The sequence below is a fragment of the Cupressus sempervirens genome, chromosome 7, assembly GCF_028749045.1.
Source record: "Cupressus sempervirens isolate cs-2001-9-10 chromosome 7, ASM2874904v1, whole genome shotgun sequence".
Taxonomy (NCBI): domain Eukaryota; kingdom Viridiplantae; phylum Streptophyta; class Pinopsida; order Cupressales; family Cupressaceae; genus Cupressus; species Cupressus sempervirens.
The window spans coordinates 648,071,360-648,143,448 of NC_143124.1; the positions used below are offsets into that span (position 1 = coordinate 648,071,360).

The following is a 72,089-nucleotide window of genomic DNA, read 5'->3' on the forward strand; positions in this document are numbered from 1 at the left end:
CTAAGGGAGTATAGAATGGAACACTATTTAGGTTGGATGCATCAAGTCCATGCAATTCAGTCTAATTCAAATTTGTGGTGGCACCACAAATTTGTTACATGGGAGAAGCCTGAAAAACATTGGTAGGTGAAAATATGGTGGGGGGTCTTTTGTTCTCTTGCATTTGAATTTTCTCAACATTATGTAATGGAAAGAAATATAGGGTGCAATTTGCTTCAAGAATTGCTCGAAGAAAGGAGATATTTAAAGTGTTCACAATGGTGTCTTTGGTCGTATAGATATGAACTTAATTGGTAAGCCCTAGTATAGTCTATTTCACTGATGATTATCTAGACATGCTTGGGTGGATTTTCATTAATAAAAAATTCTCAAGTGTCGCAAATTTGAGTAGTTCAAAGCATTTATTAAAAATCTGATTGATGAGAAGTTCAAAGGGAAAATTCTGAAGTGCATCAGAAGAATTCAAAGCATTTATAGAAAAATAGATTGTTGGACTAATAAGAAGTTCAAATTGTTAATATCAAATAATGGTGGGGAGTTTTACATAGAACATAATCTAGATACTGCAATACAATAGAATGGATGAAGGGTTAAATGGAACCTTGTTGGATCAGTTAGAAGCCTATTAAGCCATGTCAATTTAGACAAGAATATTGGGCTGAGTTGTTTAACATTCTTTGTTACTCAAAAAAACTAAACTTCTTGTCATGCTCCCACATAGGGAGAAGGCTCTTATCAGTGAGAGAGGAGGGAGAAAATAATAACATCACATGAGGAAGGTTTTAATCAACTAATCAAGCAAAAAGGATGATCAAAATCCAATAATAATTATCAAGCCACAACAAACATCGATTAAAGATTACTAGCCATCGTGGCAATAACAAATAATAATTAGGTTGATTAGAAGATCCGAAGGGATGCAATCAAGAAGGGAGAAATAAAGAATTAGTTTGCATTTAATGAAGAGGCATGTCACCTCTCAATGATCACCACTAACCAATAAATAAATGAGATATAAAAGGGATGAGGATAGTAGGAGACATTAGTAGAGAAATAAATACATTCAACAGGTTATATCATCAGTGATCAAACAAATATACCAAACCTTTACATCTACAACCAATTACCAAGAAGTATAAGGATGAGTCACCGTCACCACCCAAAAGGACACAATTATAAGATTGATCAACACTCAAATCCATGAATTTATCTACAGATTAGCTAATCGATATTCTATTAGATCTATGATTTTCAGCATCCATCCTATTTACAAGTGATTGTGAGATATCTATATAGATGCATTTGTGAATAATAGGTAATGCTGAGACAAATATTCATAGTACAATATAGGATGTTCTCAACTGTTTGCAACCCACTTGTGGGAAGGGTTTAAGGTGTAAAAGGAGGGTAGAGAGGGTCATGTAAGGAGGCCAAGAGAGCACTTACATCTTGTAAGAAGGCCAAAAGAGAACTTGCATCATGCAAGGAGGCTAAACAGGCATTCCTAGAGGAACTATGATGTTCAGTAACTATGATGACATCTAAAAGATAATGGAAATCACCCTTAATGTATAGTTTACCAAATTTACAATGTGCTGTTGTTCTAATTTGTACCAATGACAAATCAAAGTCTATAATAGAAGCTCTCTCTTCAAAGTGTTTAATCCTCTCAATGAGGGAGTGGAGAGAAATACAAAAAACCTCAAAAATGGCTCAAGAAATACAACAAGCACTTTGAAGCTGGCTTTGATTTTCCATTTTCTAGCACAGTTACAGAGTGTTTATAGGGAACAAACTCACAAAATAGAACAAACCCTAGAAACAACTCAAAAAAGGCCTTCAACAAGAAACAACTCAAAAGCAAAAAAGCCCCAAAAAACACATCGCCACTTACAAGAAGATGTTACCCAATGAAGAATGAAGAATGCAACCTCCGCAACCTCTCGATAATCAAATGTGCTCACCTATGCAACAAGGAGAAACTGAACGATAAGGAAGAATAAAAGATATATAAACCCTAGCAAACCCAAAATGATAACAAATAAATCCATACTTGTTTGCAGACAAACAATGTTGAGTAGTCAGAGTAGATAAAATGGTGAACAAAAGTGACAACGACAATATATTTTAGTAGACCAAAAGTGAGCGCCAAAAAAAATAGGTCTATAGTAGACATGAAATAAAAGTTTCTTTTATTAATTTGGAATGCTTGTTTTTTCAAAATTGAAATTAAAATAGATATTTGAGTATTACCAACTATTTGGAAGGAAGACCAAATCCTCGAATTGGAAGATAAATGAGGATACAAAATTCTAATTTTCTTGTAGTCCAATTTTCGTTTCATCAACCCATATAGTGGATTACCTTTGTTTTCTTTTTTAATTGCGAATTCTAATTAATATCCACGATCCAAACGGGCCCTATGGGTGATAGCCACCGAAGGCTCTAAATAGGGTGTGGCAGCTGCTTACAACGTTTGCCGACAGAAGCAAACCCTAGCATAGCCCCTTTCCAAACTTTCTAGTTCGGTTTTGTTGAAATCATAATCTCTTTAAGGATTTTTATTATATTTACAACAACAAAATCATGGAATCAAGGTGGTAGATGAAACCGTTATGCAATTTCAAATAACCAGAGGAGGAGGAGATAATTTTTATTTATTTTTGGTAGAAACAGTTCCGAAGTAAGCTTTAGCACTTGCAAATTATGGCCACATCCAAAGACTTGATTATTCGGAATCCGTCCAGGTAACTTCTACCTTCCTCAAAACACTTACTGAAACCTACCAGATTCACATATTTCACGGCCATTCCAAATATATTACTATAATTAACTTTAGTTTGAGGGTACTTGTTTTATTATTCTGTGTTAAATTCATGGCATTGGTCCCGGCAAATCAGTAAAGTTGTCATTCGTTCGTCTTTCAAGAGGTTAGGAATGAACCAATCAGAATATGATCGGTAACGGCCCCTTGAAATGGTTAATAATTTTAAGAAGGGTTACCGAAGGGATTTGAACTGGGACCTTACTGTTGTACTGGCTTTGTTTTACTGTTGCAACCTTAGTTGTGATGAATCTTATCTCTCTCAAACTATGCCATTTTATTTGGGGATGAAAGTTATTCAATTTTGAAATTAAGCTATCTGAGCGACGAGCTAAATAACTAATTCGCATGATGCCGTGAAGCTCAATTTAGCACATATTACATAATTGTTACCCTGATATCGGTTATTTTATATGGCTTTACATGAAATACAAATTTCATAAAGTAGTACATTAAAGTATTTAAACACCCTAGAATAATTTTAATTATACACTTGATCGTCATCAACATTTTTGAATCTATTATTGAATGGCTATTTTGCATTCTGTTACCTGTCTAGTTTGCTCTGTTGACTTTGCACTCATGTTTTCCAGGGACACATCTCTGGGATTATTTAGAGGTCCCCCAGTTTGGTGATGTCTTTGGCATGGTTCAAAAACTCAGACCTTGTTAAAACTAGGTAGTAGCCTAAAACTTGGAATGGACTCCAACAAAATTTTGATTGGATTCCAATTCGGAAAATTAAGAGAGCTATATAAATATGCAAAATAAACTAAAATAATGGGCATGGGACGTCAGTAATGAATTTAGAGAATACATAATTTAATTTTGATTATCAATTTGTAGCCAATGATTACAGGTCACGGGACCGCCAAAAACTCAAATTTGGAATTGCAAATGTTGCTTAATTTGTAAACAAATGATTAGATGGCTATGATCCTCAAAGGTTGTTAATGTTTGGTAGCTTTTGTTAGATAACTCTATGGTTATTCATATAATTATATATCAGATATATTATTATTTGAGATATACACACACATACACACACACACACATATATAACATAATTAAGTTTGTATTATTAATTATCTGTTTATTGAATAGACATGTCTATTCATTCACCCATGCTCACTATAAATGAGAGGATGTTGCATATGGAAAATATATACCTGATTACAAGGCAAAGCCATTACATTTGCAGCAGATCATGGAAACTTAACATGGTATCAGAGCCTACTGTAGATGTATGGAAGAACAAAAATTTGATGTCACTTTAGCTGTGAAAACCCCTGAGAAATTGCTAAGACCAAGGATTGCTCAGACTTGTTTGTGGAAGAATTGATGTTGAGAAGTTCAATTGTACTAGAGTCAGAAACGCAAGGTTACATTTAGGATTCCAGTAACATATTATTGCAAGTAATGTCCTAACAGATCATAAGCGTGATGAAGATACACCAAGGCATGCAAAATTCCTTGCTCGAGCTTGTAGTGTATTGTCCATTGTAAATTTCTTGCCTTTTTCACTACACAAAATATGTCGTAAGCTTTCGTCTTCCACATAAACATTAGAAAATATCTAAGAGCGCATTAAGATACCCCAACAAGAAAAGGTTTAGAATGAATTCAATAAAAGGTAAGCGACCTTTCATTGGCTCGATTGGTTCTCGCAAGTGAGAAACATGCTTAAAGACTACCCTCATTAGTGGAAATAAATTAATGCTTGGTATTGGAGGCTCATGCTATGGACGGGGAACTCAGAGGCAATGTTCTGCAATGAATTGAGCCTCTGCGATAAAAATGACGCTCATGATTCAATTTGACCAGCCGATGATATTGTTCCTAACAATGCATTCAATTTGGCGGGGAACCTATTTCAGCTTTTAATAAATTTTGGAGTATTGTGCTATCTCCTGGGAGGAATTTTCTCCATTTGTGACTAGCAACTATGATTTTCGTGTGTGGGCCCTACTTGCGGTAGAACCAAATTACCAGCACAAACGTGTCAATTCTAGAGAAAGTCATTCATTTGAATCAGCGATGAATGTAGAATTTAGTAAAATCGATTACGATTAAGGGGGCTTGAATCGACAACGATTTACAAGCAAAGTAGAGGAAGATATTAAAAGTTGAAACATCAACACTCTATTGGTGCATCCCGCAAACACATGGAAAAGACTTTGTTTGATGTGGAGTATGATGGGACATAGTAGAACTTTCGACCAAGCTTGCCAATATATGGAGTGACTATAGCCACAACCGTGGAAAGGTATGGTAGTTTGAAGATAGTATAATATTAAATGTTGAATTTTAAATTCTAATGTTATTATGAGATATAAATAATATTAGAAATAAGAATATATATATAGGAGTAGAATTACTTTATGAATATGTATAGAACATTGTGAATTTCTAAATATATTAATGAGATATATTGTTGTTAGTATCAAGAATAAGATAAAACTATTAATATTATTATTTGATTTTCTCTATGAGTTATTTGCCTTGATCTTTTCCTCCGAGAATGTTCTTGCAGGAAAAAGAGGGAGATTAAGATTCAGAGGGAGAAGACTGAGGATGCGATTTGGTTAACCTTCAGTGAACCCGACCTTATTGATTAAGAGGGAGTAGACCATGCTGAGATGGTTTCTCTAATGATTAATAAGTTGTCACAGTCAAGAGGACTGTGACCATGTGACATTTATATGGGCCTATCCCTTGTGTATATCATGAGGAAGTGACGACTTCCAAATGATCATCACTTGTATTTGGGAGAAGTTGTTGTAAGGTGACGATCTTACAATCAACTTGTATAATGGGACGAAATAAATTGAGTAAATGGTGAATGTCTTGCATCTCAACATTCTGGGAGGCCATTACTCTTAGAGTACTTGGTGAATATCATTGATATTCTGGGATGCCAATACTCTTGATATCATATGTTATATCTAAACGTTTTGAGTAAGTGGTGAATATCTTTGATATTTTGGGAGGCCAATACTCTTGATATCAAATGTGATATCTAAACGTTTTGAGTAAGTGGTGAATATCATTAATATTCTGGGAGGCCAATACTCTTGATATCAAATGTGATATCTAAACTTTTTTTTTTTTTTTGAGTACTTGATGAATCAGAATTACCTTCTAGTTCAAGGCTGGATACTAGATGTATTAGAAGTGGAAGAATAACTTTTTGGCTGTCATTAATTGTTTTACAATTATACAATATTTGCAATTTCAAATTGTAGACCTTTGTTAAGCTTCTAGGATCTGCTGCAAATGAAATGGCATTGCCTTGTAATCAGGTATATGTTTTCCATATGCAACATCCTCTCATTTATATTGAGCATGGGTGAATGAATAGACATGTCTATTCAATAAACAGATAATTAATAATACAAACTTAATTATGTTATATATATATATCAAATAATAAGCTTATATCTCACATAATAATATATCTCATATATAATTATATGAATAACCATAGAGTTATCTGACAGAAGCTACCAAACATTAACACTTCCTCTTAGCAAGGGAGGATAAACACAAAACACATATTACACCATTGGTAATATAAGAATATCTTAGAAGTTTTCCACAATTTAATATCGCATACGATATCAAGAGTATTGATCTCCAGAATATCAACATATGATATTCATCAATTACTCAAACAAAGGGTAAGATATCACATTTGATATCAAGAGTCTTGATCTCGCAGAATATTGACATCCAATATTCATCAAGTACTTTAAAAAAAAGAAAAAAGTTTAGATATCACATTTAATATCATCGCATTAAATGAATTAAATCAAATTACCTCCAAAACGGGAACATTACAGTCCGCCCCTTTTGAAATTGCTTGTCCCCAAGCAATCTCAGCAACAATTACCATTCTCCTCCACCTGGATCCCAAGTGAAGACCTGTGTAATGTCCCAATCATCACCAAACAACTCTTGTAGCACAAGCACAACCTGTTGAATCAACTCAACCCCAAAACTGCAATGATAAATCTGATGCGCCCATACTGTCGGAAAGCCACCTCCCATTGCTTCCCGTTGTGCCACTTTGATACCTCCCATCTCTAACATGTAGCAAGTTCCCAAGTCCTGAATCAAATGGTAATCATCATGAGAGAACAAAGTAGAAGACCTGCAAAACTTGGAATCACCATTTGAGATCGGAAGCAAGTCACCAACCAACAAGTAGATAGCTGCCCTATCGTATGAAATAGGTAACCAATCCAAAGATGAGTTGTAGATGCCTTCATTACCCTCCAAGGACAACTCTTGCATGGCTGGTCCACTAAGAGTGCAATCACTAATATCAACGTCCTCCTCAAAAGAATGATCAGCCTCATCACAAAATGCATCCTTCCCTTGAGCAAGGAGTCTTCTAATGTTATCTACTTCTTTTTGTCTTGCCAAGTTGGAGAGATTGACTTTTTCTTTCATATCTTGAAGGCGTTGTATTGCCTTGGCAGCCACTAACCTAGCCTCCTTGGCCTTCCTCATCCACTCATCATTCATCATTTCGGACCTTCTATTCTCTTCATGCCAAAGTACACAAAATCAGTCCTCTCGATATCTTCATGTCCACTAATGAGTGTGGGGCTGCTATCAAAAGTTGATATCATATCACTTGCTTGTTCATGATCACAAGCTTCTTCTTCATAAGAATGATGATGTACCATGTTGCTGTCCTCAAACAAATCCATGATGACATCATGCCATTGTAGAATGCCTTCTTCATCATGTGAAGAAAAAATACTAGTGGCTGCTCCATTGTGTAGAGGATCAAATTCCACATCCTCCTTAACATCTTGTGTCTCCAATAGACTTCCATATGAATGAACATTCATTGAACTACTATCATGAGAAGAAGAAGCAATGCTAAACTCACCTATTGAAGCATCACAAGAAACAACTGATTTGTCTTCAAACACCATTTGTTCTTCTTCAACCTTGCAATCCTCGTGAAGTGTCTTGTGCCCAACATCTTCCTCCAAGCTGGTCTGATTTTTGTCCTCCCTAGATTCGGCTGTATGCTGGTCACCCACTGCTGCAAACTCCTTGTAGAGGTTTCTAGATACCTCACTTGTAGAGACCTCTTGTTCTTCCACCTTAGACTTAGTAGAAATGGAAGTCATATGCCTTGCAATTTTGTCTATGGTTGCTGGTGAGAGCAATTCGGTCATCTTTCTTTGACTTTGTATAAGCTTCTCCAATTCTCCCATCATGGCATTTAACTGCATCCTAGGAATAGCCATAATGTCTTCGCTCTTCACCCAACAGGATGGCAGGAGACCGCTCTAATATCACTGTAATGACCCTGCTCAAATCTGTTTGAAAACTTTTGATTTTTGGCCTTGGAAATTTTGTCAAACACTTCACATACAAGGTCATATAACTGATATAACATTTCAGTTTTTTTTAATGACTCTTTTTTTCAATTAACATGAATGAGAATGCTCGCAAGAAGACTCAAAATTGATTAAACAATGATCTAACATGAATATGCAACTTATTTTGACAATATTCAATGCATATATGTGAGTGAAACTACTTGCAATATGCAGCTACAGCAACTAGTAATTATGACAAACACTTTGGATGCAACCTAAGATGGCATTAATGCACTTACAGCCAAGTGGCATTAATACAAACACTTGGTATGCAAAATTATAACATTATTTTTGCCAAAAAGAGAACCTACAGCCAATTGACATTTTGTCAAACAATTGGCATGCAAACTAATAAGCTGATCATGAATGATAAAAACATATTCAATTACAGTTATATTAGACCAGCAACTTATGTCTCCTTTATTGCACATATAATGTCAACTACAATGTTAGTATGAAATGGCCAAGACTATTGTCATTACAACATATGCAAACTATGTAATTTTCTGAGTACAAATGTAGCCTTAGTATGGAATCTAAAATGCAAAATATATATGCAACAATTGACTTGAGAAACCTAGTACACAAATTGTAGAAGAGCTGGAGACTTGATTGTAACACTTGTTGATGATGAAGACCCCTCCAAATGAAGAAATCGACTCCCTTGAAGTGTCGCCCCTATTCTTGCCTGGCAATACTTTAGATAAATAAATGCAGACTCTAGGCTCTTCGAATTTGTCCTTGAAATGATTGTCTTAGCGATAGCAATTGAATGCAACAATACCCAGAACCATAGGATGCTTCAATGATGAGCTATGAACCAAAATGTCTTGCCAATGGTGCCCTTTTTGTAGTATATCAGACCACTGAAATTATTTACCAGCAACCTGATAGCTACTCCAAAATACGCCAAAACAATTGCCAAACTCTCCCAAGATGAATGCTCAAATACCCACAAAGAAACAATACCGGAATGAGGCCATACAAGCAAAAATCTGAATATGTTATGCAAAATTGTCCTCCATTAAAATCTGAAAAAGACTGGTAACTATAACAGCAATTTGCAATAAATGAAATTGACCCAATGATGAAATTCCAAAGCTCCAAAATGCCTACAAAATCTGCAATAGATTTCGTCAAATCGATCCCACCAAAATTTGGCCAAGGGCCATAAAATTTTGCTTTGAAGTACAAGTAGAAAGTCTGAAGCAACTTCCTCAACTTTGCAATAATTCAAGTGATATTTCACACCCTCAAAATTGCTCACCAATTGAAAGTTTTCGTTCTTAATGGCCAATTGTGACTACTGCAAAAACCCCAGGCTCCACAATGCACATCAACAACAAATCTGGATGGTGAGAGTGAAGCCTAGGATACCTATTGATTCTTTTTCTCCACTTTCTCCAGAAACTTCTAGAACATTATTTAATTTAATTTATTAAGTGACTTTATAAGATATTTTATAATTCAAGTCACTTTATTAAATTAATTAAATATAAAGTTACTTTTTTATATTTATTTATTTGATAACTTTATAAATAATTAACTTAATACCACTTATTTAGTTAATTAAAATAATTAATTAGTCATCCTCATAAAATATTCATTATTTTGGACAACATAATTAATTAAATTAATTAAATCAAATTACCTCCAAAACGGGGACATTACATCTTCTAATGCTTGTGCTGCTCTTTCTTGTCTATTCAATTCAACAAGATATTCATTATTGAAAATTTCGTCTACATCTTTGGCAGTCCAATCTAAATATCCTCAAGTATGTTATCTTCTAATGCTTGTGCTGCTCCTGCTTGTCTATTCAATTCAACAAGATATTCATTACTGAAAATTTCATCTACATCTTTGGCAGTCCAATCTAAATATGAATCAATGTTGTCCAAGTTGCATTGTGAGATTTTGGTTTGAAGTTGAAGGTTTTAATTGATGGGAAAAAGGCTAAGTACTGGTTTGCGTACGATTCCAAGTTCAAGTATGAAGGACCGATTAGCCGACATTTGAAAATGGGTTTGGGTTCGTTTGGGTTTGTTAGTACAAAAACATGTAATATATATATATATGAAGCCTAGAAGCATGAGATAAGATTAGAATGTCACATAGTATCATATAAACATTTAAACAACAAAAACACCATAAATTTGTAATCATAGCATCACGAATCATGATCATACCATCATATCATCATATTGTACACTAAGAAAGTGCACTCCTCTAAACCCTTCTATCCAAGGTATCCCAGGAGTTGGAATGTTTGAATGGGGGCTTAGAGCTCCCTATTCATGGATTGCAAAGATATGTGCATAAGCATGAAAATAGCTCTTAGCTGAGCCTTAGAGATGCAACCTTTGCTAGTAAACCATGCAATTGGAGATTCTCTAGACAAGACCAAGACTGCTAATGTCAAGGAGCTCTCAAAAATGCAATGCAAGAAGTGATCTATGTTAGGATGAGATGCACAATGCAATTAGAGTCTTAGACTAAGCAAATGAGAGTGTTACAAAGCCATTCTAGTTAAACTAGGTGCACTATGCTATAACAAAGGAAACTATGCTATTGCAAATGAATCTAAGTTAGAATGAGGATGATAATGCAAGAATGAGACAAGAAGCAAGAAGTTCTCCACAAAGCTCCAAGAAAACTTATCAAGGAACTTGCAACATAACAATAGCACAAAATGGGGATCCTTAGAGAGGGAGAGAGCTCTCCCTTTAAAAGGTGTACGGACGGTTGAGATCAAGATCAAGAAATGGATGATCAAGGGTGGGGGTTGACTTTTGGCATGATCCATGTGCAAGATCAAGTCAACCAATGAGAGAGTTGACTTTTCATGTGAGACAAATTCTTTTCCTTTAATTTGTAAATAGGAAAAAGACTTTATGTGTGCACATTGAGTGGGTTAGAAGAATGGGGTCTTTTATTTAATTAAAAGGGGGACATGTTCTTTTAATAAAAAATGGACTTAGGATATTATAGTCAAACTATAGGTTAAAATCAAATAAATTGATTTTTAGCAATTTGGCGTAGACAAATGATTAAATAAGTTATCCAAAATGCTGAGGAGAGGGCTAATAGTCTAGATGACCATTTTAGGTGATTACACATACAATTCACATTCAACCTCAAAGATTCAAAACATCAAAATTAAATCATAACACTAAGTTCAAGTATCATTGTTTGAAGTTCAACTGATGGATTAAAAGTTTATTGATTTTCTTTTTGTTCATCATCTTCTTCATCTTCTTCATCTTCACTTCCCCTTAAAATATTTTTCTCTTGGCTACATGTTTGAGGTAGTCTTAGGTGGTAGCAATTTTCAAGTCTCTGAGTGCGAGAGTGAGTTTGAGCAATTTTGGCTTATTGGAAAGTAGTGTCTATCTTGGGTGTGAACAAATGGTCAAGCTAAGTTTGTAAGGAGTATACAATTGAAACCAAGCGATTTGTGAGAAAATGAGTTAGAATCATCAGAAAATCCTTGTTCCAACTTCAATTTGACCTAAAAAAGTTAGGATAGGTTGCGGGAGGTAACATTGCTGAAGGCATGTTGATTCCTGAAGTTTGGCCAAGTCTAGATTTTTTTGAAAACCCCCAAAATCTAGAATTTGCATTTTAAGTCCTATGAAGCTGAAACCTATCTCAAACATCATGACAATATTTATACAAATATAACTCAAAATATAAGTAACTTAAATTTTATTTTTGTATAAATCCTCCTACCCTCGAGCTGAAAAAATGACCAAGTTCGACATTAGTTCGATTGGTTAGTGACTTCTCTGCCCGGGTATGAATGGCAAATGGGTTGTTCGAACTAGGTGGCTGAAAATTGAACCCTGCCCGCACCAGAAGTAAAAGTGTATCGGGACCAAGTGTCAATTGGAACTTCTACTGGTCTGGGAGGCATTTCTAGTGACTTGAGTAACATAGGCATTGAAGTGTTGTTGGGTAAACTTGGTATCTCTTCTTGTTGTGGATGTTCCTTGACAAGCTCCAATTATGCTTGCACCTATGAGTGGTAAAGGTTTGACAAAAAATGGGTGGCTAGTCTTTGAAAATTTGGTGTTTGGACACCATAAATTTTAACTACAAAGCTACAAAATAAATTAAAAAAACTACAAGTATTAAGTAAAATTCTGTAGTATTAGGCTAAAATTGTATTTATCGAAGAATTGTGCAGTTGATGGGTTTTTCCTATGTTCCCCGGGGACGCGTACTCGGCCTAAAACTCGGCGTTTCGACGGGGGACGTCCCGAGGACGGGGGGGCGGGTATGGGACATCCCCCAGCCGCCCCCAAAAAGTGAAAAAACGCAGGGGACGTCTCGGAAACTTGGGGACGGCTGAGGGGAAAAAGGGGGACGGTGAGAAGTACCCGGTACAGAAAGGGGACGTCTGAGAAGTACCCGGTACGGAAAGGGGATGTCTGAGAAGTACCCGGTACGGAAAGGGTACGTCCAAATGTCCCCTTTCCGTACTGGGTACTTCTGGCCGTCCCCCTTTTTTGTTTGCATAAAATTAAAAAAGTTTAACATAATTTTTTTTTTTAAAGCCTCCAACTTGGTTGGCCAAGTTGTCCCCACCCCTCCAAATGCCCTAAAAGGCAGTAGAGGCAGAATAGGAGCAGCAGGCTACTTCATTTTTCTATGTTTTTTTTTTAATGTTGAACACCTTTCCGTACCGAGTACTTCTGGCCGTCCCCCTTTTTTGTTTGCATAAAATTTAAAAAGTTTAACATAATTTTTTTTTTAAAGCCTCCAACTTGGTTGGCCAAGTTGTCCCCACCCCTCCAAATGCCCTAAAAGGCAGTAGAGGCAGAGTAGGAGCAGCAGGATACTTATGACTTTATGACAGCCCTCTACCCTTTGGGCCTATAGCTTTGGGCATATTTTGATTTTGATTTTCAGATTTATCATATTTATCATTATGACATTATGATATTGACAATTGTTAATGTTCATTGTTCAGTGTTCACTGATATTGATATGCATTTTGACAATTGGGTACTAAAATCGGATATTATTTCCTAGATGGCATTCAAATGTTGTGTTTTATGGTTCTATAATGTTTAAATGACATGCTCATATGAATGACATGTATATTTGCAAATTTCAGTATATATTTTAAAATTTTCCTATATATATATAGCCATCCCCGTTTGCCGTCCCCCCCCCCTGTCCCCAAAATTGCCAAAAAAATTTGCCGTTCCGGAAACCCGTCCCGCCGTCCCCTGCCGTCCCCGTACTGGAAACTTGGGGGAACATAGGGTTTTTCTAACTTGGTTGCTGTTTTTCCCTCCTTACATTGCAAACCTCTAATTGATTCATAAACTAGTGAAAGCTATGACATATTCTAAGAAAAACAATAAACAAAGAACTTAAGGAAATTGAGAGCAAATAATTGCAACAAAATGAAGATGTAAGAAACTACCATGGTGGACTTGATTTTTCAGGATAAAATGGCTAGCAATAAGCAAGATAAAACACTTTCTTTATATTAGCTCTAATGGGAATTACAATCATAGTCCTCTTAGGTACAAATCCAGCCTGAACTTTCAGTCCTTAAGATTCCTAAAATAGCTCTTCCATCCTCCTAGCTCCATCTTTTGGCTACAATAGTTTTTGAAACTATGAACTCTAACTAGAGTTCAAACAAATTCAATTGCAACCCCTCTCTATCCCCTCTATGGGTATTTCATCAGGCAATATATGTTGGAATAGCCATATCAGAATCCCAGCAGGGCGTTTTTGGTGTTTTTATTTTTGTGTAATGAAACCAGTGGTTTTTGACAAAACTCATGAAACTACCATTTTTTGAAATTGGCAATTTTGTATCGAAGCTCAAAACATTTCTTTTCATCTAATGCTTGAGCCTTACTTCATGTGTCTTTTGAGTTGTGTTCTATGCTCCTAACGAAGTCATTTACATCATAGACCTCTAATTGATTCATAAACTAGTGAAAGCTATGACATATTCTAAGAAAAATAATAAACAAAGAACTCAAGGAAATTGAGAGCAAATAATTGCAACAAAATGAAGATACAAGAAACTACGATGGTGCACTTGAATTTTCAGGATAAAATGCGAGCAATAAGCAAGAGAAAACACTTGCTTTATCTTAAGCTCTAATGGGAATTATAATCATAGTCCTCTTAGGTACAAATCCAGCCTGAAGTCGACTTCTTTTAGTCCTTAAAATTTTTAAAACAACTCTTCCATCCTCCTAGCTCCATTTTTTGGCTATGTTAAAACTTGAACCAGAAAACAAATAGGAAACTTTACACTACTAGTTATCTTGAGAAAAACCCTCTTCACAGAGGGAAAATGTTTACCCAGCCCCAACAAATTCAAATTTATATTGAAGGAATAAAAAATGTTTACAAAATCAGTCCCCACGTGATATGAAAATCACTTCATCAAGAAAGAAGACTTAAAGAAAATTGATTGAGAGCAACAATCAATTCTGTTACATGAAAGAAACAGAAGAACACTGCACAGGATTCAAAGTCCTTTGAGTACCAGAATAATCGAATTCAGGGAAAGTAATCGCATATCACAGAAAAATGATATTCAGACACTATCGAACTACAATCTGGAACACCAATCTGTATCAAAGCAATACCATCGAACTTCAATCTGGAACAACAAGTAAAACACCACACATGCTGCATCTGGAACAATGATACATAATAATATGAAGATGTCCTTTCTCGTCAGGGGAATAATAGAAACAGCATATGTTTCGTCTTCCACAGTTGATGACGGTGATTCTCCAGATGTAACTGCAATAGGATGATCTTTTGTAACTCATACGGAGGTGAAAGACAATGTTAAAACATTAAACTTCATTTCACGCATAAGACCATTCGTGGGAATAGTTTTGGCTTCTTGGTTGCATTAGAGAGGCTGCAGGTAACAGACGCCAGCAAGCATATGTAACCAAGGATAAATAATGAGACTTATATCAGCGGAGAGGCAACATCGTTGACTATGTAGACTTCTCCAAGTCATGGCTGAAGTCAGACTAACATGATGACACCTGTAGGAAGTTCATTTCAAACAAAGCCAAATGCAAGGTGCTTTGAGACATGTTAGTGCATATATATACAACTTAGAAATCACAGTATACAGAATTTCATATGAAGCTAATAAATTTAACACCTCTTAGGTACAAATCCGGCCTGAAGTTGACTTCTTTTAGTCCTTAAAATTTCTAAAACAGCTCTTCCATCCTCCGAGCTCCATTTTTTGGCTATGATAGTTTTTGAAGTTTTGAACTTATGAACTCTGACTAGAATTCAAACAATTCAGCTGCAACCCCTCTCTATTCCCTCTCTATTCCCTCTATGGGTATTTCTTCAGGCAATGTACGTAGGAATATCCATATCAGAATCCCAGCAGGGTGATTTTGTTGTTTTTATTTTTATGTAATGAAACCAGTGCTTTTTGACAAAACTCATGAAACTCCACTTTTTGAAATTGGCAATTTTGTATTGAAGCTCAAAACATTTCTTTTCAGATTTCGAACTTCTAATGCTTGAGCCTCACTTCATGTGTCTTTTGAGTTGTGTTCCATGATCTTTTTTCTCACCACACTCCCTGATATGGATGAATTTTGGCCCCTCAATACTTTGAAGACTTAAAACAAGAGGGATGCTCCTCTCAATGGACCACATACCTCAATTTGCACTATATTGACCAAGATCTAGGAATATGTGTCCAATTTCCCAAATGGATTGAAGATGGAAAGCACTTAAACTTGTTGAAAGAACTATATTTACATTATTTATTTTCTACTGAAAGGATTGATTCAAGTGCTTCTGCTTAATATTCTTCTCGATTGAGGATTTAGGATCTTAGGTTCTCCTTTTTACCTTTGCAAACATGCAATGCAAAGTAATGCCAGCCTTTTTATAAACAATACTTGTTGGCCCTGCAGTACCACACTACTTTCTTGTCACACATGTATGGGCTGCCAGGATTGACTCCATATATCCATAGACACAACACCTAAACCCATCTCATCATCAAATTTATGGTTAACAACAAACCTTAATGTACACTGCTTAGTGGTGGGCAAATTATCACCTTCTTTGACCCGACTTAAAGCATAAGGCTTGGGGTGTTAATAAGTTTCAAGTTCAATATCACGTTTTCCAACTAAATCTTGAGAGAAGTGAGGTTAGTTCACGAACAAGAAATTCATCAACTTTTACACTCTTGGTCAGAATTTTAATACATTTCAACTTGAGATGCTCTTTTTCTTCTTGTGTCAAAATGTTAAAACTGATCTATTTGGTAGTGCATGACAAATTTTTATTAACCTCGTAACTAGAATCCCTTTTCTTCGTTTGTGTTAACAATAGTAGGCATGGTTGCCTTCTAAGTTCTAACCCATTTCACCTTTTTGCAATGGCACTTTTCTGGATGTAGCTTCGAGAAGGTTGCTTTCATATGGTCATTCAGAACTCAGCAATTACTATACTTTGCATGCTTTGCTCTGGTGGTTTTGGCATTCACCTTCTTTGTCCTTGCTTTAGCTTCTTGTGCCTCTGGGGTGTGGTAGGCATATCTATTGACTTTGGAGAGGATGGTGGACTATCTACTTAAAGGTGGTAAGCGTGTGAACACACTTTATTAATCTCCATATTTTTTTGTATTCTATGATAGGTTGGGTAAAATTGTATTCCGAAAAAATTCTTAAAGTGGTTGTGAGATTATGTAGTAGCTCGCTTCACTAAAGCCATAGAATTCAAAAGACTTTTGAACCAACTTAAAGCATGCTTTGCTAATCTCAATCGAGAAAACAAATCTTTTGCTCTATACCAAGAGAATTGATTAAAATATACATCCAATTGAGCTTACATTCTTCAATCTTTTCTAGATCTCCTTCAAATGGTTGAATCTCAATTCTTGCTTTGGCCTAATACTCCAGCAATCTTGCTAGATTAACTTTCCTATGATGTGGGCTTTTTTTCTTGCTTTGGTGTCTCCTAGGGAACAAAAATTCTCCACGAGAGTCTCTATTAGGCCCTTCATTGTCTTCATTGACACGCGTATACTTGTCAATTGGCTTCTAACTTGAGGATCCTTGTTTCTTCATCAAGGGTTTTTTGAACCAGTTAGCATTCTTCATATTTCTCTTCCCTACGCTTGTTCTTGTTGTGGGCATAAACCTACTAAATTATTCCTAAGAATCTTTAGCTAAGCTACCGATGCTGGTTCTGATGCTGATGCGGGTGAGGGGTGTTGATGCGCGGATTTTTTTTTGTGGGATTTTGGATGCATTTGGGTGCGTCCATATATATATATATACACACTATAATTGATATGCAAACAAAATGAGAAGAGAGCCCAGCTGCAAACAAAATGAGAAGAATGAGCAATGAATAGCCTCTTTTAGGGTTTTGAGGCGAATAGGTATAATAAAATAAACAATTTAACACATGTTTTAGTAAGTCACTTAGGTGACTGGGCGCTCAAAAAATGCGGATGCTTTTTGGAAAAGCCGGATGCTCTACCAATTCTCTTTGATCCTCAGGAAATAATTGTGCTTTCTGACGGCACCCATGCAGCATCCTAATGCATCCACTCATCACCGTCCATCAGCACCCACATCCGGCTTGAAACCGGACACATCGGTATCTTAGATTTTTTTAGTAGGAAAGAACTTGCTTTGATACCAATTTCTTTGGTAATTGAGTGAAACAATTAATTATTAATTTATCATGTACAAATTGTTAGCAAAGGGTCAGCTGCACATTCTAAGGAAAACATTGAATAAAGAACTCAAGGACATTGAGAGCAAGTAAGCATCACAGAATGAAGACACAAGGATTTACCTTGTAGAGCCTAAATTTAAGAGAAAATCCTAGAAAATAGTGAGGGAAAACAATCACTTTTTACCATCTTTGATGAAAATTACAATCTTTGGTTGCTTGGGCAGACAGCCAGCCTGAAATCAACATATTTCAATCCTTTAGATCTCTAAATAAATTTCCTATGCACCAAGCTCTGTTTATTTTTCTATAAAAATGTTGTTTTTGTCTTTTAAACCCATGGAATCTAACTGGAATTTGAATCTCTATCAGTTTTTGCACATGTTAGAATTCCATATTTTTATAGAAACTGGCTCTGAGTTTCAGTCACCTCAGAATCCTAGAAGTCTTTAGAAATTGCTAGAAGAGGAATGTTAAAGTCCTCTTGGTCATTTAACCTCCTTGTAAATCTTTAAGTAATCGAAGAAGAAAAAAATGATATTTAAGTAGCACATTGTGCCATGTATTGGTTGGTGGAGTTGGTTCATCCATCTGTGATCGATAATGTGCCAGATGATTTCATATTTTGTCTTGTTCCCACCCTATGGCATCCTTGGCCTTATCCATGGCCTCATAGAGAGAACTCAGTAGCAATTAATCCCTTTCAATCAAACAAATCTTTAACCTTAACTAGTTTTTTCACTTGGAAATTTGAAAACAATTTTTTTTAATCTAATAGAATACAAAAAACTAAATATCCCAAACTAGGATTTTGTTTCAAATCTGATTTGGGTTTTCAATTTTTGCGATGTTTTTTTTTTCATTTCATTTCAAAACAACATGCAAATATGCAAGAAAACGATATACATTTCCAAGGAAATAATCGATTTCAAAGAAATCTATTGATAATGATTCTGATATAAAACATGCATGGCTGTTACATCAAATATATTGCTGTTACAATGCCAAAAGATGCACAAAATTTACGTGCAAGATACCCACAGTGTTGGAATATTGTGCAAATATGTGCTTTAAAGATTGCCATCACATATTTCAGAGATGTGTTGTCATTTATGTCAACATATTTCTTCATTTCTGCTAGTTTTCTTGATGAGTTTAGTGAGAAGAAAGGATTGGTATGATTACTGTATTGAAAACTGATGGTGTGAAGTTACATGATGTTTCAGGGATGTTTGTAGTTGACTCATGTCAATTTATAGAGGTTAGCATGATGATTTGAGTTGGTTATGGTTGATAGATCAGAGAATGGTATTTTGAGTGTTCAAGAAAATACAACATTTCAGTTTTTTGATTGGTATGGATCCGGTATGCAGCATTTCTGGTGGTTAACCTGGTGGTGTGTTTGGGACATACATTTGTGTCCTCAGCTTGAGTGGATCATGATTTGGTTGCTAGAAAGCTATTTTTCTTTAATGACAAAGATGACTGTTTGGTTCTTCTGATGAACAGTATAGAGATATTGATGAATTCGATGAGATTTAATTTCGCTATTGCTGTGGTATTTCATGGTGGTTGTTGATCTTCCTAGATTATGTTCTATTCAACTTGCTGGTTTGCATTCATTGGTGTGATCGGGTTGGACGATTTTCTTGTGGCCTGTTGGTTTTTCTTATTGTTCTTGGCCGAGTTGCTGGTGTAACATGTTTCAAGCTTAACGGAGAGATTTATGGAGCTGGAGTGTGCTCCAGGATGTTCATTTGGATCCTTACTATATCCTAGCTGACATGCTATGGATCAGTTGGTTTGTGCTGTTATATTTGATTAAATATTTGTAATTGAGGTGTCTGGCCCAACTTGTAGAATAAGTTTGATGAATTATATAATGGAATGATGTAACATCTGTTTGTTATGGATGGATGTGTGTGTATGTTAGTGTGGAAATGGTATGAGTGGAATATGCAAATAAGGCAAAGACTTGATATGTACTTCATTGGAGCTATATTGGCATAAGGAAGATGCTATTAGTCAGTTCATGATTAGTGGATTGTTGTCCATTCAACCTTGTAGCCCTTGTTGTGAATCTTTGAGTTGGAGCCCTCATTATAATTCTTGGGGTTGTTGCCCTTATTTGCATTTGAGCAGTGAGCTCTAGCCATCATGCCTGAATACATGTGCATTCTCCTTGTGATACTCCTAACAGGGTATAGGGTTTTAATAGAGCACATCATCTTGTGGGTTTGATCCCTACCATGGTTTTTCTCCTAACAGTGTTTCCACGTCAAAAATATTGGAGTTATGTTCATGTGTTTTGTGGATTAGTGTTCTCATGCGTTAGATCTGAAGTTTAAAGGTCTAAGTTTATTAAAGGTGCTGCCTTGCTTGTAAAACACACGATTCCACTCCAATATCATCAAAGCCCCTATGAGATATGATCATTTGGAGTGGGATAGCCATCCACACAATTGAACAATGCAATGCACTTATGAATCCTGAAGTGAATCTGCCAATGGGGCTTGTTTGGGTTCTTGTCCAAATCACCAAACCATCTAGGGTTTTCATCATAGGGTTTTACTGAACTTTCAAGCTCATAGAGAAAATACACAAAATAAAAATAACAATTTTCAGAATGCCTTGACAATTCCCTTTTTCCTCCTTTAATAATAGCCTTTTCTCTATTTTGACATAAATACTTTATTTCATTTCCTTCCAAAATGCAACTTTATGTTATAATTTTACAGTTGACATTATAATAAAGTCACTTCAGTAAGTGATCTTTAATAATACGCATGTCAATCAGATTTCCACAATACATATTGATTTCATTTGATACTTTTGGAATCAATTGTGTAACAGTTTTTAATCATCAACGTGTTGGATCATTCTACATAATCCATCATCAGGATGCAGGAGAGCAAAGGAATTGAAAAATACAGATTGCGGACAATAAGATGAATAAATGAGGAGGGAGAGAGAGAAGGTGGACACGTGATCAAGGGAGACAAGAGATCAGAAACTTATAACGTAAAAATAAAAATAAAAGACGCAAACAAGCCCAAAAAAACTAATTAAAAACCACCTAAAAATATAAGGAACTTAACTAGAAAAAGAATATATATATATATATATATATATATATATATATATATATATATATATATATATATATATGGAAAACCAAAATAAAATAATATGAACATCCTATATAGGAAAACCAAAATAAAATAATATGAACATCCTATATAACTAACACACAAAAAAATAAAAGATAATATGAATTGAATTAAGAGAAGAGGATTTAATTTGAAAAATCAATAATAATTCATATATTAAGTCTTGCGTTATCTCATATTTTTTTATACCGAAGAACGAAGCAAAGGCGCAAACATCCAAAATAAAGTAAAGCAAAATCTACAAACGCAAAAAAAATGAGAACAAAAAAGAAGGAATTAATGCTTAAATAAATAATAATTCATTAAATAATGCAATTAAAGCAAACCATGACAGAGACTAATGAATGCCAAATCAAACAAATAAAACCTAAATCAATGCAAATGAACGTGAACATGTGAGAAAGAAAAGAGGCGAGAAAAAGCATGAATGCATGCAACAAAATGACAACCAAAATTAAAGAGAAAAGAGTCAAGAACAAATTAAAAATATAATTGTGCCAACTAAGACTGAAGAAAAAGTCAAGGAGAAGGTATATGAATTTGAAAAGAAGAATTAATATATTAATTAATAATGCTTTATATATTAGTTCTTCCTTTATTAAATTCCTATTGAATTAAACCAAAGAAAAATAACAATTTAAATTAACACCTAAAACTAGAGCTATATAAAAGAAAAAATAATGTGAAGAATTAATAAAAATAATCCCTATGTAAATTCATTAAGTTCACATAATATTTATTTTTATAATTTTATGCAATGTGATGCAACAACATCCTAGGGAAGTCAGCAATCCTGTATGCAGGGGCTTTGAGCTCATATTTGTGGAGTTATGATTTGCACAGTTGTGGATCTGTTCGAGGCATATTGGGGAACCTTTCCTTAAGTGCGCGTGATGTTTAGAGTCATTGTCTTGGAGTTTTAGCCATTTTTAGTAGTTGCTGGTAATGTGTTTCTATTTACTAGTAGAGCTTTAGAGATTGTATTTGTGAGCTTCAATACAAGGGAGTTGGCGTGTGCACTCTTGGATTTGGATAGTTGGTTGGCATGTGGACCTATGTCTAAGTGCGCGTATACTTATGTGGTCTTATGAGTTAGTTATGCACTGTAGACTTTGGGGCCTGTTCTAAGTATTTAATTTATGTTTTGTATTTAATATTTGTAGCCAAGCCGTCTTGTGGCTTGAGGGTGTATTTAATGTGAGTGTTATTAATGTCTATTATGCTAGGCCGACTTGTGGCTTGGTTTATTATAAGTAGGGGGTCTTGTGGAGTCTAGAGTCATAATTGTCATTCAGCATGGAAAAGAGGAGTAGCTGAAGAGCGAAGTTTGAGTAGAGCTAGTAGCTAAGTGTTGGCTTGGGAATAAGAAGGTAACTTGGTAGTTTACGAGCATGAGTTGAGATTCTTCTTGGAGTTCTCTACTAGGTTGCGGATTTGGGCTAGGTAGTGGTTTGGATCTTGCGAGATCTTGCAGAGCTTGTTGTTGTATTTGCTTATGTTTTTGGCTGTAACGCGGAAGGCCTTACAATCGGGCATGTTGGATGAAAATCTTATTATGAGAATTAACATTGTGTGGAGTTAAATTTTAGTGTTATCGTCTATATTTTGTTGTGTGGTTATTTGTTGGGGGTTAGGACGTCTCCTTTGGGGATTCTTTTGCTTTGCATTGCATCAAGTGGTATTAGAGTGAAGGTTGGATATGGTTGATTTGTTGCAGAGGGTTTGCAAAAATCTTGGAAGATGCCTCCAAGACAATTGGACCCTAGGGCGATTGAAGATCTTTGTGATGCTGTGGAAGCAAGGATCTCAACGAAGATTAAAGCAAAATTCAGATTTGAGATGGCGCTAATGAAGAGTGATATGATCGTTGAGATCATAAGTGCTATAGGTGGTGTACCTCGGCATATGGGCACCAAAGATGGTAATGAGGAAGCTGTTGAAGACTTTGAGGTTGTTGGATTGAGTGGCAAAGGTAGAATTGATTGAGCTGAGAGACCTATGGGAAATAGGGCTAGTCACTTTGATAGATTTAGATCCCAGTTTAAGCTGAAGCATAAGATGGACGTTTCTAACTTTTCAAGTACTTTGAATCCTAAAGACCTGATTGATTGGATTGGTGAATTGGAAGAATACTTTGAGTTAGAGGATATTGAAGATTCGCTCAGAGTGAGGTTGGCACAAACTAAGTTGAAAGGACATGCTGCTTTATGGTGGAAGGAATTGCAGTGAGATAGAGAAGAGGAAGGTGAAATGAAAATCACTAGGTGGAAATTGATGGTGACTAAACTGAAGGCTAAGTTCATTCCTACTGATTATGAACTTGAGTTGTTTAAGAAGTTGTAGAATCTGAATTAGAAAGATATGACTGTGAAAGATTACATAGAGAGGTTTTACAAGTTGACTATTCGGTTTGGACATAGAGAATTGTCTAAAGAAAAGGTGGCTAGATATATTAATGGCTTGAGATTTAATATTCAAGATGAGATTGGTATGCTGGATATTGCTTCGGTTGAGGATGCTTATCAGTATGCTTTGAGAGCAGAAGAGAAGCTAAAGAGGAGCCATCAAGGTAATCCTCGAGGGAAGAAGAAGCATGATCACATGGTGAAGAATAAAAAAATTGTTGAAGATGAATTGAAACTTGTTGAATAGAGGAAGAGGACAAACAAAGGTGCATTTAAGAGTACTTGCTATAGATGTGGTGAAGGACATAGAGTTTATGGATGTCCTGAAGTTGGTGACAAAAGCACTGTTGTGGTGCAAGAGGTTGAAGACTTGGTGAATGAACTTGAGCAGGATGGGGACAACTCGCTGCTTCAAAGAGTGTTGCTTGGAAAGAGGACACTGGAACCTTGTCAGAGAAGGAATTTGTTCAAGGCTTGTTTCAGATTTGAAGGTAAAATCTGTAATGTGACTGTGGATGGTGGTGGTACTGATAACCTAGTTGCTAAAGAGATGGTTCTTAAACTTGGTTTGAAGAGGGTAAGACATCCTTGTCCTTATAGGATTGGTTGGTTACAAGATGAACATGCTTTGGAGGTGAGGGAGCAATGTCTTGTTGATTTCCAGATTTAGCAGTAGAAGGATCAAGAGTTGTGTGATATTGTGGACATGACTAGTTGTCACATATTACTTGGTAGACCTTGGCAGTATGATTGTAGACCTATGCATGATTTTGTCAAGAATATGTTTACTATTGAGAAGGGTGGCATTAAGCATTCCCTGATTCCTTTGTAGAATGAAGAATTGGTAGGGGGAACTTGAGTTTTGGTAGCCGAGTTGAATTGAGGGATTCTGAAAGGGTTGGAGATCAGTGTGGAAAGCAGATTTGCTACACACCGAAGATATGTGCAGAAACAAAGTTGCAAAAGTGGAACAAAGGCAAGATTGTGCAAGTTGAAGACTTGGCAGACATGTAGGTAAAGAACCAATTTGGGTTTATGTGCTGAACCTTGAAAGATGTTCTTCCAGCTGTTAAAAACATCTTTTCTTCTCACTCGGGGTGTTTGATGTAGGAGCATCCTAGGGAAGTCAGCAACCCTGTATGCAGGGGCTTTGAGCTCATATTTGTAGAGTTATCATTTGTGTGGTTGGGGATTTGTTTGAGGCATATTGGGAAACCTTTCATTAAGTGTGCGTGATGTTTGGAGTCATCATCTTGGAGTTTGAGCCATTTTAGTGGTTACTAGTAATGTGTTCCTATTTATTGGTAGAGCTTTGGAGATTGTATTTGTGAGCTTCAATCCAAGGGAGTTGGTGTGTGGGCTCTTGGATTTGGATAGTTGGTTGGCACATGGACCTATGTCTAAGTGCACGTATTCTTATGTGGTCTTATGAGTTAGTTATGCATTGTAAGCTCTGGGGCTTGTCCTAAGTATTTAATTTATGTTATGTATTTAATGTTTGTAGCCAAGCCGACCTGTGGCTTGAGGGTATATTTAATGTCAATTATGCTAGGCTGACTTGTGGCTTGGTTTAGTATAAGTAGAAGGTCTTGTGGAGTCTAGAGTCATAATTGTCATTCAACATGGAAAAGAGGAGTAGCCGAGGAGCGAAGCTTGAGCACAGCTAGTAGCTAAGTGTTGGCTTGGGAACAAGAAGGTTGCTTGGTGGCCTGTGAGCACGAGTTGAGATTCTTCTTGGAGTTCTCTACCAGGTTGCAGATCTGGGCTAGCTAGTGGTTTGGATCTTGCGAGATCTTGCAGAGTTTGTTGCTGTATTTGCTTATGTATTTGGCTGTAACGCAGAAGGCCTTACAGTCGGGCATGTTGGATGAAAATCTTATTGTGAGAATTGGCATTGTGTGGAGTTAAATGTCTGTGTTATCATGTATATTTTGTTGTGTGGTTATTTGCTAGGGGTTAGGATGTCTCCTTTGGGGATTCTCTTGCCTTGCATTGCGTCACAATGCTACACTAAAGAAAAGACCTAAAGTCAAAAGAATAACAAAACAATACATACATAGGATGTTATTATTTTATTTTGGTTATATATATATATAATCATCTCCTTTTGCTAATTCTTTTTCTAGTTAGGTTCCTTATATTTTTAGGTGGTTTTTAGTTAGTTTTCTGGGCTTTTTTGTGTCTCATATTGTTAATCTTATATTTTAAATTTTTAAGTTTCTGATGTCTTGTCTCTTGGTCTCTATGTCCACCTTCTCTCCCTCCCCTCTTCTCATGTATTCATCTTACTGTCTGCAATTTGTATTATTCAATTCCTTTGCTCTCTTGCATCCTAATGATGGATCATGTAGTATGATCTGAAACATTGATGCTTAATAACTGTTACACAATCGATCCTGGAAGTATAAAATAAAATTTAATAATACTTATTTTATTTAAGTAATTTTTAATGAAATTAATTAAAGAAAGACATTTTTATATTATTTATTTTATTTGGACAACTTTTAAATAATTGATTTAATTAATTTATTTTGCTAACATTTGGTGACATTACAAAATAAGAAAAAATAAAATTAAAACAACAAAAATAATAATTTGAAAACTTAAGTTTAATTTTAACCTTGAGTTTCTCTTCTATGCTCTTGATGAACACCTCATTAAACATTGTCCTCATGACCTTGTCCCATTCCACACTTTTACAATAAGGAGAGTTGAATCACACATTGTTCACAAATATTTTCTCGAGAGAAGTTAGTGCCCTTGCAATGCTTTGCAAGTGAAAATTGTGCCATGCCCATTTGTACAAGTTCCTTACCTTTAGTGTGCTCTCTTGTTAAGCTAACTGTCCAAGTATAGTTTTAGATAACTTTTGTAACATGTTAGCTTCTTCAACCACACTCTTGATCCAGAGAATCTTCTCAAAGTTGTGTAACACTGACACTAGGGTACATCGGGATGAGTTTTTGGATGGGGGGGCTAAGGGCCTCAATTATGTGACAATGGGTGGATAGGAGGGGGTCTTGTATACTATACATATAGAACTTGAAATGCTAGTTAGGAAATGATGTTTTTGTAGGCAGATGCTGAATTGAATTCTTTTACATAGCAAAATTACAACACAAACTAGCATTCAACATTTAACATAGTAGAGTAGTTACCCAATAGTAACATTCAAAAATCAAAATTCAAATAGAAATTCAAGTACTTGTTCCGGCGGCAACATTGTTGCAAAATGGCAGAGGATGCCCAACACAAGGATGTCCCGGAGACAGGTACTTCAAAGTATATTTGGGGTGGGGTGTGCGAGTCCTCAGGTTTCACTGGTATTAGATTAAGACACTATGTAGAATAGGGGCTTGGAAAAAATGGCAAGATGACTACCGAAGAAGCCTTTGACAAATATGCAAGGCAGTAGGAACTGTAAGAAAACAAATTTTCTACTTGAAGCCACCATAAAATTAGTTAGTCTCATGCTTATCCCATCTATACATCCATCAGATAAAATGCTGCAACCCTATTTTTGCCATATTCTTTTTTCTAACTTACCATTTTGCCTAACTTAACTTGCAGGCATTTTGTCAAACACTTTGTATTTTGACTTGTGGATTGTATTAATTTGCATTGAAGGAGTTTTGTTAATTTTAGGAGGATCTGCTACAAATATACTAATCACTGCCATGTTATGTGGTATGTCTTTTTCAAATGCAACATCCTCTCATATTTATATTGAGCATAGGTCATGAATAGACATGTTCCTTCATGGGACATGTCTATTCGATAATCAGATAATTAATATTAATCATAGTTATAGTTTTATATATATATATATATATATATTATATCTGTTATATATATATATATAGGTTTATCTGACTGAAGCTATTAAACATCCACACTCCCTCTTAGAAACACAAGACATATATTATACCATTGGTAATATTAGAAGTCACACACCAAGGAAGTCTTTGATCAGAAGACTTCCATTATATGATATCATATGAGTATTGGCCTATTAGAATGTTAACACATGACATTCACCAAATACACTTTTGATGTCATATTAGATAACATGAGTATTGGCCTATCAGAGCATCAATCAAATGATATTCACCAAGTACTCAGAGTATTGGCCTCTCAGAACATCAACTAAATGATATTCACCAAGTACTCAATGTGGTAATGGCCTGTCAAAATATCAAGGCGCGATATTCATCAAGTACCTAAAATATATCTATACAAACAACTTGTAGATAGTCAAATTAATGGCATCTAACACTTAGTTGTTGATTTATAAGATAAAGCCTTTTCATGATTTATTTCAACATTTACACAAAATGTATATCATGATACAAATTATTGTAAGGTTGTCACCTTTCAATAACTTCTTCAAATACAAGTGATAATCATTTGGAAGTTGTCACTTCCTCATGATGTACACAGGGGGCCATACACACGACATCAAAAAGGTTTATATGAAGTCACCATGGATACTATCATGTGGTGTTGTCATAACATCCACCATGGAATGTATTAGAGAATAAGGTTTGCACCTCAAACTTATTTCTCATAGACAAGAATGTATTACAAAGGATTGCACTTGGGAAATCTTCGCCACAAAGAAACACTAACATTTTGATATCCTTGTCAAGGTTACTAATAAAGTATCAAAAACTCCATCTGAGTTTGATATCAACTTTTATGACCTCTTAGTAAAAAGTTGTCTCCGAGGGAGTGCCAAACTCCCATTAAATCTGTTATCATCATTCTAACCTCTTGGCAACAAGTCGTGTCATGCTTCCCTAGCTCAACAAGCATCTCGATAGCATAAGGCCTTCCAACCTACATACATGAAACTTTATCCCATGAATCATAGTCCTTTGATTATTCCATGAATCTCTTCACAATACCATTTCTGGAGCAGTTTGAATGAAGGTAATCTGCCTCTATTTTTTGTGCGATGACTTGTGGTTTTAATGACCTCTTTATATGCTGCAAACAGTCTGCCTTCAACCTACTAATCTGAATCTCTCCGTGTGACTCTCTAATACTGATTTCAAATGGCACGAATGAGACGCTTCAGTTATGCATCCCTGTATTATTCTTTCTGTGTGATGTTTGTTGATTGCCATTTTCCTATGTTAACACCATAGAGATCCCTAAGACCGAATTGCTGCGATACCATGTTAATTTTAGGAGGATCTGCTGCAAATGTACTAATCACTGCCATGTTATGTGGCATGTCTTTTTCAAATGCAACATCCTCTCATATTTATATTGAGCATAGGTCATGAATAGACATGTTCCTTCATGGGACATGTCTATTTGATAATCAGATAATTAATATTAATCACACACGCACACACACACACACACACACACATATATAGGTTTAAACTTTATCTGACTGAAGCTATTAAATATCAACAAGTTTAATAAATAATTAACATAGCAATGCCATTTACACAAATTCTATTGCATAATTGCTCTAAAATAATACATTCAGAATTTACACACAACAGTAGTGATATTAGGTCTGTGCTAAATTGTTGATCATTTTGACCTCCTTGATCTGCTAAAAATTCAGCTACTGACTTGTCAAACACAAACTCCTTAAAATGCTGTATGGTAGCTTCGTGTTTACTAAGATCTCATTTTGATGGGTAGTGATAGCTTGAGTCAAACTTTAAAAGCTCCATTGTAACCTATCAGGGTTTTTTTAAACCCATACAAATGCATCGATCCCTCTCTTTCAATTTACACGGCCGCCTTTTATATGAAACATCCAGATTAAAGGCTGCACTGTCATTTTTCATTCTGATAGAAGCCTTTAGGAACTTCTCTAGGCTGTGTTAGAATCTGAGAAAATAGTATAAACTTATAAAGCCTTTAAAGAATATTAAGCTGTCCTCTAGGAGATGTATGACTTTTTAAGGCACCCAAAAGGGTATGTTTGGTTTAAATGCCAACACACACAAACTTATAATACATATAGTTTATTTAAATCATTTCACTTACATCACCAGAGCATACACCACAATAAGAAATTTATTATTTGCTTGCAAATCTAAATAAGTTTGTAGCTAATATATGGAAGCTGACAACTATCAACAAAAAGCCCGACAAAAGCTGTATAATACTGGACACCTTTGGGTTTTGGATGTATCCACTAAGGGTTGGGTGGGTGAATTTAATCCATGAATAATCAAGAATTGATCAAACGAGCTTCCACAACCTCCCTTTAAAAAACAGAGGAACTTTCCAGAATTTATATATTAAAATCACTTTCTAAATAATATTTCTTTTGCCCTATAAAAAGTGATTTCATAATATTGTACATTATTTTTGGCCCCAGGTAAAACATAAGACCCCTTACCCAATATCATCTACATTTTCCTATTCCTCTTGTTTGAAAATTCATTTCAGAACAAAAAAGTGGATAACATACTGATCATAATAACCACGTTTCTCAATAAATCATTTAGAATTCAAACAACTTATAGAGTAATGAAGTAAATAATTTCTGAACTTTGTTGAGTCTTGACAGCAGCAGTGTGACTTATTGGAGAATTTACTTTAGATATGCATACAATGCAACACTCAGAAATAAATCACAGTTGTTTACAGCCAGCACAAAATATATCTAGATTGCATGACCCAAGAATGGATCTCTCCAAAGTACTATGTGAGAATAATAGGAGAGTCACGACCAGGTAAGGAGAATGCAGCATTATTATCCAGAAGACTACGGCAATATCAGGGATGCATCCACACCCAGCAAACAAGGTTCAAACATTAAGAGAGGCCACATGCAATCATTGCTCAGAACTGAATATTCATCAAAACAACCCCTGTAGATTATCATGTGCACACAGGTATACTTTCGGATTTGTTTGAGATAATAAAAATGCAAATAACATTATTATGAAAATTTGTCTTCAAAGGAAGACTTCACAACTTTTCTTGACCTGCAATCACTCCATGGAGAAAGGTTGTGTTCTTGTCCAAAATTTCCTCCAAGGTTTTGTGTCCTCAGAAACTTCACTTATCCTGGAAAAGTAAATGAGGTTTAACCGTTTATATCACTTTCAATAACAATAATCTGAACATGTTCATATGTTCAATTCATCCACACACCGTTCTTTATAAAGACTCCCATCAACCTTCTAGAAGATAGGTGTGTATTTAATTCTCGAGGTTGAGATTAACATTATTAAATAAAGTGACAGTTAAAAATAATTTTATTCAATTTTATAATTTTTGACTAAATTAATTACTATTAACCTTTTGAAATTTATTTTTGTACAACTTAAATAATTAATTTAATTAATTTCACTATCAATATTTGCGGCATTACAGTCCTCCCTGCCAAAAGATTGCTTGCCTCTAAGCACCCGCACCTGCATGACAAAACTAAATGCCAAGACCCCATATCAATCTCAAATTCAATGCTTGGCCACCTCACTATGCTACATATAAGCATTGTTAGCAACAGTGCTCTTCTGTAGCATCTTGTGAAGCATCCCATCAATCATGCGAATCCCATTATCATCATATTCTTCCAACAAGTTCTATTGCAGAGTACTGCTATGAATCCTTAAGATATGATAAACATCTCTTATCGAAACTCCATCAGCTGGTGTCTCATCAATGCTCCAAGACTTGAAGCTGGAAGAAAAATCACATTGACACCAACCTGTGCAATCAGCTGTACTCAATAATGCAAGGTGTGAAAACTTTATATGATGGCCTTCAGACCTCATAGTGTATGCTGATAATTGACCACTTGGATCTGAATATTGGCTGTTAAGATGTTGTCTACTTGTGCACTTTTACCGCTTGGATCTGAATGTTGGCTCTTCAGATGTTGTCTAGTTGTGCACTTTTGCCAATACATTCATCTCCCTAAACCCATGCTATTACAAAGATATGCTCCCATGAAACAATGAATTTCAAACTTAACACACCAACAGATTAGTGGAGGGTTCATGCCCATGGATAGGAACATTTGTTTTTATTTTGACCTCTTTGTGTTCAATAAGAAAGGTTTTATCCACTTAGACTTCATCACTTTTTGGGTTGTCTTTTAACTGTTCTTTCTCATTCTCTTGAGTAGTGGATTGAGATATGGGCTCCTGAATGGAACATATTATTCTTCTGTTTTTCCCATCAAATTCGCAAAAAGTGGAATTTTTTTTTTCTGTTGTGTATCTTAATTATATTCAATAAGACTCTTGTATATATCATAACAATAAATCACATGATATATAATGACAGGATCTTAGCAAAAATTATCATAACAGAAGTAGAATAAAACCAGAAATATTACATTCACAGTCAAAGCTGGCCAACAAAATCTCAAGCTAAAAACAGTATATGATGCTGAAGTTCGATTAATACAATCAGAAGTTAAAAGGATCCCAAAAGCTTATAAAGACCTAAATGCTCAGACTAACCCAGCACAATGAACCTATTCAATCCCCAAGCAGCCCTTACCACATTGTGCAATTAGAAGGTTTGCATTTCCAGTCACTTTTCTATACCAGAGAGAAAACCATAATACAGAAGCAGATAGACTAAATATATTGGAAATGAATCACTCAAACCTGTTAGTGTAGTTTTTTAATTTTCCTATTTTGCTAGGTTTTTCCTACGCTTTTAATAATCTCGCTTAGGTTAATAAAGCATGTCTTATTAGGTGAATGGTTGTGAGGTGTCACCTTCCTACATGTGAGCATCCATTAGCTATCTTGGGAAGATACTTTGCTATCTTTAGTCCGATAGATGGTTGCTCCTCATTGGTTGGTGTTGCCACCTCCTCCCTCTTCCTAGCCTATATAAGCATGCTACCTGGCTTGTATTTGTATCTCTTGTTTTTGCATCCTCTTAATGCTATTTTGCTTCCAGCATTTGCATTACTCTCTTGGAGACTAACTGTATGATGCTATTTTGATTTTGTATCATTTGCATTCATAGTTTAGATATTTACTCTTTGCACTAGTTTTCTGGGTTATTAATCTTTTCAGATTCTAACATGGTATTAGAGCTTTTCTATGTGCAAGAGTAGATTTTAGTTTCCTTATTTGAGAGATTTGGGGGGGGGGGCAAATAAATTTTATTGTAGTTTTTTGAAAAACGAAGTATGCTCTTCTCTTGCATCTTTGGATGATCCTGAGAATCAGAAAAGTTTTGACAAAAAACACTTTCTGGGTTTTGTTCGCAGCCTCGAAAAACCATCTGGGTATCTTTTAGATTTTGCATGCAAGCTGTATATTTTTCAGAATCGAGCATGCAAAGCTGCAGCCATACCCCTCTCCGTTGGCGGTCGCAGATTTGAATGCAATTTTTCTTCAAATCAGGGGATCAGCGAATTTTCGGAGCACTTTGGGCCCAAACGGACATCACCATTGGATCCGGAAGGCCGTTTGCAGTCAGGATTCATATAAAACTTTTCGATTTTGGAGACAGAGCTCCGGGAGGCAAAAATTTTTCCAGGTCATTTCCATACGGATCTCTGAGCGGGAAAATTAAAAAAAAAAAAAGGTTTTAGGGCGCTCAGTCGGGCGGCCACCCAGCGGCCACCGCCGCACCACCTAGCGGCCGCCGCCGCGCAGCTCGCCGGTCGTTGCCACCGGCAGCGCCGCCGCTGGGCCGCTGCGGCTCGGCGCCGCCCGCGGGCCACTCCGGCGCCACCTTTCCGCCCTCCTTCGTCGGTTGCTCCTCCTGGTTCCGCTGCCTCCGCTCAGCCCGCCTCCACTCCGACAGTCTGCAGCGTTCTACCGCGTCAGCGCCACTGCCAGCGTGACACGTGGCAGGCGTGCCACGTGGCACATTGCCATGTGGGCCCTGCCACATCATCTGCCCGCCACGTGGCACTGCCACGTGGCTTTTTTTGCTGCGACGGTTGACGGGCCGTCAAATTTATTCCCCTCAAATGCTGACGTCAGCGGTGTGTCATCATCCTTGCTTGCACTCTCCTTCTATTTGGTTTTGGACCTACTTGTGGTTTTTTGGCCATAACTTTTGCATACGGAAGTATTTTTCCGATCCGAAAGAAGCGTCGGAAAGCTGGTTCCGAGACGGAGATGCTGGTATAGGTGTTTTTGATTTTTGATGCAGTTTGGTTGCCTGTCATGGCAGTCGAAGCTGGATGTTCTATTTTGCACTCCTAGAGGCGTATCTTGAGCTTCCGATCTCCAATTTTGGACTTCTTTATATCATTGGAAAGCTCTTTCTGTGCTCTTTCCAGTGATGCTGGTTGTTGTTCCAGATTCTGTTCTAGACACATCCTATTCAGTCTTTTGCATTTTAGCATTCTGGTGGATATTCTGTTTGTTTCAGCTCCGGAGATCGATTTTGTTGCTTCAGTTGCTTCGTTTTGGGCTTTTACCTTCTGTTGTTTCAGCGTTATGTCTTTTCTGATCATTGTTGATATTCACTGTAAGCATCTTTATGCAACGCACTGAGATAAAGTGCCACTCTTGTGTTTCAGGATCCTTTTCATCATTGTGATTTGTTGTACTCGCACTATTATATAAAGTGCCATGGGGGGGATAGTTGTTTGCCGCTTATAGGCCCTCTTTCTCTAATTCCTCATGCAGTGTCAACGACACATGCCTTTATTTGTGTTTGTACCTCACTCTCGATGAGTTTGGCTCCTGTGTTGTAGGAGATTTTTGGCCCATCTTTTCAGCTGCCTGTCACCTCACCTACCTTAAGGGGAGGTTATATTGTTGTTCTATGCTTCTTTGGTTGATGGTTCGTGCCTTCTATTTCCATGGAGGTTCCTTTGGTGGATGGTTCGTGCCTTCTATTTCCATGGAGGTTCTACAGATCAGCATTTTGACAGAGTTTTGCGGTTCTTCATGCTTCAGTGATGCTGCTTCTTCATGATCACTCCTTGTTCCTATTTTAGGGGACAATTTCCCTAGCAGGAGACTTCTTCAGTTCTTCACTAGGTTCTTACCTCTTTTTGGGGGAGGGTTTTTCCCATGTGGTTTTCTCTCTTTCCCCGCTTTCAGAGGTTGCATCTTCTTGCATTGTACTTGGGTACCTAACATGGCCTCGTTGCCGGGACCCATTTCTACATCCACCTAAGCTTCGCTTATGGGGGGGTGTTAGTGTAGTTTTTTAATTTTCCTATTTTGCTAGGTTTTTCCTACACTTTTAATAATCTCGCTTAGGTTAATAAAGTATGTCTTATTAGGTGAATGGTTGTGAGGTGTCACCTTCCTACATGTGAGCATCCATTAGCTATCTTGGGAAGATACTTTGCTATCTTTAGTCCGATAGATGGTTGCTCCTCATTGGTTGGTGTTGCCACCTCCTCTCTCTTCCTAGCCTATATAAGCATGCTACCTGGCTTGTATTTGTATCTCTTGTTTTTGCATCCTCTTAATGCTATTTTGCTTCCAGCATTTGCATTACTCTCTTGGAGACTAACTGTATGATGCTATTTTGATTTTGTATCATTTGCATTCATAGTTTAGATATTTACTCTTTGCACTAGTTTTCTGGGTTATTAATCTTTTCAGATTCTAACAAAACCACAGTGGACTTTGCATAATCACGCAATACTGAATACACAAGATATATGATCTGATACCTGCAAGAATGAGCTATACTGAATATTATGATATTGCTATCAGGATTTAACTGTGTGATTTTGGAGTCAAACTCATTGACCCATGTTTCATGAGTAGTGATTCAACATGAATCCATCTCTCATGAGAATAAATGGAACACTTAGCACTCATTGGATCTAGGTGATGCTCACAAGGGTGAAGCACCGGGATTTCCCGAGAGGTCACCCATCCCAGTACTACTCCAGCCTGAGCGCGCTTAACTACAGAGTTTCCTCCATGGTGAAACCCAAAGCTTGCAACACCATTTGCAAAACCTTCACCAAGTGTTGTGCCTTATGAACCATTCATTTGAAAGCCCCTTAAGCTCATCAATTGATAAGTAGGAGATAATTTCCACAGCAAGTTAAATTATGATATTGCTATCAGGATTTAATTGTGTGATTTTGGAGTCAAACTCATTGACCCATGTTTCATGAGTAGTGATTCAACATGAATCCATCTCTCATGAGAATAAATGGAACACTTAGCACTCATTGGATCTAGGTGATGCTCACAAGGATGTAGTTAAGCGTGCTCAGGCTAGAGTAGTACTGGGATGGGTGACCTCCTGGAAAGTCCCGGTGCTTCACCCTTGTGAACATCACCTAGATCCAATGAGTGCTAAGTGTTCCATTTATTCTCATGAGAGATGGATTCATGTTGAATCACTACTCATGAAACATGGGTCAATGAGTTTGACTCCAAAATATCATAGTGAAATCCTAATAGCAATATGATAATTTGACTTGCTGTGTAAATTATCTCCTACTATACTGAATAATCAAATATATGTACCTCACACAAAAATCTATATGATGCACATATATAATTAAACCACTGACAATAATTCTGAAGCACCACAGAAAACAATCCAATAACTCTCGACTCATTTATCTCCTCTATCTTTTCTCATGCATTGAGCAACATATAAATTGACTACCGTAAAAAAAAAAAATACTGATCAACATTAGTGCAGATATTCACTATACAAAGTATCAATGAAGACTCAGCACCAACCTTTGACTCCTTTCCAGAAGCAAGATAAACAAAACAATAGATAGTCTGCTAACTACGGCAAGTCACATGAATGATAAGACATCCGGTAAAACAAAAGTGTCTCGATGCAAAGAGAGAGCGAAGAGAAATTGATAAGCATGGCCAAGACACGATACTGATTCTAAAAAAAATAGTTGGGTGCTTCAAAAGATATCCCCTTCCACTCACGACTTGAAATAAATAAGAGAAGATGTGACTTCTTGGCTTCTGCCGGTTTACAAGATTATAAACCATTCAAATTTCCAGGTGACAATCGGTTAAAAGAAAAGAATATCAAAAAGAAAAGATTAGAGTTGGAAGAGAAGTTGGAAAGATTAAAAGACAACTCAAATTGCCAAATATTAAATTGATTTATCATGCCAAGTGATAATTGGTTAAAAGCAAGAATATTAAAATAAAAAGCATGGAAAGAGAGTTGGAAGATTATAATTCGAAAATCATAATAATTCAAATGTTATTATAATTTGAATATTATTATAATCTTATATGTACATATAAACATCACTCTATTAAATTATTAAATTATAATGGTGCCAAATCATTTTTATATTATATGCACGTATATAAATTAGAATAATATGGTGAAAGATAAATTAAAATCCTTTGAGATATGTTTTATATTTTAACTTAGTTATTTTAATATTTATTTAAATAACTCATGCGGGTCCCACAGATGTATCCTGTTTCAAGTTGCTAGGTCCTCTACTCATCTGCCCAGTGATGGTGATGCTCGTGCCTAATTCTTTTCTGACAATGCTTTCCTCCTCTTCGACATGTTTCCTGCAAGGAAATTCCCTGCAGTTAAATTATATTATTATAATAAATTATTTAATCATAATTAATCATAACGGTTAACCATCTTCTCAATTTTCATAAATTCGTGATTAACGACCAACTAGCATGTTATCTTCACTTGAAATCATAACGACTAACTATCTTACCATTTCGCCAGATTATAACAAATTAAACTACCAACTCTTCATGTGAACCTCAACAGCTATATTTCAAATTAGGTCAAAATTTGGGATGTAACATTTACCAAAGCCCTCTTGGTTTACTTGGTTGCTTGTACCTAGCAACCTAGTTTCACTATCAATGCCTTCTCCTAAAACAAGAGGGTTTCTTGGTTCTTCTATGTAAGTGCCCTGTTGTCCCTAGGAGCTAGTTATATGGTCAACTCTAGGGCAGCCTACTTACATAATCCTCTTATAACCCTCCTCTTACACCCCAGGTCCCTCTTACAAGATGGGGTTAAGACATTTAGGCATATGTTACATTCTATCATGTGAACATACAGTTAAGCATTATATATATATATATATATATATATATATATATATGTCATTTTGAATTTTTTGTTTTTTTCTATTTTCTTAAATTGTTAGAAAGGGTTTGTAATTAGTTGATTTTAGTTTGTTGTCACAAAAAATGAGCACTCATAGCCATGATAACATGAAGGCAATGACAAAGTTGAGGCAAATAGAATAAGATCTTTCTTCTCATTCTACAAATTCTCACTTGGGTTCTATTGGAACTCCACATAACCATTTGCAAGCCCTTCGTCCTGTATTCAAAAATTTGCAAAAGCCCATATCAATCCCTAAAAAACTAGCTTCAACTTGCCATCAATTTAAGCATTAAAGGGGAAGCAGACATTAATTATGTCATATTTGCAACACTACTCATCATGGGAGTTATAGTAGGGTTACACACCATTTATTGGGTGAGAGTAGCCATGGAGTTAGAATTTGTAAAGATATAAAATTGGAACAAGTAGTTGAAACAGTGAAGTTGGTTGGGGGAAAAAGGAAAAATATTATACTACTACAAAGAGCAAGAAACATGTTCATCCAAAACACAACAATCTACTAATGACTGACTATTCCGCTGTATTAGTCGAGGAGAGTAGGGAAGAGAGAGGCCACTTCTACCACAAGTGATAAAAAATAGTAGTAGGGTTAACGAATTTGCACAAGCATAAGCAGGCAGATGACTCAATGACCAAGTTTTCTTATGTCCATGCCATCACATTTCATTTGGCAAGGTTGTGAACAGTGTCGTGAATAGTACCCGAGCTACAATATTTGGCTTGATTATGATTGCAATTTCATCTCCTTCATTGGGCGATTTGTATATCAGATTCTACAATCAATTTGCATCATTTAAATTGGTCATTTGGCATTGTAAAGGTGGCTGTGATAAGTAGCTGTAGATGCACATTTTATATCAGATTTATTATGTCATTTGTACTCAGATTTTTTTGAGGTTGCAAAGCGAAGAGCCTTGGGATATTATGTTAAGCATTGAATTAGAAAATATCTTACAAAAGGAGTGATAAGTTTCAGGTCTATATATTTGATGTAATGTGCATATTTATATCTTTCATGATTGACATAATAGTAAGCATGCCAAGTGTTTGACAAAATACCAATTGGCTGTGAGTGCACATATTTAATTTAGAATTCGTATATATGCATTTGAAAAGCCAAAAGAGAATTGCATATGCATTTAGTTCTTTCCTTAGACATAGTTGTAATCAATTACAGGCTTTTAGATTCCCTTTGATATCATTTCAAGCAAGCATAATCAAAACTCAGAAACAACAAGCATAGAGATTGTATTGAAAGTGTTTGACAATATTCCTTGACCTACAAATGAACAAGTTGAAGTTCAAATTGACAAGGGATATTACATTGGTATCAGAGCTTGCTTGCAAAGTGTTTGACAAAATGTCAAACAACTAATTAGAGAAGAATTTGGTGTTTGACAAAGTTATAACCGGTTGGGGTTATTACATTGGTATCAGAGCTTGCTTGACAAAATGTTAGACAACTGAACTGGAGAAGAATTTGGTGTTTGACAAAGTTATAACCGGTTGGGGTTATTACAGTGGTATCAGAGCTTGCTTGCAATGTGTTTGACGAAATGTCAAACAACTGAATTATAAAAGAATTTGGTGTTTGTTGAAGTTATAACTGGTTGGGGTTATTACAATGTCCTCAGCCGCCTTGAGGATCCCAAGCATTCTTTCTACATTTCTTGGGGTCCTTTACTATAGGGACATGATTTCACATTTTCTCTGTTGGGAGTATGGCCAGTGGATGTCCCTTAATGCTATTTTGTCCTTGAATTTCCTTAGGCAACAGGGATGTGGGTTTAAAGGGTGTGGATGCATCCCTGTGTATCACAACTAAGTGACAAAAGTGATCAATTTTAGGAGATAGATATGAGTCTATACTAGGATTTTAATATTTATTAGTCCTTGCCTTATAAATAAGGTAGGGAACTAATGTTCCCGATAGACCCTCCTGCTCGACGGTATTAATTATTTTCATACTTGAACTATAGTTTCCAGCTAAGGTCTTAAGCCAAATATTTTTTAATTCATTTATTGTATTCAAATTTTTGAATTGTCATTGGCCGTAGCCCAATTTCCGGGCAAAAGTCGATTTTTTCAGAATCGAAAAAAGCTGAAGTCATGTTAAAGGTGCTCAAATTATTTTTTTATTGATTAGGTTGTAGTGAGGTTTCGCCGGCAAAGAGTTGTTTATTTATTGATCACATTTCTATTATTTTTTTGCGATATTTAAAGTGTGAAAGGCATAATTCTATGTAAAAATTAAAAATAAGTTAAGAAATCCTGTGTAAGTTTATCTTACTAAGCAATACATCATTAAAGAAATTATTTAATTTATTTATATAATAATAAATATAAATGTTTAAGGATTTATATCTTTATTCAATTGAAAATCTAAATTACTTTGAGAAATATTATTTTTTTATGAAAAGTTATAAGATTCAGCATAATCATTGGTTACAAATTTAAAAATATATTACAATACACTTAAAATGAGGAAATTACAATTTTTATCTTTGAAATTAAAGTTGGTTAAATGATTTGTTCCTACTCAGAATGAAGCAACATATATTTGTAATGGAATTATGAAAATAAAATACTCATTATTCATGTTATAAAATAAATCACTCATTACTCATGTTATATAAAATTGTGTTGTGTCTTCTATTTTACTTGAATTAATTTTATAAATTCTTCTTTTTTAGAGCTATTTTCAATTATTTACAAAATTTTAGATTAACTATGATTTTTTAAATAATAATCTACTTTCTAGTACTCTAAAGGCAGGGACTCCAGCTCAACAAGAGCTCTTGTTTGTTTCAGAATTAGTTTACTTTAAAGGTTATGTTTCCACTTTTCTATAGACAGGGATAGAGTTGCTTTAATTTAGCACTTTTTTGGGGGAACTTTAGTAATAATTTCTCTTTAAAACTCTCTTATGAGTTTAGAAGTGTCTGCCTTGAGCACATAATTTGTAATTTAAGTTACCGATTTGGATGTTGATTCGAGAGTAGATTCCGGAAGCGGATACAGAATGCGGGGGAAAAAAAAAGGAATGCGGATGTGGGAGGAAGCGCACACGTGCATGTGTGTGTGCGCAAAGAAATATACAAAAACAAATCATTTGATAGTATGACTGATTCTTCACCCTTTATCAAAATTAGAATGCGGGGGAAAAAAAAAGGAATGCGGATGTGGGAGGAAGCGCACACGTGCATGTGTGTGTGCGCAAAGAAATATACAAAAACAAATCATTTGATAGTATGACTGATTCTTCACCCTTTATCAAAATTGAAGATATATCAAAATTCATATGATATATCAATATGTGCTTGTTCAACTTAGAGTTTAGTCTTAGGCAATAAGTTCCAATAGGTCATGTTCAAGATTCCAACAAAATAAAAACTTAGTTCATGATTGAAGACTCAATCAACTAATATGCATCAGAGTCTGAATCATAAGAATTTGCAAGAAAATCCACATTCTCATTATCTCCAACTGCTGAAAGATCATTAAAGCACATGCAAATAAAAATAACTTAAAATGGGCATTTTTAATTTGTTTTCTAGGCATTGGGCCCGTGGATTCCTTTGGATGCGTCCGGATTCCCTGTGGATACTGGCCAGAAGCCAGCCACAGGCCTTCGGATGCATCTGGAAGCTAGTATCTGGCTTTCAGATGCATACTGGCTTCCAGACGCATCTGGAGGTTTGTGGCTGGCTTCTGGCCAGAATCCACAGGGAATTTGGATGCATGCAGAATCCTAACGTATCAGCCTCCGAATCCACCTGATCTGGGGACGAATCAGTATCTTAGTTTGTAATGATAGTCAATTTTGGGACCATTTTGTGCAAATTGTCACTTAAGTTATTGTATTATCATGAAAGTTAATAAATATTGGCAGTCAAAGTTGTTATTGTGATTGCTTGTTTGCAATTTCTTGAAGAAAGCGGAAGGTAAATTGTTTTGAGTCAAATATTGTATTACCAATATTTTTATATTTAAATTGAATTTGAATGTATGACAATTATTTCCTTTACTGAATTGTATGCTGCTAACTAAAAATTTTCTCGTTGACGTAGATTTGTTGGTCAATTTACCCTACATTCAACATTTGCCTGTGCTTTTCCTTCGAATATCTGTTTACAGCCAAATATTGGTGTTTTCTTTAGCTGTTTGGAGGAGTTTATCACTCATGCTAGTTGGCTTGCCCTTTCTAATTATGAAAATCTTGTAATAGGGCTTGATAATTATTAGCATGACAATTGTATTCACGGCAAAAACATGGTGAATAAACAACATTGAATTACTAATTATGAAAATCTTGTAATAGGGCTTGATAATTATTAGCATGACAATTGTATTCACGGCAAAAACATGGTGAATAAACAACATTGAATTACTATACTATGTGCATAATTGTAAATTATGTTTAGAGTTTTAGGTGTAGATATTAGGGAGTTACCCTTTGAATTTGAAGAATGATTTTACTGTATGTGTGTTGTTTTGTGTTTTCTAGTAATAGACAAACTATGATACTAACAGAACTCGAATGTTTATGAAAAGAAAATTCACAAAACTCAACTGCGATTTTTTTTTTTGTTTGGGTATGTGTGGGGTGCCTTGGTCATCAAAAGGACTGCAGGGTTCAGGTCATCCTCAGATGCAGGGGACTATTCCCAGAGTGGTGGCCATTTGATGGCCTCTTGCCATCCCTGGGATGCCCCCGGCCTTGAATTGGCTGCAAAAATGCTCGGGGTGTATCGTACATGAAAATATTAAAAGGTACAAGTTTTCATCTGTGAGTGCGCTTGCATTCAGAAATGCAAGTGAAATTGATCAATTTTCGTTTGTATCATTAGACAAGTTGAAAAACAGAAATGTAAAATTCTTTCTCAAGGCAATGCAAAACTCTGATGCTTTTGATAGTTCTGAGGAACCAGTAGGCCCTTGACCATTTTGGGCTATCCAACAATTAATAGATACTGTTCCCAGCTCGCAATTGCTGAATCAACTATACACTAATTTTTTCTTGAAAAGCTTGAGCTAAGAATCTGAAAGATAAGTGAACACAGATAATCAATGAGAGCATGATTCAATTCAGAACATCACCTTACAGGTTTATAGGCTTGTTAGTCATAAATGTAATCTCATAGTACCCTCATTGTGCATGTGTTAAAGGATGTATATGGAAAGTTTTAAATATCTGGTTGATGTCAGCAGTGCATTCGTTATTATTTTAAAATTAATCAAGTGAGATAAGAAGTGGTATCTTGGCATAAAAGGATCTTATTGGGCAGGCATACTATCCAGAGATCAACATCATTATGACCATTCTTGTATTATATGCTTTTGCCAGGTATATGGTTTCCATTTGGACTTGTTCAAAGATTGCATTGGCAAGCTTTTCTCTTGGTGTTATTGCTGGTTTTGCATTAAAGAGTAGCATTCGAAGGTTGGCAGAGCACTTGCTGAATAAAATGAAAGATGACTAGCCTTCTTAAATATGCCCTCCTGGAGTTGCAACCAGTATCATATTTTCTGAGGGTTGATGTACAGATAACTGGTGCATTTTTTCTCCATTCTACTGGGTTCAGCATTATTATCATTAAAGCGTGGAGTCCACCACATTCTTCTTTCAACATGTTATGATTTTCTGTGATGCCAAAGTAAACTACCATATTGCTTCTGCTTATTTTTGGTGATGTAAATAAGTGCATATAAATCTTCATTGTACATTGTAGATTATTTCTGCATAATCTGAGATTCTAGACATGTTACGATTTTATGTGATACCAAAGCAAACTATCATATTGCTTTGCTTAGTTTGGTGCTGTGAATAAAACATACAAGGCTCCAATGTACATTGTAAGTATTTCTGTTGATGTGTGAGATTGTAGAAAACAAGGATTTCATATTGGACACAAATGGATAAAATGTCATCAAGGTTGCAAAATGTTGTTTGAATCTTTTCAGGGTTGAGGATCAAGGTATTGAATGTGAAATTTGTAAAATCCAAATCAAGGTTGGAAATAGAGATGGAAACCAAAAGGTCAAGTTGCTAAGTGAAGATAAACAAAATTTCCAAACCCTTCGTCAAAAATACAAATGAAATCAAAGTTGAAATGAAAAGAAGAAAAGACTAGTCCATTTCTAGCACATCTTCTCACTTGTGCCCAAAGTGTAGATGTTCCAGCTCATGAATGAACATGAGCATCAAAGCAAAGCTATGATGACTCATACACATGAACATCAAATTAATGTGGAAAAATCTAGATGGGAAAAATCACGGTGAAAAATGTACTTACTACATTCAAATATTTGATTGCAATGTGTTCGGCCAGAAGCTAAGGAATTCACTATACCAACCAGTTTATGCACATTGCCAAGGATCTCAGTAATCGTCAAGGAAACCATAAATGTAGATCTTTGCAAATCATCAAAAGGGAACTTACTGCTGCCTAACAATCACAATGAATGAAAATAGAATCTCTTGATCTTTTGTAGTGGCCTTTTTGTCAGATTTAGAAATATGGACCGTAGTCCTACCTTATTCACACAATCTTGCCTTCCCACTTGATTCCCAGTCTTTGTTATGACCTCACATACATCATACTCATCTCATCTGTTTCTACATAAATAAATAGAAGGCTGTCCATTGCATTCCCCCCAGTCTTTATAATGACCTCACATACATCGTACTCATCTCATTCTTTTCTACTTAAATAAATAGAGATTTGTTTATTAGAAATATCAACAAGGTTTTTCTAAAAATATAAGCATTAGTAGCAGAAAGTTGGTCACTTGAGAAAAAACTACTTAATGTGGTCCACCCTAGGAGATAAAGGGGACCCAAACCTATTGTAAAAGATCTTCAAATAATATAATTCATCAGGCATACATCACAATTTCCTCTGAAGTCAGACCCAAAAGTAACCTATAAAAAAGACATTAAAAATAGGTTATTGATTAGCCCAATCACACGTTTGGAAGCATATAGCATAATCTGAAGCATGACACACCATTGTATGATCATCTTAACTCTCTTAACTCTTACCTAAACCTATATCTACATCAGTAATACTCAAATCAAGTCACAACAAATAGCTGAGCCGACCATAAGCTAACCCAAAGATCAAAATTTTCCCCATGACAACAAATCGCCACATGCAGAGCCAAACATCACAGAATATTTAAATCAAAACATTGTGCCGACCATCTAACCATGCCCACCAAACCAAACACCTTGCAATCTCATTATCGAGCAATTCAAACCATTACCTTAGTTTATCCAATCCGTCTTGACAACCAACCTTACTGTTAGCTAAATAGTGCATCATATTTTTGTCAAATAATCAGTTGGAAACCTTAAGACATGATAGTGCAATATTTATTGTAATCAACCATCAAGCCCAGTGATGCAAGTCACCATCATCTTATGCAGAGGAATGCAAAGCATTTTCCCATAACGTCTCCAAATACTCTTCCTTCCAAGTTCTTGCTTGTCATACTTCTTTCCTCCAAATATTTATGTCTTCCTAAGCTATTAAATAAATCTTTAAATCTTCTCCATCAATCAATGTTAGAACTTTAGCAACCATAGTAATTAATCTTCAAATCTTCACCATCAATCAATGCCACAGCTTTAGCAACCTTAGTAATTAGTCTTCAAATCTTCTCCATCAATCAATGCCGCAATCTTAGCAACCTTGGTAGCTAGTCTTCAAATCTTCTCCATCAATCGATGTCTTAGCCTTAGTGTCCTCAGCAACTCTTCATTATTAACAAACTGACATCATCTCTTCTCTTATGCATCTATTTTGAAAAGTGAGGAGCAATAACCCCAAATTTTTGTCCTAGAGCTTTAATGAAAATATCTGCATTTTGTTCCTTGGTAGACACATTTCAATTTCACTTCTTTCTTAACAACTTTCTTCTTGAAGAAATGGTTCTAGATAGAGATATTTTGTCCTTAAATGCATCACTAGATTCTTGGAGATATTAAGTGTTATTCTATATAATTGGAATCACTTATCAAAGTGTTAATTTTGAACCAGATAAAGAAAGACAAATACAAAAGCATACAAAGAACTTTTAATCCTGGGAAAAACCCTCCTCTCAAGGGAAACAACCCAGCCCGCAAAAAATGATCCCTTTATTTATAATCAGACGAGAAAAGTCTTTAATGCTCTTATACGGACTGCTATCGCAATTGCAGAAACAAATGATTGTTTAATAGCAACACCGAATGGAAGAAATAGAACCGATCTTCTACACAAAGATCTTCAAGCGCTAATATATATGAAGGCAATCTGCTATGATTCCTTACAAGAGATAGACACACACCAGAATGACATAAACTTCCTTTTTAATACAGACAAAATTCCTCACAAAGACCCGACAATAGAGAGGGAATGAAGACCTTTAAACGTTCACATCCCAACATACTCTCTTAGCGCTATAAACTTTCGAATGCCAAAGAATGGAGAGGTAACGTTGCCTGACTGTCTACCATTATGTCCATGTGGATGCCACATTGATGATGAGGAAGATGACGAATTATGAATGAATGAATAAAAGATTTTTAATGACGTCCACGAGGCCATAAGCCTAAGGGATCCACATTGAACTCCTAGTCAGTCTGATGTGATTTCTTCAGCCTGTCTCTTTTTGTTGTAAATCTGCATAAGTAAAATGGCCCCCTTGAGGAGTCTTTGAGTACCACTGACCATCCATGTGAAACGACAAATATGAGAGCGGTCCTTTTATTTGAAATATGAAGGAGTTTCTAAAAAAGTATGTTGACATGGAGAAGAAATACTACTGAGAAATGACTACACCTGAGCAAAGCACAACCAAATTTTTTTGAAGCTAATTTACTGGAAACCAATAAGGAGATGTAGCAGGTACAATCAGAGAGATCTTTCTCGAAGCTACCCATAATTTCAATACAAAGACTATTCCGACCTCCTTAAATGTTTGTTTTAATGCAAATTATCTGAATGCATCAAGATAGAACTTCAACATATTCTACTTTCAGAGTGGATAGTTAGGCTAAATTTTGTTTGTTTCTTATTCAATTGACCAACTTCTTTCCTAAAAGGAATGCTCCACCACTAGTACTTCTATCATCTGTAAATTCTGCCCAATCTACATTAGTAAAAGATTTTAGCAAGAAAGCACTAACTCTTCTTTTCCATGGGCCAAAACTTGGACTACCTTTTAAGTATATAAATATGCTTTTTTACTATCCATTTTGTGACATTGTCTTGGATTCCCTCGATATCTAGCAGCTAAGAAGACTGCATGCTTAATATATGGTCTTACAACATTTAAATTTAGCAATTTACCAATCATAGATTTGAACGACTTCTGATCAATGTCCAAAGACTCAGCATACTTGTTTAACCAACATCTAGTAGCCACTGGGCTTGCCATTGGTTTGGTCTCGTCTAATCCAAATTTCATCAACAATTTTTATATATATTTAGTGTAAGAAACAAATATTCAATCTTCTTTCTGCATAACTATGTTGAACTTTTATTGCAACAAATACTTGTTTAATGTGGCATACCAATCCCTAGGGGCTTGCTTTAAGTCTATATAATGCTTGCTTGAGTGATTATAGCAGCGATAAAGATCTGTCCCTGTAACATTTTTTGGTTCCTGTTCGTAGCATTCATTCTATTTCTTTTGTTCATTTTTTTTATTGGTGCTATTCTTTATCCTATTCTTCTACAGTCACTGGTAACTCATCCTATGGTCGAACAACTTAAACATCACACTAAGCTTCATTCCAAGGCTAAAAATGTTAAATACTCAAAATTGACTTATTTTTCTAAGCTTAATTTTCTCCTTAATATGTGATGTTTAAGGATGACCTCCTATGACTTGACCCCTATGTATTATGATTGCATATTTTCCCGCTTTATTATTATGTTAATGGCACCTTGCTTCTTCTTCTATCTGACCTGACATCCAACTGGACATAGTGGGTGACTGTTTTCGTTTTGTCTTAATGCAAAATTCTTGGCAACAAAAATCATTTAATAAGGACGATGATTCTTTTATTGCTCTCTCATTGTTTTGTAATGCCATTTGGATGACGTTCGAACCTGTTCTATTCATGTGATTGGTATGTGGCGGTTTTTGGATAGCTAAGAGACTATTACTTCCAATTTTCTTCAAGAAAAGGCTCAATCTTCTTTTGCTATCGATTATCATTTTGTATTTTGATATATCAGCTTGCTTGTAGTTGGATATACTTTTTTGGTGTAGCGTTTACTTCTATTTATGAAGCAACGAGTTTGCTTTGTGAAGGGTACGATATGTTCATATGATCGTTTAGTAATTTTGGTGATACACTGTTTTTTTCCTTATCAGATATTGTGAATTTCTAATAAGATCTTATCATAATTTTTGGATGATCAATTGTAAAAGAATTTATCTATATTCAACAATCTCGTAGTTGTTTCAAAAGATTTCGAATAAAGGAACTATCTTTTGTGGTCTGGGTTGTTTCCCTCGAGTAGGAGGGTTTTTCCCACGATAACTTCTTGTGTTATCTATTATTTAAGTTGTATTTCTTTTGATGCAAGCCTATTATTCTAGTTCATAAATTTAACATGGTATTAGAGTGGGTCCAAGGAAATGATCCAATCCAGAATAGGAAAATTGGATTCTAGAAGATTTGTGATGACTAATGGGTGTCAAATATGTGTAGTTCGATGGATTATTAAATATTGAGAAATTCTTCCTAATTGCATATTGGTGGAAATTTAAGAGAGAATCTATTCAGATTGTCAAGAATCTATTCAGATTGTCATTGCAACTAGTTTCTTCAAAGAGGAAGAAATGACATTCAAAGGAAGACTATTCAGTTGCAAAAATGAGGGTTAAGAGGGAGCTTGAGTGACAAAATGCCAAGCCCTTTGCAAAGGATCAACAAGTTTGTGTAGTAGTGTACTATAAAAGCTCATTGTTGGACAAATGTTGGAGCCAATTCTCGGTATTTTGATAATCAAAGCTATGAGATTGGTGCTCCTATTGAGAGGGAGTCTCAATATTTAGATGATCCTTTATGTGCTTTAACGAGTTCTTCTTTGTGAGGGAGAAGTTCAAGGTGCAATCCCTTGTTAGCGAGTTCTTCTCTGCGAGGGAGAAGTTTGAGGTGAAATCCCTTTTTCCACCCTTTGGGAGTAGCTATGGTGGATCCACTCTTTGGAAGTAGCCATGGTGGAAGTCATGTGTGCGACTCCATGACTCTATTTTTTTTTGTTCTTGTTTTACCCTCTAGGAGTAGCTATGGTGAGTATTGTTATGTTGAGATGATTTATATTTTATGATTAGATTCTTATTGACATTTGTTTTATAGCTATGTGTATTTTTAATGCGATAACACACTAAAGATCTCTCTCTTGTTAAGAAGGAATGTTGAATTTTACAACAACGATAGAGATCTTTCTTTTCGTAACTTTCACTAGCTCTTGTTTGGGGCACTTCATTCTATTCCTTTTATTCACATTTGTTAAATTGGTGCCATGTTTGATCCTATTTTTCTTCTATTGCTAGAAACTCATTCTATGACTTGGCACTATTAGTATTATGGTTAAGTATTTTACCACTCTATTATTATGTTATTGGCAATTTGGCACCATACATCTTCTTGGCATCCAACTAGGCATCGTGCATGAATATTTTCATTTTGTCTTAATGCAAGTTTCCTTGCTTTGCCAACATTATTCACCATTGAATTTATTCCCTTACCAAATATGACAATTATTATTTAATAAAAATCTTTTAATGAATATGATGATTCATATTTTCATTCTCATTATTTTATAACATCTGTTGGTTGACGTTTGGGGTTGTTCTCTTCATGGGACTAATATGTGACAGTTTTTGGATTGCTAAGAGTTTATTACTTATGTGCTTCTTTAAGAAAACATTTAGTCTTCTCTTGGTATCGATTATCATTCTATATTCTAATATATCAACTTGCTTGTACCTAGTTGGATATACTTTTTTAGTACAATGATTTCTTCTATATATGAAGCAACAAGTTTTCTCTAAGATGGGTATGATATGTTCATTGATTGTATAGTAATTTTTGTGATGCACTTGATAAGTTGTTTTGTTCATTATCAGATATTGTGAATTTTTGATAAAATCTTATCATGATTTTTGGATGATCAATTCTAAAAGGATTCATCCATATGTAGCGGTCTTGTAATTGTTTCAAAATACTTCGAATAAAGGAACTATCTTCTGTGGGGTGGGTTGTTTCCCTCAAGCAAGAGGATTTTTCCCATGATAACTTCTTATGTTATCTATTGTTTAAGTTTTTGTATTTCTTTTGACACAAGCTTATTATTCCGGTTCATAAATTTAACATGTAGACCATATTAGGATATTTTGAGAGTATAAACCAATATGGTTGTCCCATGTAGACTTCTTCAAGTTATTTGTTAAAAAATGCACACTTAGCATCCATCTAATAGACCTTGAGATTCCTTTATGTAGCAAGAGCCAAAAATATTCTAATAACCTCCATTGTAACCATCTAAGCTAAAGTTTCTTCAAAATCAATTCCTTCAACTTGAATATAACCTTCACATACCAATCTTGCTTTGTTTATGGTAATTTGTCCATCTTCCTTTATCTTTTTCTGGAATACCTACTTTGTTCCAATTACATTTTTTCCACTACTCTAGGTAGTAGTTCCCGTGTTTGATTATTCTATATTTGATAGAACTCTTCTTCCATGTATTTTACCCAACATTCATCTTTGCCAGCTTTTGACAAATTTTTAGCTCTAATTTAGAAAGAAAACAATAATTTGATTGCTCACCCATTTTATCAAGTCTTCTTATTGTCTAAATACCTTTATCCTTGTCTCAAATGATTTGACCCACTAAATTATCTTTGGGAATATACCTAGTAACTGTCCTTGGAGTTTGTTTTAATTCTTTATCATTATTTTTTGGAGCTTTGCTTTCTTCAATATGTGTAACAAGAACTTATTCTAATTCAATCTTAGGTTCTAAATAGTTTGATCCCATACCTCATCAACATTACCATTTGCACTTTCTTCAACCTCAAATTGTAGCACTCATATGCCTTGCTTGTAGTAGAGTAATCCCAAGAAGATACCTTTATATGATCTTGCATCAATTTTTTTGAGATTTCCCTCATTTCTTTTGATGTTACGTTTGCTTCTAAAGATTCTAAAGTATTTGATATAAGGTGCTTTATTAAAATCTAGCTCATAGCAAGTCCTGGTATAAATCACTATGATTTTCATTGTAATAAGACGTTAAACAAAAATATGTACTACTCTCTGGAATAGACATTTGACAAATTAACATCCTTTAACATTGTACTAGCCATCTCAACAACAATTCTATTGTTTCTTTCAACTACTCTTTTTTGTTTTGCTATGGAGTTCTGCGAGCAAATAATTGTCTTCTAATTTTATACCTCTCACAAAAGCTATTAAATTCATATAATGTGAACTCTCCTCATTTTTAAAATCTTAAACATTTAATCATAGTATCCATTGTGTAAGAATTTTCCAATAGAAACAACCCAATATATAAAGGCTAATAATTAGCATTAAAGCAAGATAAACAAAATCAACAAGAACATGCTATATTCTCATCAAAGTCCATTTCTACATCTTTGATTGGTTAAGACAACAATTAGGCTATGCTACCTTAGTATCTTCTTTCTCATTTTTTAAATCTTCTTTTTTTGAAATCAAGGCAAGATTTAGACTATGCTACCAAGGTGTTTGAGCTGTAATATTTCTAGTTGGATTTATGATTTTGCATTCCTCCTTTGGAATTTTGAAATTCACAAGTCAAGAAGCAGATGGAGAAGGGTTCTGAGAACCAAAATCACTCAGGCCAAAGAGCTACACCCAATTCCAATCACCAAAGCAACCAACAATCCTTACATTATGCTTATTTGTGTAATGTGATTAGAATGATCTTTTGCGAATTCCAACATGATAGTCAATGATAAACATCTCCACTCATGATTCATTTATTTAGTTTCTTGCAAGACAAATTCCTTTGGGTATTTTGACTAAGAAATACCTTTACCTCTTGTTGAAGACCAGTTGGGGTAGATTATGTTGATGGGAAGAACCTCAACAAAACACATAGACACCCTAACTCAAGATATATATAAAAAAAGGATCAAAGCCAATATAGAATAAAATTACTTTAGTAAAATAGAAACCAACAAACACGTACCTAATTAGAATAAAAAAGGAAAAGATCAAAAAATTATACCCAAAAAACCTTGAACAATAAGAACATATGTTTCTTGTCAACTTGTTTTTTATTATGTGTAGTAGCAATAACCCACCGAATATTATTTTAAATAATGTAAATTCATTTTTGTACTTAGAAAAATAAAAAATGTGCAATCTCTATTCAAATTTTGGGTACAAACTATACAAAATTAGAAGTTATGACAACTCTCCAGGATCATGACTAATCCACAAACAAGTTTATTCACTATTAAAATCATATTCAAAATGAAAATCATCAAATTGTAAGTGGTGATGGTAGGATACCACTTGATTTCATGAGTTCCCAACCATGGGGGTATACTCACACAACATGATTTATTTTTCTTCTAGAGGTCTTAACTTGTGGTACACCACTTCACCCACACCACACAAAAATATATACATCAGTTATGTATTATACCCATCACTACAACAAGGTTCAAAAGATAAAGCATCAAAATTGTGATCCTTTTTTTTGATTAATGCATAAACAGGGTGTAAGATGACCTGGAACCCTATACAAAGATTAAATTAGAAGGTAAGGCATTAAGATTTCCCAATTGATGCATACCATTCAAAGCCAATAACTAACCAAACAAGGAAGTGATTGAACACTGACATAGATAAAACAATCAAAAGCCAACAACTCAAAACCACAAAAACCCACTAGGATTTACCTTAAGTCCCCTTCTTATGGGACCTAAGGGACATATCAAATGCATATGACAAATGCTTTGTTTTTTTACCTTTCATAGTGATCCATCCATCCTTCCTTAATTTCAGCAACAACATCCTACCAACAAAAATAATCTAGGCCGATGACGTAACATCCATGAAAGATGTTGCATGTAGCTCATGACCAACCAACTCAGGGCCAACATCGATAATACAACCAAGGTCAGCCTTCTCTAGCAAAGGAGAAATGTTAGGCCCAACATCACCAACTAAACTAGAGAAACCAACATAAAACACTATCCCTAGCCAACAATGTCCAAAATGACATTAACAACAACTAGCTCAGAACTAGCTAGAGCATTACCCACAAATGTAATAGAAGCTTTACCAAAAGACTAACATAAACATTTCTAATAGAAGTATTACCAAGTGTACTTCCTCCAGAATAAACAATACTAGTAGACCAAATATAAATATTACTAGCACAAGATACACCAACAACAACATAAGAGAATCCTACACAACAATCTTCTTAAAGCAATATGATGTTAAGAAGAAGCACCCTTCCACCAAGTTGTAAGATTTTTTTCCTTATCCCTCTCTAACCTACATTGGGTTGCCACATGATCTATTTTAAAGCATCTCCTCCATCTAAAAGGAAGCCCCTCACAATCTAATGTTTGAACCAAAAAGCCCTTGGAATGCTCTAGCTTAATTTTTTTTTGGAAAACCTTTTGAGATACCCATCTCTACCAATATTTAGATATAATTAGAATGCATAATATCATATGACTCCTCATCCACCATCAAGAAATCTCCAAGAGCCATTCCCACAACTCCCAATAGGGAATCAACCCAAAGATGGAGAGAAAGACAGGGGAGCCTCACCTAAATCGGAACCTTGTTAAAAATTTTAGAAGATGGGGAAAAATTTGGATGCCATGGCTTTACCATTAATACAAAACATTCTTCCCAAGTAAAACAATGATCGCACAAGATCAACTTTCCTTCTTCAGTATTTTCAAACTTAGTAATAAAAACCCCTTGGCCATAGAGAAGATGTAAACAATACTAGTTGAATTAGGTTCCTAGTAAGAGGAGATCCACCTGTGCAAGTCAAGAAAACTCAACCACAAACCCTTGAAATGAGAGATACCCCTGGGATCAAAAATTAGATGGAGCAATCTCAATATATATATTCTCATCCAAGGAGACAAGAATAAGGTTTTAAATAGGGAACGATCCCTTCAATTTCAAACCTGATACACCACTCTCCATCCTATCTGAAAGAGGAGAAAACCACTCTTTTACAACCTAATCGACCCTAGGAGAAACCTTTGGATTCTTACAAGGTCATTAGGTGCAACAAAGATTGCCTTAGATTAGAGTTTGATAGAGCCCAAGCCAGTCACACCACCTCCTAATGTAGACAAAGCCATGCTTGAAGATCCCATATTTGTGTGAGCCAAAAATTGACGAGGAGCGAGGTGAACCACTCTCGGTAGTGCCTTGAAAATTGTGATCCTTGTTGTAATCATCATTAGCCTTGAATAATAAATTATTACATTTAAGCTCATTAGGACTAACAATTTCAATCATAAACATGTCTTTTGAATTACAAGAATCATTAGTACTCTCACTCAAATCATTTTCCTCGTCAAGCCTCAAATAAAAATGTTCAAATCATACTTACCTTCTAAGGCTATCCCCCAAGCTAACAAGAATTTAGGACAACTTACCTTTGAATTCATCTCAAATGGCTAAATTCTACACACATTGGTTGCTGAAAGGTACAACATTTACATGGGATACCCATAAATGGACATCTCTATACTCAAATATGATTCCAAATCAACCACTTTATCCACCTCATCTAAATGACATATCTTGTTCTTAAAGACCTGATTTTTATCCTTATTCAATGGGGGACCAATATTATTTTTCAGAAAGAAAACCTTTGAAAGTTATTTCTATTTCACTTCTACTTCTTCAAGAAATCCTTGGAGAGGAAATGGATAATCTTCTTCTTTAGGAACATTTATTGTTTTGATTACCCAAACATTTTGTATGGTAAAGTTTGTGGCTTTAATTAACTTCTTTTTTAGATCAAATTTGGACTCATGTATATTCCTTGAATTTGTACCTAAAAATGCCAAGTGTGGATGAATGCAACTATGAAAAGAAATCTACCACAAAGAAACAATTTCCAAAGATTGGATCTATCACTTCCTGACTACTGGAACTACACATAAAAAAATAGAATAAGTAATTTATTAAAAGAGAACAAAATTTCTCAACTAAATTAATAATACTAAAATCAAACTTTAATCAACATTTCCAAACCAAGTATGAGAATGACATTGTCTTATCTTCAGTGGCACTCCCTTTGGGAACCTAGACAAAGCATCTCGTGGAAGCTGTGGTTGCTTTGCAAGGATCAAACTTGCTAAGGATATAAAAGAAAAAATGTTTTGTTAGAGGGGGATTCAATGAACATCATCAAGTACCTAAGGGGTGAACATCCAACTTCTTGGACTATAGAAAGCATTATATTAGAAGCCAAGAGCATTTACAATGAATTCCATAAAGTCCATATTTCTCACATTTACCATGAGCATAATTATGTGGCAGACTTCATAGCCAACATGGTAGTTAGAAGTAATTAGAAATGTAAGTGGAAAGGGGAGTATAAGCTAAATCATGACTTGATTAGCCTCATCACCTTTGATAGATTACAAGGGAGGAAGCTATAATTATTTTGCCCAAAAGATGCCACTATCCCTATTTGAAATTAGTAAAGAGCTTGTAATTAAGGAAAGAAGAAGAAGGATAATTACTCCTTACAATTTGTACGCTTTCTAGTTGCTGAAGGCTTTTATTTTTGGTTTGTTCTCTACACTTGCATTCTCAGACAGAGAGAGGAAAATGGGTGGGGATATCAACAGACATGAACCTACAACTTGTGAACATGTGAGAAGAGACACTGAGATTTGGTGGAAGCTGGTGAAGGGTGGAGTGATGAGTTTTTTGGAAAAGTTCAATGACTATGATAGAAACTTCACTCTAATCTTCGTGGATGACTAGGATAATGGTCCTATCTCCATTAATAGAAAGAATTTTTACTAATGAGGAGGTGGTTGTGGCTAGTACTAGTATGTCAATGTCTAGTAAAAAATTCTTCAATGGTCGTAAGACGGTTGTTAAATTTCCATAGGTATGAGGAGGAGAGTGACATGATGGATAAGGAAATCACACTTATTATGAGCCCAAGTAGCTGAAGCTCTTCTGGAAAAGAATGCTCAGAGTTATGTTGGAAGTCATCACAGTGGAGGATGTACCATCTTAAATTGGAAGCACTTCACTTTATGACTATTTAGCACCTATTCAATATATTTAATGATAAATTTTCATTTAAGTCTCTCACCTAAATCCTCCTCTTAAATAGGATATAGGTAGGATCTAATAAGTCCTTCTTGGTATTCCTATCATACAACACAAAACTTGATGTAGGATCTATTTATCTAGGTCCTCTCCTTTTCTTTCGCTTCAATCAATATAACTCCTTTTCACATCAAAATACGATTTTCTTAGAATCTGGACATGATTTCTAGATTATGGGACCTTTTTTGGAGTCTCGAGACAGTCCCACGAGATTTTGCACCTGATCATTAGGAGTGAAGTGTGCCCTTGACCAATTAGGGGTCCAGTCTACCCCTGATGGACCAATTAGGGGTGTAATGTACCCCCGATGAAGTCCTTTTTTGGGTCCTAACAATTGGTTACTTCTCGTGGTTCGGTCCAGAGTTAGATTTTTGAGCCCAGTCGGCCTACATGAGGAAATTAATCCAAATCCTATATAAACACCCTCAATTGCTTCATTTTTCATAGATGAATGATGCACATGGACTATGAAGATAGAAAGCAAGCATACTTATGTTCAAGAAAGATCAAGAAAATATTTCTAATGCGGACAAGCCATTGTGGACATTCCAATTTGACTTATCACATTCGCAAGGAGGCTTGAAAACATACTTTGAAGCAAGAGAGTTCTTCATCTTCCTCATCACATTCTACTATTTAAGCATTCAATACTCAATCATGGAGTAGAAAATACCGATCATGAGTATGGCTTAGAGTACTTTAGCCTTGGGGGCATAGTATGCTTTCTAGGATATCCTCAAATCTATGTATTGTTATTTCATCCACATCCAAGCACAATACTCCAAGCTAGGGTTTTGGATCTAATGATTTGGATCCTTGTATTTTCACATTCAAAGATCATACATGAGCATTACACACATTATATTTGCAAATCAACTATCCATGGAGGTGGAAATCACCAAAATGGGGGGTTTGACTAAGGCAAACCTCTACATAGTCACCCAACATCCTAAAATTCAGATATCAACATATCTCACAAGGAAAATCAAGTCATGAATTGGAGTACCCTTTTTGTCATTTATCATAATCATGAAGTCAAAATTAGTGTTGCACACTATTAATTAAGGGCACACTGTACCCCTAATGATCCATTTCACCCTTGAAGATCCAATTCGCCCTCGACAGATCACTGAAAGATTTTTGGATTTTGTTTACCTCACAGTTTTATGCCCAAATCTAGTTATGTTTGCTACATACAAAAATCAAGGTTCCAAATTTCAAGATAAGCACCTTGATTCCTCTTTGTCAAATTTTCATTTCATTTAAGAATTTTTTTACTTTACATTGTATATATTGCATAGATCTAGAAGCAACTAATTAAGATCTCAAGGGCAAGTGGCAATCTTTTCCCTACCTAAGATTCAATATTCATACAACACAATCGGAGTATAATACAAAGATTCCAATGTTTGAACATGGGCTCTGGTATAAGATGTAATGCCTCACCTGAGAATACTTGAAAAAAAGGATTAAACATAGACTAACATATTTTTTTTGTTAAATAAAGATATAATAATACCTACATCATGCATAAGTCAACTACAAGTGGAATACTTGAACAACGTTCCAAATATTCCCAAGTCTACAATTATGACCATACATTTCTATCTTCCACTTAGGTGATTAATATTAAAGATTTATTTAGATTAATATATTTTTATTTGTTTCGATATTCATTCTATTTCACAAAGTACAACTTCTTAGGTTATTGACCTTCAAGTTCATTTCCAATTTTAAATGTATAGAGAATATGAAGAAGCTTCTAACTATCCCAAAGGTGATCAATGGTAGATCTATTCTAAATTGGGAAGGTACATCTCCCAAATGGGTATTCAAAAGACTAATTTTAATTTTCCCAATGTGTCCAAAAGTGATCACTATCCAAGGAATGATGAAACAATACACAATATTGTATAATGAAACTCCTAATTGAGTATGATAATCTTGTGCAAAGAAACACCAAAATGGTGAAGTGCGTAAAATTGGAAAGATAAAACTCCAAAAGTAAAATGATGAATTGCTTCCATCATATGATGAAATGATTTCATTGTATGTTGAAACTCACCTAATGTTATGATGGACTACATCTATGGTATGATGAAATGCTTTATCATATAATAAAATGAACTACTAGCCATGGGATACAAGTAAAATACAAAATGAGATAATAAATATCCACACCAGGGAGTACCAAATATGTATAAATTGAGGACACAAGCACTCAATCATGCATTAGAATAAAATATATCAATTACACATCTAAATTATCTAGTTGACAAGATATACAACCAGTTTGATACAAGAGACAATCTATACCAAGAGGGAAAATAAAAATACAAGTCAAAAAGACAAGAGAAGGAGGATAAGTCAACACAATCCTATATTTAGAAGATATACATCTTTGTTCTCTGATCCCCATCAGTGGTTAAGATAGAAATGCCTCCCAACCACATAGATCCTGTAAACCTACCTTGTCATACTCATGGAAATAATGACTCAATCATAGTCACATAAGACATAAATTTATAGTAGGCTTTTATGCGCATGCAAAAAAGTGCAAGACATGAGCACACATATGATCATGAATAAAATGAAGTACATGAGGTCACTAGTGAGAATAGTATGTAGGATAAATACTCAAAGACTCTGGTAGAGTGTAGTTACTTGGCTCATACTAGCCCAAGATATATACTAGGTATGGTAAATCATCTTCCTTGGGAGGTTGCATATCACACCCTTACACTAACTTCCATAGAATACTGGCTACTATCTGGACATACCATCACCACACCAACTCCCTCAAAATGCAAGGCTACCATTTGTTGGAAATAAAATAGGAAAAGTAAACTCTAAGAGCGGGGTTAGGGGGGGGTGGTGGTAAATTAGTGCTTCAAACTTTTAACCATAAAATCATTCACCACACATCCATCTCACAATTTATATCTATAAACTAAAATACCAAATTAAGCATATTCATCCATAGCATGAAAGTAAAAACATTCAACACATGTATGACACAAGATATTTGGTTACCCAGAAATCCTCCAAGGAGAAGGTAACACTTGGGTGGGGATGAAACCCACAAATCTCCATTACTAGATTAATAAAGTGTATCCAATGAAGGTCACAATGTTTTGATCATGAAACATGATCTACCCTATGAAAGGTCTACCTTGTTAAAGGCTTACAAGATTGTTAAGTCTTAAAGGATTTCAACATCCTATTAGAAGTGTGCTTGGTAATAGGACTTTAAATTACAATGAAATAAGAACCTTGTTAAAGGATTTACAATAGCCTGTTAAGACTACTCTGTTAATAGATTTAATTGATTCACCTGTTAGAATGTCTCAACAATGATCCTTCAGTTAGCACTCTATTGCTTGAGACGAATCACCTCTTTCCTAATGTGTACTTGGATCCTTTCTAATCAGATGTGTCTCTACTATCTTCTAATTCCTTTCCTTTGTTCTCCTTTAACTGATTCTACAATGTATCTCAATTCACAACTCCTTAGTCATTATAAATTCTTTGTTTGTGCATGCAAACTTATCTCTTTTTTCCTTACACACACATAAAAAGTTTAGAGCTTGTCCTCCTTAAGAAGACCTAGGTGACTTAAGGTTAGGTATGAATCAATGATTGTGATTCACTCATATTGCCGCTTAATCCTTCCCTTTTTTTGATTGGCTACATGTAATGCATAGGAATTCTCAATAAAGATTCGTCCTTATTGTCTAGGATCGCAAAACAATCCTTAAGTTGGCTCAAAAATTGTTTACATAGTAGTTTGTGCCATTACAAACAATTATATCAAAATTGTATTACTCGACACTTGAAGTCCCTGATGATTGACATCAACTGCAACTTCAATGCTATAACTTAGCCTTTGAATGACTCAACATCCATTGATCACTCAACATTTGAATAACTCAACACATGCTATTTTTGAGTGACTCAACACTTACTAGTTACTCGACACATACTAAATATCTCTTGCTTGACATATACTATCTAACAATTTATGCTTAACATGTATTACTTTTTCGACATGAACTAAGTAAATGACTTAAGTATATTGTCACTCATATGTGAAAACCAATCTAAGATTAACACCATTTAGATGAGCAAATCACTTATCAAATATTAAATTTTATTACCCCATGTGCTTAATTTGGATATCAAATTTTTGAACTTCCCCGAATTGCCTCGTCAACCACTTCTACACTAAGTTACCCATGTGAGGCCCTGCCACCCCTCTACCCTACATACCCTTCTTGTCATATAGTAGGTTCCATAGGGTGATGTAAGATCCCAACACAACCGCTAAATGAAAAAACATTGAACTAGCCTAAATTTAGGAGTTAAGGTCTCACAAGATCCTACCACAAGAAAACACATATGCTCATGGGTGGGCACAACCAACCCCAAATAAACATCTAAATATAATGATGTAAGGGTTGGATTCAAGAAATATGATCAATATATCCAAGTATGGAAATACACTCAACCTAGCACTTTATTAGGACTGTGGATTCACCAACTATCCAAAAGACACAAGATAAAAACATAGGATGAATGGAAACATGGAGAACATTCCATTTTCTTCATCCAAATGCACACCATAAAATCCCATCTCTAATCTAGGTGGATGCAAAATGAGGCATGAAACAATTCCCAAAAACCAAACATCTTAGAATTTTATGAGATTAAAAACCCACTTCTAAAATATACTCAACCTCCCAAAAATGTAATAAAAATCGTATTTGGTAATACACACAAAATTCACTAGCATCACAAAGATAACTTTCATTTAAATCACATACCCAATAAACATGCATACATGACCAACTGAGCTATGAATCACATGACTATAGAGGGAAACACTAATTCTCAACCCCCAATCATTAAGAAATAAACAAAATGCAAAGAAATAAAGTAAACAAACTAAAACATGAGATTTGTACCTCTCACTATAAGATTTAAACCAAGAAACAAAAGAAAGAAATGGAGAGAACTTTGAAGATGATGAAAACCAAAAAAAGAAGAATCATGTTATGAATCCAACAAGCCTATCCCCAGGACAATCTGATGAGCCAATCTCCCACAATGAAAAAATCCATTAAAACCTCCAAGGGGGTTTTGGAGCAAAATGTCCAACAAGTATCAACTCAATAATTGGCCCCTTTCCAAATTAGGTAAGATAATTGTAGATTTTTAGAAGTCAACTACAAGAAATTAGTCAATATATAAAACAAATAATTAAAATCCCCCTCACATTCAATTACATCAACATTTTAAATTATATCTTCCACAAAAACTACAAAACCCTAAATACATCCAGACTCATACATCTAATCACACAATGCATTATGAATCCAAATTCACCACAATAATTGGAGGGTTAATTTAATAATAATATTTATAATAGTAGTAGTAGTAATAATAATAATAATAAGGGTAAGTGCAAGAAGTTGGGTCTCACTTTTGGGCAAAAAGTGCAATTATTTTTCCTATTTTTGAAATTTCTTGTCAATTGATGTCAAAATTTGAAGCATGTAAAGATTGAATATAAAAAAACTTAAAAAATAAAGATTGTAGTGCTCAGAATCTACTTTTTGAGTATGTAATATATTTGTGTATCCATATGATAAATTTTGTTTTTGGTATGGATTTTAAAAACCACTTTTTCAAAATGTCTGTTTCAGGACCATACCACGCTCGTGTACGAAAACTATAATTTGACACAAATAAATGAAAATTTGAAAATCCTTTTAAATGAACTTATCTAACACACCAAAGATTGATGATTTCTTTTTTCTTAATTTTTAATTGAATAATTTTATTATTATTAAATTTTGTTGGTGTAAATAAGTATTTACTTATTACACTTACTTAAGTGTACTTAGGTTAATGCATTATTTAATTATTTTGCATTATTTTATTTGTGAGACACTTAGGAGTTTGTGCACTCTTGTGAGTTGTCTTGATGACATCACAGGGGTCCGCACCTCTTTTAAACACATGTTGTCTACAACACAGGAATCTTCTAACACATATGACACTTAGTCATTCTTATCCATTTATTTAGAATGTTGGATAAGGTGCTTAGTTGTCTTATCTTCTGGTTGTTTCTAGAGACATTCTAGGTGCTTCCTAAGAGACCTTTATATACAGGCACTCCTAGTGTGTTGAACATCACATTCTAAACAGAGCAATGTAATCAGACATACTCTGATTAATTGATCATATCCATTTTTGGTCTACTATGTGCTTGTGTTTGAGTTCTTAGTTCCTGGGTGAATTTTGTCCTTAGGAAAATTCTTACATGGTATTAGAGCAATTTGGAGATTTTCTCATCACGTAGCCGTTCGAGACCACGCTTGCTTCATCACCTTAGCCTGAATCTGGAGTCCTGCAGAAATTGGGAGCGTCTAGAGCTAGATCTGACCTCACCATGGCATCCAGAATTTTGATTCGGTGAAAATGAGCTACAAAGCTACCTACCTTAGGCCAAAGTCAATTGTGAGGCATTTTTTTTGCAAACCGACACTCGAAGGACCGATTTGCAGAATTGGTATGATCATTTCAGATTTGTACATTTAATTTTCAGATCTACATTTTTTTCATCTGCATCTCTGCTATTTTTTTGGATCTACATTATTTTTTGGAAATTTTTTGGCCATAGGGCCATATGAGAGATTTTTTGTAGGTGAAGATTAAAGCTTGTTGGTGCAAATCTGATATTTGCATCACATTCAGAAGGTCCAAAAACCCCCAGATCAGATTTTGTTTCATCCAAATCGAACGTCTGAGGCAAAATCTAGAGCTGTTTGTTTTTTGGAGGCGTGGTGGCGATTCAAAAAAAATAACAGTAGCAATGATTTTCAAACAGCGATATCTTCCTCATATGGACTCCTTTTTGAGAGAATTTTTTTTTTGTTTTGGGGTAGGATTTTGTGGTCTACACATTGGTGCAGGTAGTTTGAGATCTCTGTTTCTGAATTTTTCTGCAACTCTAAAATCTCAAAATTTTTCACTTAAAATGTTTGGTATGGGCTCATCTGGACTCCAAATCAGGGTCCATTTTTTTTGAAAGTGCATATTTTTTTGTCTACTTTCTAGATCTGCAATCACATTATAGGTTTTGGAGACAGAAATACTACTTTCAGAAATTGGCCCTAAATTGGCAAGTGGCTTTCATGTGCCAATATCATCTTTTTCAAGGGGGTTCTTTGATTTTTTTGGAGGTTTCATTGATTGATCTCATGGAGTCTTGTCAGATTTGTCAGTTTGGTATTATACCACAATTGACAACAAGGAACTATTACAAATGGAGGACTTTGACAATTGACCATCTAAGAGAACATCCAAGATTGCTTCCTTATCTCTATTCAATGCCATATTTTGATTGGACATATATTATCAAGCTTAATCAATTTCTACGTAAAAGTATGAGTAGGGAATCTTTTGGTCCTCTTAGATTGGCACATTTTCCTTATGATATTTGGTGGTCTATTTGGAAGCATATGGAGATCCATGTGATCCTCCATCTCTAGTGGACTTTCTACATCCAGTCACTCCAACTATGGTTTCTTTAACCTCAGATGAGATCACACCTCCAGCTCCTGTTGCTCCTACTGATCCTATTTCAGCCACAGATGCTTTAGAATCATTGCAGCAGGATACTTTATGTCTTCCTACTCTACCTTCATGTGAAGACTTCCTTTTAGACATTGCAGAGTTGTTCCAGGAGTCTCACATTGAAGATGTGGGAGATATTCTTGATGAAATTCGTCTTCTTTTTGAGGTAGATATTCCATCCTTTTCCACAGTGACAGATTCATGTACTTTAGCACTGCAGGGTACTCATGGTCTTCCAGGTGATGATTTCTTGCCAGACATTTTAGTTCTATTCTTGGAGTCACACACAATAGATATGGGAGACTTTTATGATGATTTCTTGCTTCTCTTTGCTGAGGAGTCTTCTATAGTTGTTGCGAGGGCTCACTCTGACCCTCAACTCCATGCTCTACATGATCAATCCTTCCAGATTGGCATGATTGTGGATTCTTCTTTACAACATTTGCAGGAGGTCTCTTCATCAGTTGAGAAGACTGTTGGTTTCTTGAGACAGGTTCTACCTCCTTCCTTGTTCGATCTGCTCTTCTCTTCAACAATTTTGGAGGAAGCCATCATCAGTATCGACACAAGGATTTTCAAACAGGTTTTAGAGATACCAGTCATCATAGAGATTCCTTCTCCATCTAGGGGATGCATCTCACAGGTACCCTTGCTCTTGTTTCTTCCAAAGGGGAGGAACATCATCCTATGGTCATGGATCAACTTCTACATAGGAGCATTTCTCACTGATCGACACACTACTTTTAAGGGGGGGGACTACCTCGTCTCCTTCTTCTCTTTTTTGGGGGGGACTTTTTCTTCATAGGAGGTTTTGTCCTTCTCCATTCTTTCTTGTATATACATGGATGTGTGTCGTAATGGGGGGGTCTTGATTACTCCATCCATCGATGCATCCTTATTCATCTCTCTTTTTGGGGGGGGGTTTTTCCCATGAGGTTTTCCCTCTTTCCCTGCTTTATGAGAGATTTGCAGTTCATTATGTACATGGGTACCTAACATGGCCTAGTAGCTGGGACCCATTATGCATTTCATCCTAGTTTCTTAAGCTTAAGGGCATTCCCCTAAGTTGCACTTAAGGGGGGGTGTTGGTGTAAATAAGTATTTACTTATTACACTTACTTAAGTTTACTTAGGTTAATGCATTATTTAATTATTTTGCATTATTTTATTTGTGAGACACTTAGGAGTTTGTGCACTCTTATGAGTTGTCTTGATGACATCACAGGGGTCCGCACCTCTTTTAAACACATGTTGTCTACAACACAGGAATCTTCTACACACATATGACACTTAGTCATTCTTATCCATTTATCTAGAATGTTGGATAAGGTGCTTAGTTGTCTTATCTTCTGATGGTTTCTAGAGACATTCTAGGTGCTTCCTAAGAGGCCTTTATATACAGGCACTCCTAGTGTGTTGAACATCACATTCTGAATAGAGCAATGTATTCAGACATACTCTGATTAATTGATCATATCCATCTTTGATCTATTGTGTGCTTGTGTTTGAGTTCTTAGTTCCTGTGTGAATTTTTCCCTTAGGCAAATTCTTACAAATTTTAATTGGCTATAAAGGTAAATTTTGAAACCTCTCATGTATGAACACCATAATTTGATCAAAATTTCACTTCTTTTTTTAAAACTTCAAAAGAATTGTATGTAGATTGATGACATAAATTAATTTAAGAAAAAACATAAAATAAAAAAGTTATTAAAGTTCTAGTGAAACTTGCTATTTTGCATTTAGGTACCACCTTTGATTAAAAAATAATGAAAAAAATAGTAAATAAAATCATAACACTATAAAATTTATATTTTTGAAATCAGGACAATGAGAATTCTAAGATTTTTTTTCTTTTTCTTTTGGTAGACCCTCTAAAAATTATGGCAAGGCCTAAATTTGTCAGTTCAATGCCTTAGCCAAATCTTGAGAGGTGAAGGCATACCAAGCCTATCCCGAACCGAAGTCCGAAGTGGGAGAAAAAAAATCCTAACCCATGTTGTAAGAAGTGCCCACCCATTTTTTGAAATTCAAAAAACGAGTGCCCATTTTGAAAAAGTATTTTCAACATTTAAAATGCATTTTAGATCCCCCCCCCCCCCAAATTTTTTTTTTTTTTTATAAAAAACAAGCACCTGCTTAAAAAACATAAAAAATGGTTACCCAATTTTTGAAAAATGGGTATTTGATTTGTTTAAAAAAAATGGGTGCCTATTTTTAAAAAAATTCAATTTTTTTATTTTTCAAAAACAGGTATCCATTTTTTGAAAATAAAAAATGGGCACCCAGTTTTTTAAAAAATGGGCACCCATTTTTTTAAAAAATGGTGCCCTTTTTTGAAATTTGGATTGAGCACTTGAGTCTAATACAAGTGCCCATTTTTAAAAAAATGGGCACATGTTTCTAAAAGATCATGATCTCAATCCTCGAACTACTACAGAATTGAGATTCATCTTTGTGCACTTACCCATAATAATAATAATATAAATACATCACCCATATAGGGATGATATTGGCTTAACATGAACAATCAAGGTCACTATCTCCTAGTGCTACTAGCAAGGATATATGTAGACACTCAGATCCTATAATTAGGGTGAACGTACTAGTACTTATTCAGTAAAAAAGAAAACATTAAGTGCACCTACTCAATATATAAATCATTGAAGCACAAATAGACACATGCTTCAATCTTTTGGTGTAGTTTGTGAAAATGATAGTTGAACATAGAAATAGGATCACACTGTTGCTTCTTTGCTATAATAAATTGGTGATATGATATAAAAAGATCTATATAAAACTTAAATTTATTGAATATTTTGGACTCAAAATCAACCCAATTGGCAAAGAATCTACTTGACAAGTTAAAATACCATTTGTATTAAAACTCACCAAAAGTGTATGGAAATGGATGGGTAAAAATCTTGGCATACAATATCCTTTTAATTATATATTTAGTTTGAAGGAAAACATACTTTCCTCCATTATTATTGATTCTTCAACTCAAAGAAAGTGCAAAAATTGTTAGGATATTCGGGTAGATCCTAAAGTTGACCAGTCAAGTTTAATGACAAACTTTGAGCATTAGTAGAAAATGTCATTGTTCATGGAGTCAGATTTTGATTAACCAAAGCATTGACAGTAGCATCTGATGAAGATTGTGTTGATGAATTGTCCATATGATGAAATAGAGATCCTTGGAAGGAAATTTGTATGGATGATGGACTTGATTTGGAGCTCCATTTATTACAATAATTTTTGAGAAAGTGGTTGAGCTTTAGAAAATCTCCTTTGTTTGCTGATGATCTTAGTACTCTTTCAAACCCTCAAGAAGAAGAAGATTAAAAAATTTCTAGCCTTACTTATTTTAGGTCCTCCTTCTAGTGCCATTTTTTGTTGAAGTCATTTTTACATGAAAGCAATAATAGGAATTTAATGCAGATTCCTCGCTTGAAAGATAATAAAATTACCCCCAAGGTTCCTTCAGATTGTTTGTAAACTTCCTAGGTAACTCAATTAAAGAATTATGTGCTTGTTCAAAAGGAGGCCTTTCCTAGTTTGATAAGAAATTTATAAAGTTGTAGGAAAATAACAATAATGCCACTTTTTTTGTACTTTATCTTTATGTTGAAATGTATATTTATCAATATAACTAAACCTATCTTTTGGAACAAGTTCCTAAATTAACTAATTTTAAATAAATAAAAAATAAATTATGGTAACATTATAGAGTAATAAAATTGCAGAAATATAAACCTATATAGACATAAGCTATTGTTGAATTGCCTTATAAATTAACTCTTCGAGAAGATAAAGAAAACTTCTGTAGCAAGTAGTAATGCAACCAAAAATACATTTATGCAATCACCATGAAAAATTGTGTAGACATATGATCTATCAAAATTTATAAAATCATGAGGCTACCGCAAATGTATGTATAAGTGAGATATATTTATTTAAAAACACCAAAACAAATCTTCTTTATAATTTGGCACAACTAAATCAAAGAAATAACAAACTCCAACAAATCTAATGATCAGATATTTTAATGACAAGAAAAAAATTAGCTCTTTGAATCCATAAATTAGAAATGCATAATTCACAAATTCAAATAGATAGGATAAATCTCACACCATGAGTGAAGCACCAACTATATAAGCTTTATTATACAACTTGCCAACTTTAGTTACATTTTACAATCTTGCTTTTATACTGCTTCAACTACTAAACTAGGTAATACACTACTAAGGTTTCAACTACTAAACTAGGTAATACACTACTAAGGTTTACACTATGTAGAAAACTAAAATTAGAATTGAAATAAAATAATGTATATGCATAAATTCTCTAAAACTTGTTGATAAATACTATGGATATATTTTAATTTATATTTTAATATTGGTCTTTAACTTGGCTTTGATCTCTAAAAATACTTCTAAATTTGTGTCTATGGAAGCCTCTCATGATATGCAACTAGTAGATATTGCCAAGATATGGAACCTTACCCAAAAACCTACATGGAAGTTTAGCATGAAAAAAATGTGAAAATGCCTTAGTAGCCAAGATATTAAAAGTTCAATTCCAACAACAGATTTAAGAACACAAAATTCTCTAAGTGTTAATAAATTTTGAGACTTGTCACAATTGTTAGAATTTCAAATTTGTCAGATGTTTGAAACTCTAAAATTCAAGATTTCAAAATTTTCCAAGTCCACAAAAAACTAATTTTTTTGAACTTTTTCACTTCAACCATAATCTTCCGAGAGTATTAGCACATAATCATTGGATGATTCCTATTACCTCTTCATATTTTTCTATGAGAAAATACTTGGTCCTTTTCTACTAACTATTTGTAAACCCCAAAAGGTGTACACTAAACCTTTGCATGGAAAAAGCACTTGTGAACAATGTTTAATTAAAAACAAAAAAAATCCTTAAGCAATCAATTTAGTTATGATTTGAATTATTAATCTAGACGAAGTCTAATAGATGTCACATGTCACCACTATCTATTATAAATTAAAAATAAAATGTATAAAAAATATTTAATATACAATAAACTAGAATACCAAAACTATCCAAACCTATAAAAAAAAATTAAGTGTACTTGAAGAACCCATAACTTCCTCCCATTAGCTTGAAATTGCACACCATTTACTTTGTTGGAAAGGTCACTAATTTTTTTGGATAATGTTCTTGAAAGGCTCATCCTTTCTGAGTGATAGTTGCTCCAAAATGCCCCAAAGACCATTAAAAATGAAAATTACTCAAATTTAGAAAAAGCCAAGCCCATACCTCAAATTGGAAAAATGCTAAACTCTTTATCTCATAATAGTTTCATGGTTTTGAAGGTATCATAGTGTGAAAGGTCTTATGGAGCCCTGATTTTTGCAAATTAGGGCCTCCATTTGAGCATCTTCTCATATCTTTGTGTCTTACCACTAAATTTATATTTTTTTTGGCTTTTTAAGGTATGATTTAATTAAACCTATGCTAGTAACCAATCAAATTATATATTTCCTCATTCTTTTAAATTAGATCTTTATTTCATAATTTGTATAAGCATATTCTAAAATATCAGTCTCAAGTCATCATGTTACTAGATACCTTAAGGACCAATATGTCAAGAAGATGCATATCCTTGGGTCATGATATGGTTATGATTTGTACAATTTCTTGTCAATATTCTAGTTCATTTTAAAATGTTTATGACTTGTTTTGATTTGTCCTAGATCTCGTCCATTACTTATATTTGAAAAATATAGGAAAACCAACAAAGGCCATGCGATTGATAAACTTATTTGTGTAATAAAGAATGAGCATGCTCAAAACTCTATAATCAAGAATGAACATGCTCAAAACTCTAAATGGTACTAAGAGTTTGTGTAAATCAGTGCAAAAAAGGATCTATGATATGACACTTTGTGATAGAGTATTGTCACTATTGGCAAAAGATTTTCTTAAAATATGAACAAGATACAAGTGGGAAATACATATATATGGCAGTTGTATGAAATATAAATATAAAAATATGCGTGTGTCTGCACACACACATACACACACACACACGTGTGTGGATCAAAGTTGATATAAATCTCAGAATATGCACTATTAGAAATAAATATTTGATTGTACTTGGTGATACTTTCTAGTGATCAGAAGAATTTAACAATTATTAAAATCTCTAGATGCAACATGAGAGTTATGTAGCAAAGCTAGAAGCGCAGGGGATTTGTATTTTATTGATAAGTCCCATCAAGTTGGCCATAACCAATTGGATATCCCAACATTGAGTTGCAAGACTCATAAGATTAAAAATTTGCAATTTTGAGAACCAACAGATTGACGACTCTACCGGAGAATATTGCAAGTAAGCTTGTTAAGTTTTTGTTTTAGACCAGTTTAGAGATCCATCAAATTAAATAATTGTAATAAGTTATCATATTTTGTTTTTGCATCTTTTAATCTTTCCCAACATTTGAAAGTGAAATTTATATTTTAGAAAGTTTTTTTGCATTTTTTAATTTAACATTTTGTTTTTTGATTTAAAAGCCTGAAGATTATTGATATTGTTCAATTTTCTAGTTCTGATTTCTTTTCAAGTATCTATGTATGATCACATAGGTTTCAGACTTTTAAATCTGAAAAGGTAAGCACTCTAATTTCTTTGAAAATTTAGACTTATTCATTTTAGCATATATAATTGAACATATATACTTTAAAAGTGATTTGATCTAAATTATCAAATTCCTAATTCATGTCATTTGTAATTGTATTTTAAGCATATTTGTATTAAATCTCAAACATTTGTAGCACACACCGTGTTGAAGAAGTACCTAGACTCTCATTTTCATTTCCCATAAAGGGTGGCGACTCTATTGTTCATTGCTTAATTTATTCTAGACTAAGAAATTAGGCATTGCTTTTAAAGTTTATGTGGGGATGAAGGTCAGTAAATCAAGGACCTAAAAGATTTGCACAATTGACCTTTGAGAGAAAACCAAAAAGAAAAAGAGTAAAAGAAGAAATAAAAAATGCTTTATACAGGACACATGGATTTTCATGAAAGGACTAACAAGCAAAATGAAAGAAATAGTTCAGATCATAATAGTCCTGGAAACAAGAAGAAAATTTCAACCCATTTTTCCACATCGCTAGAGTTGATGAGAAACCACATTGCGAAATAACTCAAATAGAAGATGAAGAAAATCAAGAGGAGTTACAGCAGTAAGATGTAATAATAAAAGAATGGCTAAAACAACTAACGGTAGCAATACAATAATTGCAACAATTCTTAAGTGCGGGATGAGAGTTATGTGACAGTGAGAAGGCGAGCAGGAATGGAGAGGATTAAAATGAGAAATGGATCAGGTTATCATAGTCTATTACAGATGTATATGCTTCGAGTGATCATACCTTGACCCAGGCAATTAAATATACAACATTGCCTACACTCATTGGTTGCAACTAATGGTTGAACAGAGCTTGCGATCATACCACCTGTGAGAGATGTTAGCAGCACTTACACTTGTATTTGGTTAACTATTGATTTTTTCAGCTGAAGCGGGAACTAACCAACCATGTCTTGCCTCTACATAAAAGACTACAAAGTATTTCTCCACAGTAAGAAATCATCATTCCCGATGTCAAGTAAACACAAGATGCGATACTCGAGAGTTTGTTTGATCGGATGTTTGAAGATTATATGAACGGTAAACACATATGCCATTGTTATGATAATCACTGCGTGGAAAATGGAACGAGTCCAAGAGACAAAATGATGAGTCGAACGATTGAATGAAATGTCTTTCAAGGAGTCGATTCGAGTTCAGAAGGAGAGGAGTCTGTACAAATATAGAGCATGAGGATTATGGTTTTCCCAATATCCGAGCAAATAATTTAACCCGAGTCTGGTCATTATGTAAAGGGCATAACACAGAAATTTATAAATCTTTGGCCATATAAAGCAAGATTATGTTGATTCTTGTTTAAATAATAGCTGGTTGTGAATGACATTGGCTAATTTCAAGACAAGATGTATCAAGGACAAAAAAAAGTTCATTATGTTTTTTTCAGATTCACAAAAATACTGAAATTTTCTCAAAATTTTTGTTGTTTTCGATCACAAAATATACAGATCATGAAGATCAGATGCTGAAAATTTCAAAAAAATTCATCGTGTTATTATTTTTTTGAAATTTAGTCAATGGTACAATTTGTAGGGAGGATAGCTGCGTCCATCAAAAGATATGATACACACTATTTTACAAATTTCACAAATTTCTCAATATAGGATTTCTATACACTCCTGATATATTATTATTTTATTTTTAAAAGATTGAAATTTTGAACTAAACTTGTGGAGCACTGGATCATTGAGCAAATATTTTATACGTGTTTTTGATCAGAACGCAGTGGATTGAGAAACTATAATGGAAATAAATACAATTATCTTCAATAAGATCTGAT

General features: G+C 34.8%; 1 protein-coding gene across 3 annotated transcripts; it reads left to right on the forward strand.

Moving 5' to 3' along the window:
• Positions 1-2,399: 2,399 nt before the first annotated feature.
• Positions 2,400-43,520, forward strand: LOC149548337 (uncharacterized). 3 transcript variants are annotated; one of them, XM_089792414.1, is made up of 2 exons: positions 2,400-2,747; positions 42,924-43,520. In XM_089792414.1, exons 1-2 carry the CDS (start codon positions 2,707-2,709, stop codon positions 43,057-43,059), a joined length of 177 nt encoding a protein of 58 aa, XP_089648540.1. In that variant the 5' UTR covers positions 2,400-2,706; the 3' UTR covers positions 43,060-43,520. The 3 variants fall into 3 exon arrangements, with proteins under 3 accessions (XP_089648540.1, XP_089648539.1, XP_089648541.1); XM_089792413.1 differs by lacking the exon at positions 42,924-43,520 and adding an exon at positions 41,647-41,974; XM_089792415.1 differs by lacking the exon at positions 42,924-43,520 and adding an exon at positions 16,670-16,854.
• Positions 43,521-72,089: the final 28,569 nt, after the last annotated feature.

Excerpts from the sequence above, each read along its gene's own strand:
- LOC149548337 (XM_089792413.1), top strand. The coding sequence starts at position 2,707 with ATGGCCACATCCAAAGACTTGATTATTCGGAATCCGTCCAG. Across the intron at positions 2,748-41,646 it reads ATTATTCGGAATCCGTCCAG|ATTTGTTGGTCAATTTACCC; the intron begins GTAACTTCTACC and ends TCGTTGACGTAG.